The sequence below is a fragment of the Dendrobates tinctorius genome, unplaced genomic scaffold (genome assembly GCF_039654945.1).
Source record: "Dendrobates tinctorius isolate UK_male_01 unplaced genomic scaffold, ASM3965494v1 ptg000307l, whole genome shotgun sequence".
NCBI classification, from domain to species: domain Eukaryota; kingdom Metazoa; phylum Chordata; class Amphibia; order Anura; family Dendrobatidae; genus Dendrobates; species Dendrobates tinctorius.
In genome coordinates, this window is record NW_027361974.1 from 2,013,369 (window position 1) to 2,085,457 (window position 72,089).

Consider the following 72,089-nt stretch of genomic DNA (forward strand, 5'->3'; position numbering starts at 1 on the left):
TTCACAAAGTGATTCAACAGTTAGTTTTTTTAAGGCATTCAAAAACGAGCTTTATGGTGATAATTGCTACAAGAAACCCTCTTGTCTGGAGCATTTTTGGCGAAGGTTTTGGTTTCCTCTGGCAGTTTTGTAAGAGTATTGTCCTTAAAACGTTTTATGCAGCATTTTGATAGGACAGTATCTGGTTTGGAATTTTCCTATCTTTTTGGCAGACCTACTCCAAAAAACTCTGCGCGTAGGCAGATTCTTAGGGTATGTTTACACTTTCATCTTTTTGGGCTGTTTTCAAGCTTTTAAATATTCCAGAAAAAGCTCACACAAAACGCTTATGAACGCCATTTAAAAACTTAAGTTCCCACAATGAATTTTTTAGGCTTCATATTGTCAATGTGTCAAAAATGCAGTGTCTTAGAGGTCTAGCGAAGAGGATGGGATTTTTAGAAATTTACGCAGCGTCAAAACCACGATAAAAATACATCATAAAAATTCCACTCAAACTTAATGAAAAAGCGTGAGTAATTTAATTTAGCTAAAATTAAAAACTCACCAAATACTCGCGGTGGGAACCTAGCCTTAGAGAAGAAATAATCCAGTTTAGAAATGACCCAGTGATGATAACCCAGTTTACAAATGAGCCAGTGATGATAAACTCCTAGGTCCAGCAGAAAACTCCCTGCAATCAGCTGCTACAGCTCCTCCGCAGGAGAATAAAGGTATTACATGGTATTCACTTACATAAATATGTGACTGTGTGAGTCCACCAGAATGGAATTTTGATCTTTGTCATGGCTGTCTGCTCAAGGGACCCCTTTGTGATGTCCATTTGTCCCGGCAAGCCCATTTAGCTCTATTTAAACAAGTCTGGGCACACAATATGGCACGTATTTAGGGCGCATTGGGTGGTACCCATTGTACAAGTGCATGGCATCCCAAAACATGACAGAAATCTTCATCTACTTTTACAAACCTTGGGGTCCTAGGAAACACAAAGATGGGCACGGTATGCCGCAGGTGGTTGAAAATTATGCTTTAATTGAGGAAATAATAGTTCAATTTATACAAGATGGAAGGTCGAAAAAAAAAAATCCTCACAGTTAGAATATACAGTGGCTCATTTGACTGGAGGAGAACGGCGCCATTTGGGGGGGTATCTTGTGTTCTTTCCCTAGGCTGGGAAGAGGTTAATTAACATAATATATCAAAAAAGTATCCGGTTGCTCGCATTAGCCACCAAGTCAAAGCCGTAAGTCTCTTCGATGTTGGGTTTCCTGGGATGACTCGCCCTTCCATTCCATATTTCTCTATATTGCTAGATCTTCAAGTACATTTTCTCCACATATTTGCTTGTAAACAAAGATGCAGGGAAGCTTGGACTTGGGGGGGAAGCTCATTGCATTTTGAGGGACTTTTCGTTGTCGGTCACCAGGGCGTCGTTGCAATGGACCAGGTCCTCTTCTGGAAGGTCTGGTTGAGGGTAGACCACGTAGCAAACTTTCTGTCCACAGTATGTCACTTTTTCTGAAAGTAAAGTGCAAAAGTTGGGTCACCAACACGAAGAACACAATATGGGGTGAATGTGGTAGATCTTGATCAAGGACGTCTCTACGGAGAAAATTACACGTACTTCCAAAGAGGGTCTCGAACTGGTCACATCAACACCGGAAACAGTTCTAAAGGTGGATCTCATAACTAGTAATACCCTCTTGTCCTGCTCAAAATGCCACAAACCCTTTATCAAATACAGACCATATGGATTGTCCCCCAATCTATTTTCACCTAAGACGATGTACCCCTCTGGCTCAAAGGAGTCCAACCTGGATTTGGGCCCATGGCCATTATATTTCCAGTAATCCATAAAATACATTTTTAATTATTGAGGTCAGACTTATGGGACCCCCACTACTCATGAGACGGAAGGTCTACGTCTCAGAAGCTAGCTGTAGGTCTGAAGCCTCTGTCACCCCACCTCTACTTCCTGCCCAGTGCCACCTTCTCCTGCTTAACCGATGCCTCCTTTTACCTAAAGTCACACAGCATAGAGGCTGTAAGTCAAGGTAAAGGAGGCAGTGGTGGGTGTGAAATAGAGCTGGAGTGACAAAGACTTCAGATCTATCATAGCTCTTCAGCTTCACTTGCATATCATGATATTCAAATGCCGATTTCTCTGTAACAGAGGAATGGACTGACCATGTAAAGGTATCGTACTCCATTGTTATCTGTTTGTTTGTTTTTTGCCATTTTTTGTGGGTACAGGACCCACTCCTCAACACTGATGGGTGTACAGGACCTCCATTAAGTGCACAATGACTTACCAATAAATCTATCTACACACTTTGGTTTATTCTTCCAGTAAACTGCCAGGAAGAAGACTGGCACACCCGTTAAAATAATGATGAGTCCGACGCCACACACTATTGGTTCTGAATAAAAGCTGAATATCAGAAGGAATGCCCAGAAGCATAGATAAGTGATGGGAATCAGCAGATTCACCTGAAATAAAACAGAAAATGATAAAATAATGTTTTTTGGGGTTTTTTTTTTACGTCTGTCCATATTTTTACTAAAGTTCCCCTTAAAAAACCCTGCAGAATCAATGCGATCCCAGTGTCATACTGAGCGTGCTCCAAAATCTGCCAGAGCTAGAAACAAGTATATTACTTAATAATGCATACTGTCATCTGCCAGTCCTGAGCGGGTCAGCATCATTATCAGTGCCAGTAGCGTCATGTGCATATTAGGAGGAGATGGCCTAAAAACTGCAAATCTATGAAGATGATGATGATGCATACACCCATATATTTGTATAGGATTCCTGCATGACTTCATTTAATACGTAGGTGCATGCAACGAGATAACTTTTTTTTTCCCCCCCAAAACGGTGGTAAAAGCATTTTTTTCTGTAAATTCCAAAATTAAATCACAGAAAAAAATGCTGAACGGTTGCATTGTGTGAACGTACCACTATCATTAGATTTACAGTTACTCTGTTTTAGGCCAATACGCGCGAGCGTCGTACAATATCTGATCACTGCAAGCGGCAGAAATATAAGGGCCCATAATAAACTTTTATTAAATTAAATATTGGCCTAAAAGTATGTTCACATGGAGACTTTTAATGAGGTTTTTGGCATCAATCCAACACTATAATCCACATTAAAAAACCCACGTAAAATCTGCTTGCTAGGGTATTTTCATGCAGAAATTTTTGAGGCGAGGATATTGAACTTCAATAGTCACATCAATGAGTATCTGAAAAGGTTTTCTGTGGATTTTGTACCAGCCTTGCTTCAATATCCACACCCTAAAAATATCAGCGTCACCGTACCCCATGTTGTTTGTTTTTTTTTTTAATGTGAGTTTTTTTCCATTTGCAAATCATTACAAAACCTCTTTTTGTCTCATTTATTTGTAGGTTTTTATGTTTTTTTTTACCCTACTGCTACACCCCTTATTATAATTAAAAAAAAAAAACGAAAACCACACTGAAAAAGTGTCAAAAATGAATTAAAACGGCATCAAATACTGAGTGTTCTTACAAAACAGTGCAAAAGCCATGAGTTTTTGAGATGTGATTTAAATTGTGGATTTTTCAGCCACAGAATCTATGTAAAAAACCTCCATGTGCCCCTTCACACTGGGTGGTACAGTTGCTAAGGAGGAACCTTGCAGATGTCAATGGCAATCTTGAGTATCAGTGGAGTCCATCCAAGAGTCCTAGTAGCTAGGAATCATGCGGTGGCATGACGTGCGTTGAGATGTGTCGTCATGATGTCATAGGAGGCCTAGTATCAAGTCCCCATGTGATGTCATGATGTGCGTTGAGACATGACATCATGATGCCGGGGGGATTAGTAAGGAGGCCTCATGTGACATCACGATATCATGGGAGGCCTAGTAACGAGGTCTCATGTGATGTCATGGCGTGCATTGAAACAAATAAGGCAGCACTCTGTAGCGCCGTAGCATGGAAATATGAAATATGAAAATTGAATTGACGTGCAGTGAGATATGACATCATGATGTCCGGGGCTTAGTAACGAGGCCTCATGTGACGTGATGATGTGCAGTGAGACGTGTCCTTATGATGTCATGGGAGGCCTAGGAATGAAGCCTCATGTGATGTCATGGCGTGCGTTAAGACATGGCATCTTGATGTCATGGGAGGCCTAGCAACGAGGTCTCATGTGATGTCATGACGTGCATTGAGACTTAGTAACGAGAACTCATGTGATGTCATGACGTGCATTGAGACTTAGTAACGAGAGCTCATGTGATGTCATGACGTGCATTGAGACTTAGTAACGAGAGCTCATGTGATGTGATGACGTGCATTGAGACCTAGTAACGAGAGCTCATGTGGTGTCATGACGTGCATTGAGACTTAGTAAGGAGAGCTCATGTGATGTCATGACGTGCATTGAGACTTAGTAACGAGAGCTCATGTGGTGTCATGACGTGCATTGAGACTTAGTAACGAGAGCTCATGTGGTGTCATGACGTGCATTGAGACTTAGTAACGAGAGCTCATGTGATGTCATGACGTGCATTGAGACTTAGTAAGGAGAGCTCATGTGGTGTCATGACGTGCATTGAGACTTAGTAACGAGAGCTCATGTGGTGTCATGACGTGCATTGAGACTTAGTAACGAGAGCACATGTGATGTCATGACGTGCATTGAGACTTAGTAAGGAGAGCTCATGTGGTGTCATGACGTGCATTGAGACTTAGTAACGAGAGCTCATGTGGTGTCATGACGTGCATTGAGACTTAGTAACGAGAGCTCATGTGATGTCATGACGTGCATTGAGACTTAGTAAGGAGAGCTCATGTGGTGTCATGACGTGCATTGAGACTTAGTAACGAGAGCTCATGTGATGTCATGACGTGCATTGAGACTTAGTAACGAGAGCCCATGTGATGTCATGACGTGCATTGAGACTTAGTAACGAGAGCTCATGTGGTGTCATGACATGAATTGAGACGTGACATCATGATGTCATGGGGGAGGCCTAGTAGCACAGTCTCATGTGATGTCATGACATGTGAGACATGTCATCATGATGTAATGGGAGCCCTATTAATGAGACCTGATTTCATGTCATGACGTGCGTTGAGACGTGACTTCATGTCGGGGGGCCTAGTAATAGAGAGAGGTTCAGGATAGAGAACTGCAGGAGTGAAGACGACCCAGCCAAGGAGGACCGTATTGGATGTCGCACCATTTCTTTTCTTTCAAGGAGATGCAATAATGATAGACGACCGGAGAACGACACACGGCAATGAGCTGCGCAGATCTTACCTTAATCGGTCGGAACATTTTGGGTTTCTTGAAGCGAAGAACAATTAGCCCCATAATTGTTACTCCGTAGCAGAGGTAGTTAATAAAAGACACGTAGTTTATCAGGGTGTACGTATCACCCACCAGCATGATGATAATCGTCGCTCCGCACTAAGGAAGCAAAACATGGGGTTATCAGCACTGTCCCAACGGGAAAAACCGCAGAAAAAAAAAAAAAAATGGCGGCTGCAATTATTTTACTCCACAAAAACAGTTTCTACATTTGGCGAGATTTGCGCCAAATTTATTATAAGGTGCCCGTCTCGTAATAAACTCCGCACATTTGGAATTTATTAATGATTTTATGCGTTTTTAGCCATTTATAAAAGTTGCAAATTATGGAAAGTGGCGCAGCGTGAGGGTGGGCGTCTGAGACATAAAACAGATAAAAAGTTAGTACAAATTATAGGGAAAATGGGAGTATATGTTCTCCCCATGTAAAAATCACTGTTTTAGGGTATGTGCACACGCTGTCCTGCGGATTTTTCAACAAAATCCGCACAACCTAAAAACTACATGGGCACATAGCCTTAGCATAAACTGCTTTTCTCTCGCTCCATAGCAACCAGAAGTCGGGTCAGTGGCCCATAGCAACCAATCAGAGTTCATTCTACATTTCCAAACCTGCAGTGGGAGAATGAGACCAGTGATCTGATTGGTTGCTGAGGGCTCAGGGTACAGGATGAATGCTGTGACTGGGGCAGACAGGACAGGTGAGCAGCACAGGTGGAGAGCTGCTGCCATTACCACACAGCCCTGTCAGGAGCTCCAGTCACAGCAAAAGCAGCAAATGTACCAGACTGCAGACGTGAGGTGAGCCATAATGACTGATTATAGTCTATGTGTGGTTAATGTCCGCTGATGGGAAAGCTTCTGTCTGCAGTTATTGGGCAAAGTTCTGTGTCATGAAGGAAACGCTGCGGCCATAGTTTATATATATATATATGGTGGACACTGTGGCCATTGTTATGTATATTATATGAGGTGGACGACTACTTTCGTCGTCGTATATATGAGGGGGACGCCGCTTTCGTCGTCGTATATATGAGGTGGACGCCGCTTTCGTCGTCGTATATATGAGGTGGACGCTGCTTTCGTCGTCGTATATATGAGGTGGACGCTGCTTTCGTCGTCGTATATATGAGGGGGACGCTGCTTTAGTCGTCGTATATATGAGGGGGGCGCTGCTTTAGTCGTCGTATATATGAGGGGGACGCTGCTTTAGTCGTCGTATATATGAGGGGGGCGCTGCTTTAGTCGTCGTATATATGAGGGGGACGCTGCTTTAGTCGTCGTATATATGAGGTGGACGCCGCTTTCGTCGTCGTATATATGAGGGGGACGCTGCTTTCGTCGTCGTATATATGAGGTGGACGCTGCTTTCGTCGTCGTATATATGAGGGGGACGCTGCTTTAGTCGTCGTATATATGAGGGGGGCGCTGCTTTAGTCGTCGTATATATGAGGGGGGCGCTGCTTTAGTCGTCGTATATATGAGGGGGACGCTGCTTTAGTCGTCGTATATATGAGGGGGGCGCTGCTTTAGTCGTCGTATATATGAGGTGGACGCTGCTTTCGTCTTCGTATATATGAGGTGGACGCTGCTTTCGTCTTCGTATATATGAGGTGGACGCTGCTTTCGTCTTCGTATATATGAGGTGGACGCTGCTTTTGTCGTCGTATATATGAGGTGGACGCTGCTTTAGTCGTCGTATATATGAGGTGGACGCTGCTTTCGTCTTCGTATATATGAGGGGGACGCTGCTTTAGTCGTCCTATATATGAGGTGAACGCTGCTGTCGTCATATATATGAGGGGGACGCTGCTTTCTTCATCGTATATATGAGGGGGACGCTGCTTTCGTCGTCGTATATATGAGGGGGACGCTGCTTTAGTCGTCGTATATATGAGGCGGGCGCTGCTTTCGTCTTCGTATATATGAGGCGGACGCTGCTTTCGTCTTCGTATATATGAGGCGGACGCTGCTTTAGTCGTCGTATATATGAGGCGGACGCTGCTTTCGTCTTCGTATATATGAGGGGGACGCTGCTTTAGTCGTCCTATATATGAGGTGAACGCTGCTGTCGTCATATATATGAGGGGGACGCTGCTTTCTTCATCGTATATATGAGGGGGACGCTGCTTTAGTCGTCGTATATATGAGGGGGACGCTGCTTTAGTCGTCGTATATATGAGGTGGACGTTGCTTTCGTCGTCGTATATATGAGGTGGACGCTGCTTTAGTCGTTGTATATAAGGCGGACGCTGCTTTAGTCGTCGTATATATGAAGGGGACGCTGCTTTAGTCGTCGTATATATGAGGCGGACGCTGCTTTAGTCGTCGTATATATGAGGCGGACGCTGCTTTAGTCGTCGTATATATATGAGGGGGACGCTGCCTTAGTCGTCGTATATATGAGGGGGACGCTGCTTTAGTCGTCGTATATATGAGGCGGTCGCTGCTTTAGTCGTCGTATATATGAGGTGGACGCTGCTTTCGTCGTCGTATATATGAGGTGGACGCTGCTTTAGTCGTCGTATATATGAGGTGGACGCTGCTTTAGTCGTCGTATATATGAGGCGAACACGGCTTTCGTCGTTTTATATATGAGCGGGGCGCTGCTTTTGTTGTCATACGTGAGTGGGTGGCGCTGCTTTCGTTTTCGTATACGTGAGGGGGACGCTGCTTTCGTCGTCGTATACGCGTGTGGAGGGGGACACCGCTGCTGCTGATGTGGTATGTATTTTGGGGACGCTGCATAACTGGATATGCAGATTGCAAAAATTGATTTCAGAGTCAATACCTAAATTTAGGGCGTGCGCACACAGGGTTTTTCAAGTGGAAATTGCGTCAGGAAACACATTTTCTATGTGGTATTTTCTAGGTGTTTTTTTGTTCTGAAGTGTTTTTGCTTGACTTTCTGTTAACTTTTCCTGATGTCTTTTGTTAATGGTTTTTTTTTTTTTTTTTTTTTTTTTGAGCGATTATCTCACGTTTTTTTTAAGTCCATAAAGCAAGTTGAAATCGCCGCTCAAAAATGCCGCTAGAAGTGCCATTTTTGCATCCTTCCACTGACATCTCTTGACAGCAGAATACCCCTGAGGAATATCAGGTCACTTCTTTTAAACATTTGGCATTTTTTGAAAACCAGAAGCAAATAAATAATCAAATGACTGAGCGTAAGAATAGCAAAGTCATTTCACAATAGCGATTCAATAGTCTTTCAAGCAGGGGTTTTTTTTTTTCGGCAGTGTTTTAGAGTGAACCCGTTTTAAAAGACTCCTGAAAAAACTCTGGATGCACATAAAACAGCTACAGGCCCTAACTACCTTTCGTCATGGAATTAATGCAGAATTGATGACATCTAAGGCATAGATCGATGTGTTGCGGATTTCTTCATTTGTAGCAGTGGTCAAGTTACACAGTGGATTTATCCTGCAGCATGCGCATATATTTTCAGAAAATGTATGATGTCTTTGGATACAAGGGGATATTCACATGCATGTAATTGGGGTTGTTTCTCTAGTAGGGTCCATATGTTTTATTGAACAGCAAAAATCATTAGGTTATCAGACAGTTCTACATTATGAATGGAGTACTTACACAAACCAGCAGAGCAGGAACTGGGGTGCAATATTTAAAATGGATCATGGCTAGTAAGCTGGGCAAGTGGCCTTCTCGGGCTCCGGAGAAGCATAGCCTATGGAAAGAGAGAGGGCAAAAGCTAACTTCTTTTTTTTTTTTTTTTTTTTTTGGTTTTTTTTTTTTTGCAACCATGTAGTGTTTATTTTAAAGTGAATCTCCACCTTTTATTGCCATGTCATTCTATGGTCCAAAATTCTGAGCTGATGAATTTCTTAATCTATTTTGCAATGATTGGAGCTTTTTTTTCTGATTTCAATATCACTTGTATAGGTATAGTCATAGCGTTTAATTATACAATTGATGTTGCCAGCAGCCACCACTAGAGGGACCTTGCTGCATACTTTGTATACATGGAGCACAATCTTACAACAGTCTGCAGTCAGCTCCTTCTAGCGACAGCCATAGGCAGTCAGAATCTCCCATCTTTTTAATGTATTAATTTTGGTGTATTCCAGCCAGAAGCATTTATTACCTATCCACTAAATACTGAATGACTGATTGTGGTCTAACAGCTAAGACCGCCACTGATTTTCAACACCGTGGACCCTGTCTCAGGACATTTCTCCACCCCACACCCCCCATAACTTTATGACTATGGGTATTAGTATAAATGGAGGTGTAGTTGAGCACTTTGCCTGTCGATTTCTGTTTGTGCCATAGACTTTGAATTAAGTGGTACAGCGCATGCAGCTGGGGCAAAAGGGCTGTTTTTGCCACCCGGGGAAAAGTCAAAAAGTTTATTTTCTGTCTGGAAGCATTTAACACATCATTTTGGACCAATTTGAGATAAAAAAGCAAAATGGTGTTTAATGGTGGACATTAACTTTAAGGCCCAATAGCATTTTAGCGCATCGGTTCATCAAGGAGGTTTTGATTGCCTTGTGTCAACACAGAAGTATAAAGTATACTGTATTATAAATTAGCAGTGAAAATATCTTAATCTGTGCTCCTCAAGATCAGGTTAGAGCGCTATATTAAAATAGAAAATTAGTGGAAATATTGTACACGAATCATGGCACCGATAACACAGCAATTTTGCTCTGATTATCAATCTAGTTATGCTCCCTGTAAGTTGCACGGCACTTATTCTTCATGTGTGCACTGAACAATTTTCCTTTTCTGCACCGTGACCTTTGCTTTGTTGCATTCTCTGGTGTGCAAATTTTGCACCATGATGTAACCCTCCACAGTTTCTTCATCATGGATCCGCTTAGTGAACAGCCCTTAGAGACTATGGGACATTGCATGATGAGTTATCATGCTTCATCCTGATGTGATGGGGATCAGGAGCTGCATTCCCAATTTTGGAATGGTTTTGCTTGCTATTAGACATTACGCTGCGCTTTTAGGGGCCAGTCCATTCATTGCAGTCCATGCTCGGACCGATTTGCACGGACATCTGCATGAGCCCATAGGCCGTATTCCCACCTATCATTAAAGGGGTTGTCCACTACTAGGACAACTCCTTGAATCCAAATGTTTGGCCCCGATATAAAATAAAAAAAAAGCTTATATTTGTCTCCTGTGCCGGCGTCATTCCAGCGTTATCGCCACTTGCAGTCCCGGTGCTCTAGTGTGGTTGCTTGACATATGAGCCTAGCACCCAATGAGCGCTGGTGTCACTGTCCCTGCCTTCTTATGAATTGAACATGAAGAGGAAGTCGGAGAGCAGCGCAGCCCTGACTTCCTCTTCAGGTTCAATTTGACAGAATGTGGGGACAATGACAGCAGCGCTAATCGGGCACCACATGTCATAACAACTGCACAAGAGCCCCGTCACCACGAGTGCTGACACCACTGGAATGGCGCCAGCACAGGAGGTGGGTATAAGCTTTTTTTATTTTATCGGGCCAAACCTTTAGATCAAAGGAGTTGTCCTAGTAGTGGACAACCCCTTTAACGTTTTGTTTTTAAGTGCAGAAAATTTGCTGTGTTCATTAGTTAATGCAAAGTGGATGTCTCTCCATGAAAACTCATGTTCGCTGTTCTTTAAAGCAATTGTTGAACTGTGCATTTTATTTTCTTTACAGGTTTCCATGGGGAGGTTGAATAAAATGCATGTTTAGGGAAAAAAAAGTGCAGAATCCCAGTATTTCTACACTAAATAAGAAGCTTAAAACAATCTGCATCAAAAAGGTATTAGGGCTAGGGTCGCACGACTGTTTTTCTCTCATCCGAGTAAATCAGACCGATTTTGCTAATCACGTTGTTTGATCACAGTGAGATACGATTTTCTCGGATGCAGAGAATTAAAAAAAATTCTCCACCTTCTCAGTTCAATCAGTCTGAAAATCGGACCGCACTTACGGTAGATGTTGTTCGTGTGGTCCAATTTTTTTTCCGCCAAAGATCCATAGACATGGATGGTCAAGTGCGATCCAATGCAACTCGTGCATTCTGCTTTTTTTTTTTTTCCTCAGACCGCTTCAAGGAAGGAAAAAAAATCGAACATATGCACGGCCCCATAGAATAATCTAGGTACGAGTGCTATCTGTCACAACGACGGATAACACTCATTGGATCGTTACAGATGATAAAACGTAGTGTTTTACAGTCCTAGCAAAGTGAAAGAGGTTTTTGAAATGTCATACACATGCTGCCTATTTTTCCTTGCAGGATTGAACCCTCAGCATTTTTTTCAAATCTGTAGCATGTGAACACACAACCAATGAGACAGCGCAGCCCGACATGGTAAAGTCAGAAGAAGCAGTAGTTAGGTTTATCGGAGATTGACTACTGATTGTAGAAGAAGATGTTAGACGCTAACTCTACAACGGTCGATCACACAGCATCCAACCTTGATGAGGTAAAGAGGTATCCATTAATCCCTCCGAATGTGGACAGCGCTACTGACACTGGCATGATCCAGGAAAAATATCCCAGTAACTTTTCACCAAAAGTCTAAAGCAACAGAAGGGGGGAGGAAGAGGCTGAAAATATATGGAGAGTGACAAGACTGACTAAATGTGGTTGATCAAGGGGCTACTTACAACTGCCACCGCATTGGATGACATCAGTTCTTCCGGCGTCATAGCCGTGAAATAAGCTATGTTAGTGAACGTATAGACAAATGTCACCAGCGGGATGGAGATGAATATGGCGCGAGGTAGATTCCTAAAGGACAAAACAAAATTGTGTTGTTTTTTTTTCTAATTTATATTGCATTTGTTGATAACATTTTTCATTTTTGTGTTGAATTACGACATCTTGCAGTCCTTTGTAAAAATATCTTGTGGCTTATTCACATAGGCTCTGGCCTCATCTGCCTTTTGTCTAGTTGATAAGGTAATAATGACCAGATAATGGATCCCCAGTAACAGCACCCTTTGCATTTTAATGGGGTCTGTCAAGTTCCGCTGTGATTTAATGGCGACTCCAACGCCATGTGAACACAGACTTAGCAGTAATCTTACATAAAAAGCTTCATCCCATGGATAAAACTATATCTACAGAAGGGTTGCACTGGTCCACCAGGGGTTACTAGGATCTTGATGCTGAGGTTTATATATCAGTTTTCACTGCAAGTGAAGTGGAAATGCAAATATCCTGTAGTGACAATAGATGATCAGCATTGTCTCATTTATCGAGACCCATTGTGGGCCAATCTGACCTTGTTTTTCAGTAACCTGGATCAAATATCCACTAAAACAGTAATGAATACAGGATTGGCAGAAATGGGAAACTTGCCTTCTGGGATCAACCAGTTCTTCTGTGACATAATTCAGAAAGTTCCAGCCACTGAATGCAAAAGACCCTTGTAAGAATGCCAGTGCCAGCTGTCCAACCGTTGGGGTCATCCAAAAATTAAATGCATTACTAGGTTTTAGTTCATCGTAGTTTCCTGGAGATAACAGATTTGAATGAAGCTTTTCTCTTCTTGTGAGATTGTGCATTCTAATTCTAAACATGTTAAAGGGAATTTATGCAAAGTACTAAATTAAAAAAAAAAATCTTCCACATCATTATCTATATTAATAAAAAGCTGCACAAATCTTGTAGTTTTCACACAGACCTCTAGGCCTAATATTAACTTTAGCCTTCCTACTCTTTTCAGAAGTCGCATGGACATAGGCAGCAATAGACTGACTGCCTCATTGACTTCTATAGGAAGGCTTCCTAGCATTGTAAATCCTAAAAATAAAATTAAAAATATAATGTATTAATTAAAAATCAAAAACCTGATAATGGTAAAATGAAAAATATTGCACAACAGACAAAATAAAAGAAAAAAAATTCAAAAATATATATATTCTTTTATTTTGTCTGTTGTGCAATATGTTTTTTTATCATTATCATGTTATTGACTTTTCATTAATAAAGTTATTATTGCCTTGTTTTGAATACTTTCTTTTGTACGAGTTATATTATTATTCGTAGGCTGTTACATAATATTTGTATTTTTTGGTATTTCTTTTCTATGTAGGTTTTCATTTCACTTCCTAGCATTTCTCAGATCTGGGCAAAGGTGTGCCTTTCAGAACACCTTTAAGCCTCATCTATCATAGGAACATACTGCTGTGTTACGCTCTTGGCAGGGGCGGACATAACATTGGTGCAATCTGTGCAGCCGCACAGGGGCCCAAGATGTAAGGGGGGCCACTATGACCTCAAAGCACGTGGAACTGTGCATTTTGATGAGTTATTGGACTGCAAAGGGCAGCACATGCAGGGATTGCCTGTTTGCGAGACATGCAGGCACGGGGGTTACAAACATAGTATTTGAGCATGCTGAAGATGCTCAGTTAGCACAAGAGCGTCCTCAGATAACACCTTATCTGAACACGCTCGCTCATCACTAACTAGGACCCTTTTCTGTCTGTGTCCACAAGTGGCTTTTGCTCTGCAATGGAACACCAAGTTCTGGCTTCATACAACTGGACAGGAGGAACACACAAAGGTTATTAATAAAGGGGGCATCTCTGGCCATTGTGGGCATCCAGAACTTGCTACCCCACTATTGGTACCCAAAGCAATGGAGTGGTCGTATAAACATGTGAATGTGGCCATAAGAGGTTATGATCATTACATCAATCAATATATGGCCAGCCGCTCTATAAATGACAGCAAAACAAAATGTTGCACCTTTAAATATCTGCATAAACCCAACGACTATAATAAGGCCCAAAGCTAGAAGCTTCCCGGCAGTGAATATGTCCTGGATCCGCGTCGCCCATCTGACGCTTGTGCTGTTCACCCATGTGAGGAGCACTGCAAAGAAAGAAAGAGGCTCATCAGGCCAGATACAACTGCAAGTTTCAATCTATATTTCTATATGCTTTCATTCCTGACTTCAAGAACTTGATCCTCATGGAATGCTGGGACTTGTAGTGCTGAACATTATGTATTCAGATTTTGGATCTATGTACTGACTATTAGACGCTTCATGCAAGAATATTTCAATATGATTATCTAGCGAAAATGTTTTGTTTTTCCATCTGCATACGGTAGAACCATCTATAAACCTTTCATAATCAGTCTTTTTTTGATGGGATGCATTTATTTTTTTTAAATTAAGTCACTAAAATGCTTTAAAAGAGACATATATTGCCAGAAACCCCCTCTTTTTGGGTGGTTCACTTGAAACCCGATGAGCTGATATGTTCTTACAATGGCCATTCATGTAAATAGCTGACATGTAAGAAAGGGAAATGTGTGACTTCCCCAAGTAAAATCAGCTGATGGCTAGAGGTAAAATAATAGATTGCATCTTTGTAAATAAAAAAAAAATAAAAAATGAAAGTCAAGTCAGGAACGTAAATAATGGATATTTTCCAAGGAGTGTGAGTTATCTTTGCTGTAATTGACAATTCTCTGCAGCAGAATGATTTCTTATATCGGGCTGCCATCTGGGGGTAGATATGTGTAGCACATGCTACGGTCCCATAATGAGTATTTGCGGAGTTTTTGATGTTAGAGATTTTGTGCTCCATTAAGTAAAATAGGTTACTTGCATTTTTTATAAAGAAAATACGCAGAGTAAAAAACTTATTGTGGAAACGTATCCTTGCACGATAAGTAGGGAGTGCTTACAATCCCACACATAGCCTTAGGGTCCATGCACGGCTCTGAATAAGCTCCTCATTATATGGCAGCTATACAATTCTTTATCCCAGTTGCATGCATTATTTTATTTTTTTTGTTGTTGCTAGATTTTTATGGAATCTGATTTTTTTTTTTTTAACAAAAAAAGTGTTGGAAAAGTTATTTTTTTATATATTATACTACAGCAGATTCCTTCACAAAACAGATAAACAGCAAAAAAACACACAAACATACCCTGACCAATGAAGATGCAGAATAGGGAGTCAGTCTTCCAAATCAGTAACTGGAGTATTTTATAGAATCTGATGATGTTTTATTGGTTTAGAAGTGGATTAGCTAAATTAATCATAAGGTGGGTAGATCCTGGTTATAAGTGGGCAATTGCAATTTAGCTCAACATATTTTCACTGCTGACAGTCCACCAAACCGCAAAAGAAGGCAGAGGTATTATAAGCGATGGTGGAGGGCATGGATTGGGCACCATTACCGGTGGTGCCCTATGATTATGCCTCTGCAGACTGGTGAAACATATGCCAAGTCAAGAGGTCACCCAAGTCCTTACTTGCAACAATGTATCAGTTTTCTTGTTTCTTGTATTACAAAGTTATTTACACAAAACCTTATGTTTCAAGTATATTTGTGCATTCATGCATCCTTTAAAACAAAAGTTACCTCTTTTTCAAATCCCAAAATTAAAACTGAAAAATTCATGAACAATATCCAAATAAAAAGTCTAATAAGACAAAAGAGCAACGTAGCAACATTGTGTTGTAAACGTATGTCATACTCACACAAACAGACCAGAGAAAGAGTTCTTGTGGCATCATATGGCGGTATACAGTCTGGAAATACAGGCTGCAGGACATAGTTTGAAAACGTCAATGCAATGACTGCAAGGCTTGTAGGGTACATAATGAGAACTGCACTCCATAGCAGCAGGAAACTGGAGGAACAGAAGAAGGGTCACTGGTCTCTTTATATATTGACGTATATTAAAGTACTTAACCCCTTATACACTCATGACCGAAAGTGTTGGCACCCTTGACATTTTTTTTCCAGAAAATGTAGTATGTTTCCTAGAAAAAGATTGCATTTCCACATGTTTTGTTATACACGTGGATATTTCTTTTGTGTATAATGGAACAGCACAAGAGTACTGAGGGGGAAAAAAAGGCAAATTGGACATGATTTCACACAAAAAAAACCTAAATGGGCAGGACAAAATTGTTGGCCCCTTTCCAAAATTGTAGGTAAACAACTTTGCTTCAAGCATGTGATGCTCATTCAAATTCACCTGTGGCAAGTAATAGGTGTTGGCAATATGCAAATCAAACCTGAAACCAGTAAAAAGGGGAGAAGTGACTCCATCTTTGCAAAAGAGAACTGTCTGAGGGCTTCAGAACCAAAATTGTTGAACAATATCAACAATCTCAAGGTTAAAAGTCCATCTCCAGAGATCTTGATGTTCCTTTGTCCACAATGCACAGCATAATGAAAAAGTTTACAACCCATGGCACTGTAGCTAATCTCCCTGGATGGCAGAGGAAAATGTATGGTTGCAAAAAGATGGTGGATAAGCGGCCCTAATCAAATTTGAAAAAAAAATCAAACTGTCCTGCTCAGGGTGCATCAGTGTCAGCGCAAACTATAGGTCCACATTTGAATGAAATGTTATGGCAGAAGACCCAGGAGGACTCCACTTCTGACACAGAGACATAAAAAAGTTAGACCGCAGTTTGCTAAAATGTACATGAGTTAGTCAAAATCCTTCTGAGAAAGTGTCTTGTGGACAAATGAGTCCAAGATAGAAATTTTTGGCAAAGCACATAATTCCATTGTTTACCGAAAATGGAATGAGGCTTACAAAGAAAAGAACACAGTACCTATAGTCAAATATGGTGGAGGTTCAAAGATGCTTTGGGGTTGCCTTGTTGCATCTGGCACTGGGTGCCTTGACTGTGTGCAAGGCATTGTGAAATCTGAAGATTACCAAAGGATTTTTGCAATGTAGTGCCCAGTGTCAGGAAGCTGGGTTTCTGTCGTAGACCAAAGGTCTCCCAGCAGGACATTGACCCCAAACATACTAGAAAGAAGACCACATAAATTGATGGAAACAAAACAAAAGTGGCAGCAATGAGTCCGGATTTAAATACCATTGATCGCCCGTGGAGAGATCTTAAAATTGCCGTTGGGAGAAGATGCCTTAAAATATGGAGACTTGAAACAGTCTGTAAAAGAAGAGTGCTCCAAAATTCCAGTTGAGAAGTATAAGAAGCTTGTGGATAGTTATAGGAAGCTATTTGATTGCACACCATTTGGAATAAATAACTGCAATCAAATATTAATTTGAGGATGCCAATAATTTTTTTCCAGACAATTTTTAGGGTTTTGTGTGAAATTATGTCCAATTTACCTTTTTTTTTTCCTCTGTTTGTTTTTGTTGTTCCAATACACACACAGAAAATAAACATATGTATAACAAAACATGGGGAATTGCAATAATTTCCTGGGAGAAATACTTCATTTTCTGGAACAATTCCAAGGGTGTCAACACTTTCGGCCATGACTGTACATGTATAAATACATGCAATAGTTGATGGCTTCTGTCTACATTAACGCATTTAGATTTGATATGTAACTAAATATAAATGCATTATTTTACGCAATTCGCCATTCAGAGCGATCTCTTGAGAAGAAAACAAACAATATTTAGAAATGTCATTTTTAATTTACATACAAATTGTTCATAGACCTGACATTTAACAATCTCCTAAGAGGAGAAGTTTACACTGCAATGTCCTGGGGCGTTACGTGGAGTATAAACTGCCTCTCCAAAAAGTAATACTTTTCAGGCTGAGATAACTTGAACAATTATGAGCACGTGAAAGTTTTTTTTGGGGAAAAAACTCCTATTGCTTTTGTGCCTTTTTCTATGTTAAATTAATTACCTTTTTAAGGATTCACCTTTTTGGAATTTACACTTATTTTATGTATTCTAGAAATGGAACCCCAGTTTTTCTTTTTTCTTTTTAGGTATTTGCAGCATTTACAGCAATCCAAACAAAGGCAGCTTTTACTCCTAGTGCATTATAGATTTTATTTTATTATGTTACACATTTCTCCAGGGTCAAAAACCCCTTTTTTTTTCTTCTCCATCTTGAGCATTTTACAACATCAAATACAATAAGATATCCATCAATGACAGGGAAGGGAAATTAGAATTGTGATATGAAGGCCATGTGCATCTCATGAGCCAATGACAGCAGCTCTGTGTCATATACGCCACATTACATTTCAGCACCAAGGCCAGGGACAATGCAGGCTCTCCTCTAACCACATCCAAAGATTAGCTGTTCCTCTTGCTGCTCCCTGCACGGGACTGCCTCCAATTGGCACAAAATATCAGCCATGATACAAGCAGAACCATAAGAGCAATAAGATTATAAATGTATCAGTGTTATTGAGACCGTGACCTGGGTGCTGAATCGGCATAGAATGAAAATTAGAATGAATACGTCTGCAATTTTTAAACCCGGCCTCATAATTTTCAATATTCACTGGAACCCGGCCAAATTCATATTCTAAAAATGGAATGGTGATCGTCGTTAATGTTGCCCCCTGATTTTGGGGGTGGGGATGTAAGAATGCAATGTAAAATTCATACAACATAAGTACTTACCCTGTTAACCCACCAAAAATCTCAGTGACATATGAATAATCACCTCCTGATTTAGGAATCGTGACTCCAAGCTCTGCATAACACATGGACCCGAGGGCGGACACGCCACCACCAAGAACCCAGACAATTAACGCCAAGCCCACAGACCCGCTGTGTTCTAGGACGCCCTTTGGAGAAATGAAGATACCGGAGCCTATAATGTTACCTTGAACAGAAGGGGAGAGATTAAGGTACGATAGACATCAATGGCATAACAACAGAGTACTGTGCATGCGACATATACATGAAAGGGTAACTTGTGTTACACCCTTTTAGCACCCCAAACTTAAAACAGGCTGGTAGTAGAGGCATGGCTGTATTTTTTTTTTTTTTTCCATGAGCATGAATTTTTATGGCATTGTCCAGGTGCACTGTATGTGACTGCAGACCTGTGAATCCGCACAACGCGCATTGTCAGGATTCTCTGGTGCCGGCGAGGAGACTGGGCAATCATGTAACCACAATTAAGGAATATGCATACTCCCAACCATTTTCTGACTAGACCTACGCATGTCTACTCGAAATGTAGACAGAAGTATGACTATCACATACTTGCGCTTATATGAAACCCTGGGCTTGCCACCGGCACCGGAGAATCCTGACAATGCACGATGTGAGGATGCACAGGATAAGGAAGAGCATTTACCCTTCACAAAAAATGTAAAGGGGTTGTCCAGATTTGGGCACAAAAATCTGCAAACTTTGATGCCAACCTGAACAAACCTGTTAAATTTTTGTGAAGTGTATATCCTTACCCTGTCTGAGAACCCGTACAACAAGTATCTTTTTGCATTCGTTTCAGATCAAGAATTTAGAATTTACACACAATTCTGCTAATTCTGGTGTCTTATTCAGTTGTAATAACTAGCATGTAGAATATATGTAATAATAAGGTGATTACAAGTCAGCAGCTATGATACAATAGACTGTAGAAGAAGCATAATAACTGTTTTGCCATTGGATGTACCTAACAGGAGTATTTCCTGACAGATGAGGTAGTATAACCAACGGCATTCATCACCTGTAGGCTTTTTTTTTTTTTTAAACTTGTTACCTTTGTGTGGAAAAGCATACTCAGCTGCACTATTCCATACAGCAGAAAACATATAAATCAACCAATACCGACCTCAATTTCGTATTTAGTGATTGACGAGTCATTGATACATTAGATAAATACCAGTGCATATTGCAAATGTCATTGCAAAATGCAATGTGAAACCATTCTAAAAGCCGTATCATCCTATTAAAACTAAGGCGTTCCAACCATTTTTGTAATGTGGTGGCCAAATTTTGCATGTATCAGTGTGTGTGTGTGTATATATATATATATATATATATATATATATATATATATATATATATATATATATATATATATATATATATATATATATATATGAGAGAGAGATTTTACATAGGGGGAATTTGCCTCTTGATTATCTCTCCTGCCATTCCCATACATATAAATGGATGCTCATGTATTTTCAATGGGCATAGGAGAGAATTCCTCTGGCAATAAATTTCATTTCAAGGAGAACAAAAGGATCTGCAATATAATTCAAGCTTCCCGATCCTTTTGTCCTCAGGTATCATCTGCCACAATTTTGGAGGCCATTATACACATCAGATAGTCATCTAAAGCTGCCATATATTTTTATATTTATCCGACTGATCTAAAGTGGAACAGAGCCTTCAGGCCAATGTAAAAACAGAATTGAAGGTGTGATGGACTGGACCCAATGCATGGGAAACATACGGTAAGTGGTGCCCAATGTCCACATGATTTTGTAGTATTTCTGGGAAAAATAATGCTGTACGCTTTGTAATTTTTGAACTGGAGAAGAAGTGAACACAACTTTACAGGTTCATATTTTACAGTAAATTCTAGAGACGGCTTTGATTTTACAGAAATGTTTTGCTTTCATTGTACTGCATAAATACATTGTACAACTCCTGTTAAAATCTGTTTTCACAACAAGTTTGAGGTGTAAAAAGTCTTCATGCATCATCCCTTCAGTTTTATATGTACACATGACTGAGATCTTTCTTGCCCCTTTAAAAGCCTTTTTGTGCCAGGATCAGAGAGGCCCTGTGCACGCTTCTATTGTGACTGGCATTTTCCTGTGCGCTGGCTGCTTTGCATGCAGAGAGATCCCAGTTTTAACTCCAAAGTTTACTCTCATGATGTGTCAGCAATGTTGTCAACCCAGACTAGATACACCGAAGACAAGGGGCCTACAACCCAGCCAGAGGGGGACCCTCAGAACGGACACATTCCATTGCTGGAACATTAGGCATGCAAATGACTTACACGGAAAGGCCAGATGTAGTCTCAAAGAACAAAGGCGGGCTATCTCCCACCGCAAGGCAACTGAATAATCGGCACAAATGTTCCTTTCGGATAGGAAACTTCATTTGTAATTTGCAGGACCTCTTTATTACCCATCAAATGTCTTTTAGCTCCGTGGTACAAGGTCAAGCTAACACCCCTGCCATGTGTTCAGTCCCTTCTCCTCCCCCCCCCCCCCAGCAACCACCTTGAGAAGCTATGCCCCTTTTCTCCCGAGTTCTCCCTGCTTGGCATGCAGAATTACAGCCAGACATTCACGCTTGTGCTAGTGAAAAGTCAGCCAGAACCGGGAAGGACATCACTGGGCACTTAACCCACTGAAAGCAGCACAGAAAACTGCCATGTGCTCCACTAAAAACTGTTACAAGAGTCACTTAAGAACTCATACTGAATGTTACTAGCAAATATGCTCATGTGAAATACCTGGTTCTTGTGTGTGTATAACACCGGAATAACAAGTCTGTCCATGACATATTTTTTCTCCTAAATCTTCCTCCATCACCTGTGAGTGATATTATTGAGAAGTGTAAGAAACTGCAGCAACTTACCTGCAAAGTGGAGACCCCGCAACATTACAGATCGGGGGGAGGGGGTGAGTGCTTAGGAACAGTGGACAGAAAAATTTCCACCGCTCTGCTGACTCCATAACTGCTGAGTCCAGACCTCCTCTGGTATAACATCAGCACAAACTCTGCGCCCCCACAGGATCTACATGGCTGGGCAGCTCCATGCAGGCGTACATCACCAAGCACAGTGCCTAGTGTCAGATGGAGTGGTGTAAAGCTGCCACCACTGGACTCAGGAGGATTTGTGCTATGTCTTACTGTAAATACTGTTGTGTTGTTTTTTTTTCTGCTGACAGTTTACCTTTGATTCCAATCTAATCTGTCCATCATAATCTGAAATCTATTTAATTCTGTGTTTTAAGTTTTTCACAGGTTAGTTTTATAAACATGCATTTATGGGAAAAGTGCTACCAGATCTTAAAGGGAACCTGACATCAGATTCATGCTGGTGGTGTTTGCAGGCAGGTTTGTTTTACTCTAAAACGCAGCATCATTTCAGAGAAAGGATGCATCTTAAAGCTGGCTGGGGACTAATCCGAGACCCACTTCTCCCCATTCCTATCCTTAGGGAGAGACCTGTCAGTCAACTGCATTGGGCTTGTGAGAAAGAGGCTGGGGACTCACCTTGTGTTAGTTAGCCAAAATGCATAGTACACGGATTGCTTTAAATGTACTGTTTCTGTTTCTTTTCTTTTTCTGTAAAGCATGCCTGACGGTGCAACCAGTGACTGATTCATGATGCCTGTTGAAGCAATATGTTATATGATGATGTGGCCTCTAGAGGTCTCACTACGTCTATGTGTGTACTATAGATTTTTGGAACTTGTTGGTTAGTTGTTGTTAGGAGATATCTTGTAATCGTGGATTGCACCTCATGTAATAAACAGCCGGCAGATATCCACAGAGTGCGATCCATGACAGGAAACAACAAACAGAACATGGTGGCAGCTGGGCACAGAACCTGCAAATCCTCAGAGCTTGTGTGAGGCTGGGACTGTACAGATGATCATAGCACCTGTAAGTACAGATTCCCTGATATTACGGCCAAATGGAGACTAGTCTGAAGCCCCCTCAGGGACTGGATGTCACTTCATGTAATCTGTCCCAGACTTGGAGACATTGGAAGGAAGAGTTTACACTGTATGTGGATCTCACAGAGGCCCCCAGTGATGACAAACGAAAAGTAAAGCTGTTTTATTACCTAACTGGGGAAAATGGCAGAGAAATAACCCACACCTTACTCCCAGACACAGACAACCTCCTTCTAGCAGATATTGTGTAGGCATTTGATAAACACTGTGACCCAAAGAAGAAGGAGACAGTGGAAAGATATAACTTTTTCACAAGACATCAGGAGGATGGTGAAAATGTGGACAGATATCTGACAGAGCTGAGGAGACTTGGCAACATGTGGTTTTGGAGAGATCAGGGACAGTCTAATTAAAGACAGAATGGTGTGTGGCATAAAAGACAGTCATCTAAAAGAAAGATTACTGAGAGAGGAAGACATGACTTTAGAGTAATGCATGCAAATCTGCAGGGCTGCTGAGCTGTCAAAACACAGCCTGAAGATAATGGCAGGCACCAGTGAGAATGATGATGATAAGGTACATGTAGTATCTATGAAAGGAAAGACAAGACCAAGCTTCTCTATAAGCACTGTCCGCTGCACGTATTGTGGGAAAAGACATGAGAGAGAAAAAAACAAGTGTCCAGCATATGGGGAAACCTGCAGGTCATGTGGCAAGAAGAATCATTTCTCAGTTGTCTGCAGGCAAGGAACAGGCAAACAGTACAGACAGCTCCACACTGTGACACCAGACACTGACAGTGCAGAGGACATTACACAGCTACAACTGCAGCCTGCAGCAGAGAAAGTCAATGTAGTCAGGCAGTCCTACGGCAAAGATGCCAAGCAGCTTTATGCAACATTCTTGTTGAATGAGAAGCCCATTAGATTTCAGATGGATTGTGGAGCAAGCTGCAATGTATGTAATTCCATGTGCTCTGCTGAACAAACAGGTTTCTATTGAGCCAACTGACACGGTTCTGGTGATGTACAACAAAAGTGTTCTGAAACCGATTGGGACATGTAAGCTTAAAATACGGAACCCATGTAACAGAAAGAGTTATAGTCGAATTTACCGTGTTGCGTGGTGGTAACTATGTACCATTATTTAGGAGTAAAAGCAGTTCAGGCAATGGACTTAATAAAAGTACAGTTTCAGAGCATTATGTCTGTTGACGTTTCCCAGGATATACCAAATTCCAAACTAAACACAGAGCACAACTTGGATATTCCGAAAATAAAAAACAAAGTATGCTGATTTATTTGAAGGTGATGAGTGCTTTGAAGGCAAATATAGGCTACAAATTGACAACACCGTGCAGCCTACCAGATTACCTACAAGAAGAGTGCCTGTAGCTTTAATGCAACCACTAAAAGTAGAACTGCAAGTGGGTCGCCCTCGCACGCCCAGGGCAGCGGGGTACTCGGTACCGGGCCGGTGTCAAGGTGGGAATGTGTCACACCATCGGGGACCCGGTCCGTGGCCCTGGGCGCCCAATATCAATGGCGGTGATGTTAATGGTGTTAAAGTTTATTAGAATAGTTCGTGACGCCACCCGTGGTGTTTGGCAATTAAGATGTTGAGCCAACGCTGCATGCAGATCCGCTGGGACTGATGGTGTGGTGCAGCAAAGATGGTGTAGCTCCCCACAGGTGGAGCTGTAGTCCCAGGGCAGTGTAGGTGCAATGGATGAGGAGAAGCGCAGAATGGTATGGAGGCTGGTACCCAGGTGTAGTGGTGCGGGAATAACTGGAGGACACCAGAGCATGCGGTTCCAAAGCTTTACTCACTGTTTGCAGTTCACTCAACTGCCTGCCTCCGTATCGTGTTCTCCAGGTCAGGACCCCAGCCAACCTCCAGGCAGGATAGGATTCTCCCCTCCACACTCCGCCAACATGTACCTTCCTGAACGACTCCTCCAATGCGCCTTTAGGTGCGAAGCACTCCAGTACTTAGTTACCCTGGAATGCCTCTCTCTAGGTGTTCCTAGTCTTTACTTGTATGACAGACAGCTGTAGCCTGCTTCGGGGATTCCTCACTGCGTCCCAGCTCTCTATTCAGTTGCTGTTGTGTCCCAAGTCTATGATGGGAGCAAGGCGTTAGCGGCTCACTACTCCTCCAGTGTCTGTTGCCGGACATAAAGATCCAATCAACCTCGGAGACCGGGCCCCGGCCTTTGCGCTCTCTGGACTGGAAGGGTTCTCTATCTTTCTTCAACCAGCTTCCCACCGTCCTTCTATTCTCTTTCGTTCCGATCTGTTCTATCTCTCTTATGGAATCTGTAGTCTCCAGTCTACGTCTCTTTCTCTTTCTCTTCCTTCCCTAGGGAGCTCGTTCCACTAAGACCAGTCCTCAGCCTCTCCTGACTGACTGCCTTCCTCCGCCTTGAGCTCCTCTCAGGCTGACCTGCTGTCAGCCTGCTCTCTCTCTCTCAGACCCTCGTCTGACTGACCTCCTTCTCTGGGACTCTCCCCAAACTAACCTGAAATCCTACACCTTCCCTCTCTTTAATATCTAACTCCAACCGCCTCCCCAGCACCTCTTGTGTTACGAAGCCAGGGACCACAAAAGGCACCCTATGACCTTTCCAGCATAAAGTATGGATGGGTCCCTGATGAACTATCCTGTGTGTGGGGTGCAGGTGTTGGAATGCGGAAAGGAGTTTCCAGCCTACCTGGATGGTGGGGCACTACACCTTAGGAGAAGGTGCAGTACCTCTGTGGCGACTGAAGCCTCTGGGGCGCCACGCAAGATTTACAGAGAAGAGGCATGATAGCACCAGTCCATAAGAGCACAGATTGGATCAGCAGTTTGGTCATAGTGCAGAAACCATCTGGCAAGTTAAGAGTATGCATTGATCCTAAGCCACTCAAAGCACTGAAAAGAAATCACTACCCAATGCCGACATTAGATGATGTTCTACCAGATCTATCAAAGGCTAAAATATTTTCTGTCTGTGATGTGAAAAATGGATTTTGGCAGGTGGCACTGACTGAAGAATCAAGTTTATTGATAACATTTTCTTCACCATTTGGACCCTATAAATGGCTAAGAATGCCCATGGGACTAAAACCTGCTCCAGAGGTGTTCCAGCAGACGTTAATGCAGGCTTTGGAAGGACTTCCTGGAGTGAAGACAATAGCAGATGATATACTAATAGTGGGAGAAGGTAAAGATATGGACTCTGCAATCAAGAATCACGATCAGAAGATGATACAATTTTTGGAGAGATGCAGAACAAAACAAAGCTGAACTTGGACAAATTCAAACTGAAAATGACAGAAGTGGCTTATATTGGACATCGTCTGACTTCAAACGGTGTAAAAGTGAATCCTGAAAAGGTGAGAGCAATACAAGATTTGCCTACCCCTACTGATGTTTGTGAAGTACAACAGTTTTTGGGCATGGCAAATTATCTCTCCAAATTTTGCAGACATCTGTCAGACTTGTGTGATCCACTGAGACAGCTAACCCACAAAGATGTGCTCTGGGAATGGACGGAAAGCCAGGAAACTGCTTTCCAATCAGTAAAGAAGGCTATTGCAGATGCAGCAACCCTAAAGTATTTCGATCCAGATCGAGAAATAGTGGTACAATGTGATGCTTCAGAAAAAGGCCTTGGAGCTACATTAATGCAGAACAAACAGCCACTCACATTTGCAAGCAGAGCCCTTACAACAACAGAGCAGGGATATGCTCAGATTGAGAAGGAACTACTGGCTGTGGCATTTGGGATGGAGAAGTTTCACCAGTACACCTGTAGGGGTGGCGAGGGAAGGTAATTAGGTGGTGCTGCTGATGCTGATAGGCGGGGGAGGTGTGCTGATCCAACCGAACTGGGGGGGGGTGACCCACTCCTTAGCGCAAACAGACTGAAGACTGAGACAGTACTGGGGTTCAACAGGTCCAAATTTATTCACCAACTTTGTGCCGATGTCCACACTTCAATACAGGACTGTTCACATTTCCTCTTTACACAGACCCGGGTACCTTTGCTTTCTCTGTGTCACCGTCATGGTGTCCTCTGCGGCTCTCCTCACTGTGGCTGCCCTAGGCACTTCCACCACAGCGCTTCGCCGTTCATAGTACACTGTTACTTATTCTACTCAGACCGTCTCCGTCTGACGCTACTGTGCTTTGGGTCACCCCCCCCCCCGTGACCATCTCTACTGTCAGGTTCTCTCTGAGGGCACTCTTCTGCCTTACACTCCACAGCAGACCCTCCTATCTTTTGGGCTCCCCTGGCTGACAGGAGCTTCTGGAACTTTCCCTCAGCCTTTATACTACCAGCCTAGGTAGCTCCGCCCACTGTCACCTTTGACCAATGAGAGTGACCTTGACCTATGGCAGTTACATAACTACTTTCTCATCAGCTCTCGACTGCCCTCTAATGGTCACACTCAGTACGGCACCCTTTTCTCTTCATCTGTCAGGTCATTCTCTCTGGCCTTCTTTCCTTCGATGACCTCCGCAACCCAGGCGGAGGGTCCGGCATAGGCTGCAGAGTCCGATGGGCGGGCTGCGGTCGGGGGCGGGGCAGAAGCGGCCGCAGGCTGCGGTGGTGAGTAGGCCGCAGCCGGCTTTGTCAGCGACGTCGGCGCGGCCGCAGCTGGTACTAAGGCATCCACGGGCTCCGGCAGAGCAAACACAGGTAGGGCCACAGATGAAGCAGCAGCCGCAATTGTCAGTGAGTCAGGCACTACAGCCGATGGCCCGATTTTAGCAGTGACCGGGAGTGGGACCAATGCGGTGGCAGTCAGCTTGATGGGGCTGCGCCGTCGCTCAGAGCGGGAGGCACCACAATGTAAAGAGGTGGGCGGGGAGGCCGAGGACCAGTGTCAAGGCCCCGTGGTCTGTCCGCTGCATGGTGCGTGGGGACGGGGTTCGCCTGGGGTGTCGCCGGCGGGGCCGGGGACACGCTCACCTTCCCAGCCGCCGCGGCTCCCAGCAGGCTCTCCCACCGCTCCTCTTTCTGCCGTCTATTTTCACCCCGCCGTCCGATAGGGCCGGCCTCCAGGCCCGACAGCTCCGCGGGGAGGCTCCCTGAGTAGGTCTCCCGACGGGTCTCCAATTCTTGGCGCCACCGCCATTCCTAGCGTCCGATACCCTGACAGCTGCAGCGTCTCATGCCGTCCGAGGTCCAATAGCTGAATGGCGCCAAACAGCCACAGCAGGTCTCTCCACCCGGACCACTCCTGTTCTTGGAGGGTGCAGTGGTGGGCTTCTCCACCCATCTTCCAGGGTCCAACATAGGGGGGCAGTTCTCTCCAGATGAACACCACTCCCCCCCCTGGGGCGGATTTGATATAGCCCCAGATCATCCAGTCCAATCAGCAATGTCTGTATTTCTTTCTTTGGATGCCAAATCATCACAACCATTTTCTTTTTTTTTAGTACACTTTTCTGCTCCAGTTGTACTTTTTTGCAGTCAGCAATCCACAGTCCAGTTTCAAATTGTAATCTACAGGGAAAACCAAAAAAAATAAATTCTTCACCCCACACAGCTTGAGGGGCCTTTGTTACTTGGTCGCAGGCTTGCCGCAGAAGATGTTGTATTGGCAGCAACTATCCTGCCAACTACGCCAAATGTAGGGGTGGCGAGGGAAGGTAATTAGGTGGTGCTGCTGATAGGCGGGGGAGGTGTGCTGATCTAACCGAACTGGGGGGGGGGGTGACCCGCTCCTTAGCGCAAACAGACTGAAGACTGAGACAGTACTCGGGTTCAACAGGTCCAAATTTATTCACCAACTTTGTGCCGACGTCCACACTTCAATACAGGACTGTTCACATTTCCTCTTTACACAGACCCGGGTACCTGTGCTTTCTCTGTGTCACCGTCGTGGTGTCCTCTGTGGCTCTCCTCACTGTGGCTGCCCTAGGCACTTCCACCACAGCGCTTCGCCGTTCAAAGTACACTGTTACTTATTCCACTCAGACGTCTACGTCTGACGCTACTGTGCTTTGGGTCACCCCCCGTGACCGTCTCTACTGTCAGGTTCTCTCTGAGGGCACTCTTCTGCCTTACACTCCACAGCAGACCCTCCTATCTTTTGGGCTCCCCTGGCTGACAGGAGCTTCTGGAAACTTTCCTCAGCCTTTATACTACCAGCCTAGGTAGCTCCGCCCACTGTCACCTGACAGTCACCTTTGACCAATGAGAGTGACCTTGACCTATGGCAGTTACATAACTACTTTCTCATCAGCTCTCGACTGCCCTCTAATGGTCACACTCAGTACGGCACCCTTTTCTCTTCATCTGTCTGGTCAACCTTCCCACACACCTATGGTCGACGGGTAACAGTGCAGTTGGATCACAAACCTTTGGAGAGCATTACAAAGAAACCACTACTAAATGCCCCAAAGAGACCACAGCGTATGCTGTTACGACTTCAGAAAAATGATTTTGACATCGGGTACTGTCCAGGAAGAGGCTTACTGTTTGCAGATACGCTAAGCATAGCTTATCTTCCTATCACAAATGATGAGGAGAAAGACATTGAAACCATCAATATGTGTAACTATCTTGCAGTGTCAAAGGAAAAGTTGAAGCAAATCCAGACTTTCAAAGAGAAGGATAAAAGTCTCCAGAGTTTAACCCCTTTCTGCCATGACATGTACTATCCCATCCATGTGCCCTGGGACTTAATTCCCAGGGACGGGATAGTACATCATAGCGATCGCAGCCGGGTGTCAGCTGATTATCACAGTTGACGCCCGGCACAATGTGTCAGGGGTGGTCACGGACCGCCCCCGACACGTTAACCCCTTGTACGCCGCAATCAAACACGATCGCGGTGTACCGGGGGTTAAAGGGAAGCATCGGCAGGGAAGGGGATCCCTCCGTGCTTCCCTGAGCCCCCCACGGCAGCGCAATGTGCAGCGCTGCTGCGGGGGGCTCTTTCCCTACAGGCCCCCGGATCCAAGATGGCGACGGGGACCTTCGGGGGCCTGTAGGGAGCTGACTTCCTCACTGCCTGAAAAGCGCAGGCATGAGGAAGTCTGCTGCACTGCCTGTGACAGATCGCTGATCTGTCACAGTGATCTGTGATGTGACAGATCAGCGATCTGTCACAGGACAGTGATGTCCCACCTGGGAAAATGTAATAAAGTTAAAAAAAAAAAAGTGTAAAAATAATTTTAAAAAAATCGCTAAATAAATTAGTAAAAAAAAAAAAAATATATATATATATATATATATATATATATATATATATATATATATATAATATATAAATTCATTTTTTGAAAATAAGAAAAACAAAACAATAACAGTACACATATTTGGTATCGCCGCGTCCGTAACGACCCGCCCTTTAAAACTGTCCCATTAGTTAACCCCTTTAGCGAACCCCTTAAAAAATAAAAAAACAACGCAAAAAATAATTAAATAATTTATTATCATACCACAGAACAAAAAGTGCAATAACGCGCGATCAAAAAGACGCATATAAATATCCATGGTACTGCTGAAAACGTCAGCTTGTCCCGCAAAAAACGAGCCACCATATGGCGTCATCCGCAAAAAAATAAAGTTATAGCTCGCAGAATAAAGCGATGCAAAAATAATTTTTTATATAAAATACTTTTCATTCCATAAAACCGACAAAACATAAAAAGACGTAAATGAGGTATCGCTGTAACCGTATTGACCCGAAGAATAAAAGCGCTTTATCAATTTTACTGCACGCGGAACGGTGTAAACGCACCCCCCAAAAGAAATTCATGAAACGCTGGTTTTTGCTCATTCTGCGTCCCAAAAATCGGAATAAAAAGCGATCAAAAGATGTCACGTGCCCGAAAATGATACCAATAAAAACGTCAACTCGTCCCGCAAAAAATAAGACCTCACATGACTCGGTGGGTCAAAATATGGAAAAATTATAGCTCTCAATATGTGGTAATGTAAAAACTATTTTCACGATAAAAAGCGTCTTTTAGCGTGTGACAGCTGCCAAAAATAAAAACCGCCATAAATAGTAAATCAAACCCCCCGTTATCACCCCCTTAGTTAGGGAAAAATAATAAAACTAAAAGAAAATGTATTTATTTCCATTTTACCATTAGGGTTTAGGGTTAGGGCTAGGGTTAGGGCTGAGATTAGGGTTAGGGGTGTGTTGGGGTTAGGGTTGGAGTTATAATTGGGGGTTTTCCACTGTTTGGGCACATCAGGGGCTCTCCAAATGCAACATGGCGTCATATTTCAATTCCAGCCAATTCTGCGTTGAAAAAGTCAAATTGTGCTCCTTCCGTTCCAAGCTCTGCCATGCGCCCAAACAGTGTTTTACCCCCACATATAGGGTATCAGCATACTCAGGACAAATTGCAAAACAACTTTTGAGGTCCAATTTCTCCTGTTACCCTTAGGAAAATAAAAAATTGGGGGCAAAAATATCATTTTTGTGGAAAAAAATTATTTTTTTATTTTCACGCCCAGGCGTTATAAACTTCTGTGAAGCACTTGGGGGTTCAAAGTGGTCACCACACATCTAGATAAGTTCCGTGGGGGGTCTAGTTTCCAAAATGGGGTTACTTGTGGGGAATTTCAATAGTTTAGGTACATCGGGGGCTCTCCAAACGCACATGACACCCACAGACCATTCCATCAAAGTCTGCATTCCAAAACATCACTACTTCCCTTCCGAGCCCCGACGTGTGCCCATACAGTAGTTTTCTCCCACATATGAGGTATCGGCATACTCAGGACAAATTGGACAACAACTTTTAGGGTCCAATTTCTCCTGTTACCCTTGGGAAAATAAAAAAATTGGAGACTAATTGATCATGTTTGTGTAAAAAATGATTTTTTTATTTTCATGCCTGGGCATTATAAACTTCTGTGAAGCCCTTGGGGGTTCAAAGTGTTCACCACACATCTAGATAAGTTCCTTAGGGGGTCTATTTTCCAAAATGGGGTCATTTGTGGGGGGTTTCCACTGTTTAGGTATATTAGGGGCTCTCCAAAGGCAACATGACACCTGCAGACCATTCCCTCAAAGTCTGCATTCCAAAACATCACTACTTCCCTTCCGAGCCCCGTCGTGTGCCCATACAGTAGTTTTCTCCCACATATGAGGTGTCAGCTTACTCAGGACAAATTGGACAACAACTTTTGGGGTCCAATTTCTCCTTGTACCCTTGGGAAAATAAAAAATTGGTGACTAAAAGATCATGTTTGTGGAAAAAATACGATTTTTTTATTTTCACGCCCGGGCGTTATAAACTTCTGTGAAGCACTGGGGGGATCAAAGTGCTCACCACACATCTAGATAAGTTCCTTGGGGGGTCTAGTTTCCAAAATAGTGTCATTTGTGGGGGTTTCTACTGTTTTGGTACATCAGGGGCTTTCCAAACGCGACATGGTGTCCGATCTCAATTCCAGCCAAAAACGTCAAATGGCGCTGCTTCCCTTCCGAGCTCTGCCATGCTCCCATATAGTGGTTTACCCCCACATGTGGGGTATCAGCGCACTCAGGACAAATTGCACAATATCTTTTAGGGTCCTGTTACCCTTGGAAAAATAAGAATTGAGGGTGAAAAGATCATTTTTGTGGAAAAAATATGATTTTTTTAATTGTATGGCTGTATGTTATAAACTTCTGTGAAGCCCTTGGGGGTTCAAAGTTCTCACCACACATCTAGATAAGTTCCTTGGGGGGTCTAGTTTCCAAAATGGGGGTTTCCACTGTTTTGGTACATCAGGGGTTTTCCAATTGCGACATGGTGTCCGATCTGAATTCCAGCCAATTTTGCATTGAAAAAGTCAAACGGCGCTCCTTCCCTTCTGAGGTCTGCCATGCGCCGAAACAGTGGTTCCCCTCCACATATCAGGTATCAGCGTACTCAGGACAAATTGCACAATAACTTTTGCAGTCCAATTTCTCCTGTTACCCTTGGTAAAATGAAAAAAATTGAACCTGAAGTTTTTTTTTTTTGTGAAAAAAAGTTAAATGTTCATTTTTTTTAAAATATTCAAAAAATTCCTGTGACGCACCTAAAGGGTTAATAAACTTCTTCAATGTGGTTTTGAGCACCTTAAGGGGTACAGTTTTTAGAATGGTGTCACTTTTGGATATTTTCTATCATATAGACCCCTCAAAGTGGCTTCAAATGTGATGTGGTCCGTAAAAATAAAATGGTGTTGCAAAAATGAGAAATCGCTGGTCAATTTTTAACCCTTATAACTTCCTAACAAAAAATAATTTTGGTTCCAAAATTGTGCTGATGTAAAGTAAACGTGGGGAATGTTATTTATTAAGTTTTTTGTGTGCCGTATCTCCGTGATTTAAGGGCATAAAAATTCAAATTTGGAAAATTGCGAAATTTTCTAAATTTTCGCCAAATTTCCTTTTTTTTAACAAACGCAGGTTATATGAATGAAATTTTACCACTAACATGAAGTACAATATGTCACGAGAAAACAGTGTCAGAACCACCGGGATCCATGGAAGCGTTTCAGAGTTATTACCTCATAAAGGGACAGTGGTCAGAATTTTAAAAATTGGCCCGTCATGAACGTGCAAACCACCCTTGGGGCTTAAGGGGTTAAAGACCGTCATCTTGCAGGGCTGGCCAAAATACAAGCAACATGCTCCAAGGGACGTTTCACCATTCTTCCACATACATAAGAGAGGAATTGTCAGTGCAGCAAGGAATCATCTTTAAAGGTGACAAGGCGGTTATACCAGAAGTTCTCAGAAGAGACATACTGAAAACATTGCACTCTTCCCACTTAGGCATGGAAGGATGTCGATGTCTATGTCTGTTTATTGGCCAGGAATGAATGACCACATTAAAAATTTTATAGCACAATGTGAAATATGTGCATCCTGCAGTGATAAGCAACCAGAGGAGACATTGCAAGCTCATGAAATTCCACATAGGCCATGGTCAAAAATAGGAACAGACTTGTTCACATGGAAAGACACAGACTACCTGATTACAATGGACTATTGCTCTAACTTCTGGGAGGTTGATTTGTTGCAGGACACAAGGGCGAGGACAATGATTAAAAAACGCAAGGCCCATTTTGCCTCTTATGGCATTCCAGATATCGTTTTTCTTACAATGTGGCGCAGTTTACTTCGGAAGAGTTCAAAACCTTCAGCAAGAAATGGGAATTTGAACACCAGACGTCTTCTCCCAGATATCTTCAGAGTAATGGGAAAGCAGAGTCAGCAGTAAAAACAGCCAAAAGACTAATGCAGAAAGCAAAACAGGCAGGTACTGGATCATAGAAACACAAGAGGCTCATGAGTAGGCGTACAAAGACTCTCTTGCCAACTGCTAGTCAACTGTTAAAGCCAAAGTTGCTGAGAAACATCAAAGCTAAATTACAGAGGATGGGCAAGCTTTCTATTACAATAAATCTGCAAAGGATCTGCCTGAGCTCCAGAGAAATGACAACATTCGGCTGCAGCCAGGCAGCACATTTGACATACACTGGCAAAAGGCAAAAGTTGTCCAGAAAATAGGACCTCGGTCCTATGAAATTCTAACAGATGAAGGAAGAAGACTAAGGATAAATCGGAGATATCTGAGGAAAACGCAAGAAAGAGTTGATTCATGGCCTTTTGAACAGTATCCTGACACCCAAGACAACAAGGCAGCAAGTACAAGTCATGTACCAACAGTGACAGCTGACCATCAGGGTGAGGATTCTGGCCAGAGACAGGCAATATCAGAAGGTATATTACCAGGATCAGAAGAACTACCGCATGTAGACAGTGACACACCTTATGTTACTAGAGCTGGCAGAATTATCAGAAGGCTGGTGCACCTCAAGAATTATATCTAACTGGACTTATTATGTTATAGTTCTAACTTGGTCATGGTAGCCATTGTTTTATTATTTTTTATTGTTCCCCCAGTTAAAAGAGAAAGGATGTAGCAATATATTATATGATGATGTGGCCTCTAGGGGTCTCACTATGTTTGTGTACTATAGATTTTTTTGAACTTTTTGGTTCGTAGTTGTTAGGAGATATCTTGTAATGGTGGATTGCACCTCATGTAATAAACAGCCTGCAGATACCCACAGAGTGTGATCCATGACAGGAAACAACAAACAGATCACCTGTAGTTTGGGCAGCATGAATCTGATGCACAGTTACCTTTATTAATAAAGGTCTGAAATTCTAAACAAACCTCCATAATATTTTCTGATGCCCCTCCTGAGAAATGCATCAGCAGTTTTCTGGATATTAAATCAGTACTGGTGATATAATCTCAGAGTTGATTCCCCAAATGACCTAGTGCCTTTATTGTAGCGGCCGCTCTCCCAGACTCGGACTTGTGCATGTAACGACATGAACCATCATTGTGTGCAGTAAGTCTGACATTCCTCAAAGGCTTTTTTCCTAAGGCTTAGGACCTCTAAGCGGATTATGCCATGTACAACTGTACAGGTTCCTAAATGAATCTGATAGTCACTCATTCTTCACGGCCGTGTAGTAGAGACACCACGATGCCATGAGTTGCGCACGGGAGATGATTAGAAAGCGTAAACCCGATGTGTAGTAGGGGTTCGAGTACAACACACATTTCTACTCTTGTCTTGAGGCACTGTACATTCTAGGGTATTACTATATAATGTACTAAAAGACACTTCATTTATAAGCTGTAAAACAACATTTTAGGGTGCAGAACGACACAAAAGAATGATAAAATGTGCACTAATTGGGAGATAGATGTGGCCGTTCTGCCATCTGATGTAGGTCCCTGTGGCTAGACTCGCACCATTCAAGTTGTCAATCATCATCAGTCAACCACTGTATGCTCTCCACAAACACTAGTCCAACTTTGTGTTATCCTTCATGACTTTGTGAAAAATGCATGCATTTTTTGGAAAAAAAAAACATCTTTGCAGTTTCATTAAACATTTTACACCTTTTGGCTTTTTCATACATTATGGTTGTGGGAAGAATTAACAAAGAATCTGTCAATGAGCTTGTTCTTTGGAGGAGTTTGCAACTCTTTTCTGTCTTTTTCTAAACTCCTGTCATCTGTCTTTATGACCACATCAAAGCTCTCCCTTGATGTAGTCTGTGATTCTAAATCAGCAAAGAGGAGTTCAGAAAAAGACAGAGTTACAAACCCCAACAGTGTCCGTATTCTTTAGTAGAGTAAGGGCTTAAGAGACTGTTTTGGTACCTCTTATCTCCTAGAAGGATTAGTATTGGACTAAATTTGACCTGTCAGATCAGATCAATTCTTGAAAGGGGTTCTCTGCTTTGGGCTATCCCTATTTGTTACCAGGGTCCCTTCACAATAGGTTGATCACAAAGTCCCCCTCTGGTGGGATCCCAGTGTTCAACTGCAACCTGTGAGGAAACCTCGGTGTTCCACTCCCTTTGCGCAGTGCCAGTGCCGCTATTATCATTTACTTTGGCGTTCTCCATATATATATATATATATATATATATATATATATATATATATATATATATATATATATATATATATCAATGCAGCCAATCATTGGGCTAAGCGACTCTGTTGATTGTGAAAGGCTCAAGCCGCTAAGCCCAGTGATTGGCTGCAGTGGTTACGTGCAACATAGGCTGCAGTGCTGTCATCAGGACTGACAACAGATACCAGTGCAGCAGCAGAGATGCAGCACTGGACCTGGTGAGGGTGAGGTTAATGGCTCAATTGACACCGTAGATGTGTCATGGCTTTAATTCTGGTCACTTCAAAGATAAAGAGAGAAAAGAAACCATCCAAAGTGAGATGTTGGGTGTCCACGTAGAATTTGATGGACTGGATAACTAAGGAATGGTCACTCATCATTTGGGTTAGGTTTATTTTTACACCTTTTTAAATACCTAGCTGATTTCTCATTATTGACAGCGTGTATTGATAAACATAGTCTATTAAGACCTTTGGCCTCAATGAGATTAGTACATGGCAGTGGATAATGTAAGGGGCTTTGTTCTAGTCCAAGTAGTGAATATTTCACGTCCACATAATTAACATTCTTCCTGTAATAATTCAGCATCTACAAGAGCCCTGTCCCCAAATTTTGTCAATCCTTGGTTGTCAATTTTCTACTTTTAAATGGTGAATAAGTATGAATAAGGTTGGATAAGTTTACATAACTGGCGAGGAGAACGCTGATCCTCTGCTCCATCTTGCGTTCTGATTTTCACTGCATAATTACCTGGAAGCATTTCCTGAAAGACTTCCCTCACTGGCTCAATCTCTGCAAGAAAAAAAATTGTCTTCCAAGAAGACTGAAGACTTTCACCTGGGTTTAGTGTTGGTGCTTACTGCCTCTGTTAATACTCCACTTTACAGAGGCTGTTACAAGTCCAGTTACTAGTATCTTCAAATCACTGAACAGTACCATGAAACTGATAAAAAAAATAAATGACCTTTTGTGGCTTACCCTCCTTGTGGAGAGTGTCAATGACTGCCTTCTGGACATCTGTCAGGTCAGCAGTCTTCCCCATGATTGTGGAGCTACTGAAACAGACTAAGGGACATTTTTAAATGCTTTGGAAGCCTTTGCAGGTGTTTTTTGGTAATTATTCTAATTTACTGAGATAATGACTTTTGGGTTTTCATTGGCTGTAAGCCATAATCATCAACATTAATAGAAATAAACACGTGAAATAGATCACTCTGTTTGTAATGACTCTATAGAATATAGGAGAGTCACTTTTTGTATTGAAGAACTGAAATAAATTAACTTTTTGATATTCTAATTTTGTGAGAAGCACCTGTATATGCAGCAATAGGATTACTAAATTCAAGGCTACATTTAGCTACATTAAACCTCATTTACCAAGTGTTTGCCCACTGTGTACATAAATTACATTACTGATCCTGAGTTTCATCCTGTATTATACTCCAGAACTGCACTCACTATTCTGCTGGTGCAGCCACTGTGTACATACATTACATTACTGATCCTGAGTTACATCCTGTATTATACTCCAGAGCTGCACTCACTATTCTGCTGGTGCAGTCACTGTGTACAGACATTACATTACTGATCCTGAGGTACATCCTGTATTATACTCTAGAGCTGCACTCACTATTCTGCTGGTGCAGTCACTGTGTACATACATTACATTACTGATCCTGAGTTACATCCTGTATTATACTCCAGAGATGCACTCACTATTCTGCTGGTGCAGTCACTGTGTACATACATTACTGATCCTGAGTTACATACTGTATTATACTCCAGAGCTGCACTCATTATTCTGCTGGTGCAGTCACTGTGTACATACATTACTGATCCTGAGTTACTTCCTGTATTATACCCCAGAGCTGCACTCACTATTCTGCTGGTGCAGTCACTGTGTACATACATTACATTACTGATCCTGAGTTACATCCTGTATTATACGCCAGAGCTGCACTCACTATTCTGCTGGTGCAGTCACTGTGCACATACATTACTGATCCTGAGACGTACATTACATTACTGATCCTGAGTTACATTTTGTATTATACTCCAGAGCTGCACTCACTATTCTGCTGGTGCAGTCACTGTATACATACATTACATTACTGATCCTGAGTTACATCCTGTATTATACGCCAGACCTGCACTCACTATTCTGCTGGTGCAGTCACTGTGTACATGCCAGGGGCGGACCTACCACCCGTACCGCATGGCTAATTATGTCAAAATTCAAATTAGCCATGTGTAGTGCAATGAGGAGAGCAGCACTGCGGGAGGCAGAGGGGCCCCTGTGAGGCGGGGGGGGGCCGCCTGCCCCCAGCGCCGACTCCAACCCCCCCGCTCCCCACATTGGAGGAGGCAATGATGGAGCCTGGAGGAGAGAGCGTCAGCTGAGGCTCCCTCTCCCATCATTCCCCTCTCTGCCTCTGACACAGTGGGTGCGGGATGACATCATGGCACTCTCACTGTGTACCAGGCAGGCAGTGCAGGAGAGGAGACAGGAGCCGGGAGCAACGCAGGCACGAGGAGAAGGTGTGTGTTTTTTTTTTTTTTTAAATCAGTGTGAGTACTGGACTGTGGGACCATGCTGGGGGGGCTATATGCCATGCTGGGGAGGCTATACACCATGCTGGGCTATATTATACCATGCTGGGGGGGGCTATATACCATGCTGGGCTGTATTATACCATGCTGGGCTGTATTATACCATTCTGGGGGGCTATATACCATGCTGGGCTGTATTGTATCATGGTGGGTTATATACCATGGTGGGCTGGGCTGTATACAATGTGGTGCTGGGCTATATACTATGCGGCTGTTATATACCATGGGGGGTACATTTTACATTATATTCTAAAAGGGGAGGCTGTGTTATATAATATGGGGGGGCTACATTATATTCTATGGGGAGGTAGGCTGTATTATATTCTATTTGGGGCTACATTATATTCAATAGGGGGGCTGTATTATATTTATATTCTATGGGGGCTGCATTATACTATATGAGGAGGGCTACATTGTATTCTATGGAGGGGCTACATTATACTATTTAAGGGGCTGCATTATATCCTATGAGGGGGTTGCCATATATTCTATGGAGGGGCTGCATTATATTCTATGGGGGGGGGTTACATTATGTTCAATACAGATACTATATCCAGCCCTGCATAGCCTCAATATTAGATAACAACAAATGACAAATAACTTTGTTGCCCTATGAAGGGTTGGGGGGCCCGAAAAATTTCTTGCACAGGGGCCCACTACAGTCTGTGTCCGCCCCTGGTACATACAATACATTACTGATCCTGAGACGTACATTACATTACTGATCCTGAGTAACATCCTGCATTATACTCCAGAGCTGCACTCACTATTCTGCTGGTGCAGTCACTGTGTACATACATTACATTACTGATCCTGAGTTACATCCTGTATTATACCCCAGAGCTGCACTCACTATTCTGCTGGTGCAGTCACTGTGTACATACAATACTGATACTGTACTGATCCTGAGATACATCCTGTATTATACTCCAGAGCTGCACTCACTATTCTGCTGGTGCAGTCACTGTGTACATACATTACATTACTGATCCTGAGACATGCATAACATTACTGATCCTGAGTTACATCTTGTATTATACTCCACAGCTGCACTCACTATTCTGCTGGTGCAGTCACTGTGCACATACATTACTGATACTGTACTGATCCTGAGTTACATCCTGTATTATTCTCCACAGCTGCACTCACTATTCTGCTGGTGCAGTCACTGTGTGTCATTATACCAGTGCTGGGTGACCGGCACTGCTGGGGTTAATGTTCTGACCTCAGTGCAGATTCTCACCTGCACACCTGGGACCTATTATGGTGGCCTCTCATTGGTTCTGGGGAGGCTTCTTATAGCCTCAGAAAGCTCCTATCCCCCGTCAGTTATACTTTCGCCCTTGGCATTGTGTGGTGACTCCTGAGTGTGTTAGTGCTGTGTTCTGGTTGCTTGATTCTCTGTGTATGACTTGGTCTGTTCTCTGGATTTTGCTTTGGATTATGCTTGGTACCTTCTACGTCTGTTTGGTTTTGATCTCTGCTTGGCCCTGACTATCCGTTCTGTCTCACCCCTGGTACTTTACTGATATCTTGTGTATGACCTTTGGCTTTGTCTGACCTCCCGTCTGTTTATCCCTCCTGTACCTCGCTTGCCTGTACTGTGCATGACCCCCGCTTTGCCCGACTTTGAGTTTTCTACCTTCTTTGAAAGCAGGACGCTAAGCCCCGCCCCCTTGCAGTCACATGACCATTCACATGACCGTAGGTCCTGTGCCAGCTTGCTAAACTTCTACATTCAGGTCCTGTGCATCTTTATTTTCCGGCTGTTCTTGTCCCCAGGGGTCCCTACGGTGCAGGTGAGTCCCTGCTTAGTGGAGGCTGTACGCCGGCGCTGTCAGGACCCTGACACTGTGTACATACATTACTGATACAGTACTGATCCTGAGTTACATCCTGTTTTATACTCCAGAGCTGCGCTCACTATTCTGCTGGTGCAGTCACTGTGTACATACATTACATTACTGATCCTGAGTTACATCCTGTATTATACGCCAGAGCTGCACTCACTATTCTGCTGGTGCAGTCACTGTGTACATACATTACATTACTGATCCTGAGACATACATTACTGATCCTGAGTTATATCCTGTATTATACACCAGAGCTGCACTCACTATTCTGCTGGTGCAGTCACTGTGTACATACATTACATTACTGATCCTGAGTTACATCCTGTATTATACCCCAGAGCTGCATTCGCTATTCTGCTGGTGCAGTCACTGTGTACATACATTACAATACTGATCCTGAGTTACATCCTGTATTATACTCCAGAGCTGCACTCGCTATTCTGCTGGTGCAGTCACTGTGTACATACATTACATTACTGATCCTGAGTTACATCCTGTATTATACCCCAGAGCTGCACTCACCATTCTGCTGGTGCAGTCACTGTGTACGTACATACATTATATTACTGATCCTGAGTTACATCCTGTATTATACCCAAGAGCTGCACTCACTATTCTGCTGGGCAGTCTATTATGATGAGTCACCGAAGGAGGAAAAAACAAAATACCAGCTAAGTCCAGAAAAACCAGAGAGGTTGGCAGCTATCGGATTGCAGACCCCTGGACCTATCCACAACAACTAGCAGTAGCCGTGGGGGGTTCCTACGGTGCCCTAGACCCCTCGATCACAGCCGGAGAACTGGATAGCCTAAAGACAGAAAGGGGAAAACTAAACTGCCCCAGAGCAGACCCCAAAGCAATAGGCAGCCCCCAACATATAATGACGGTGAAGCAAGATGAAAACACTAACACAGATAGAAAGATAGGTTGAGCAAATGATGGGGCCCAAGCTAACTACATAGGACAGGATAGGAAAGCTGCTGTCTGCCATCCGCAAAAACCCTATCAAAATGAGCCAACCGACTGATAGGAAAAACAGGCCCTGAAGTCGCTAGGCTTCAAAAGACTATATCAGCACTCAGGTATATTCTGAAGACAGAGCAAAAGATCAACAGATCAGAGACAAAAATGGAATTCAGCTCACCTCCGGCCGGGGATGGCAGAACTCCCAAAAAACAAGGCAAAACAAAACAGAAGAGTACAAAGCAGAGCAGAAAAACTTAGCTTTGAGATGCAGGAATCAGACTGGTCTCGAAGAATCTAGCAGGAAAATCACCAGCCAGGAAGAAGGGCGTCGGCAGCCTTATATCCAGTCCTAAATTCCAGCCACCCAGTCATCATCTAGCTGCCCAGGTGTCTGATAATCAGCCTCACTACCTTCCTTCACCAGAGGAGGGAGTTCATCAGACCTCAATAGTGAAGGGAAAAATGAACTCACAACAGCAGTCACTGTGTACATACATTACATTACTGATCCTGAGTTACATCCTGTATTATACTCCAGAGCTGCACTGGCTATTCTGCTGGTGCAGTCACTGTGTACGTACATACATTACATTACTGATCCTGAGTTACATCCTGTATTATACCCCAGAGCCGCACTCACTATTCTGCTGGTGCGGTCACTGTGTACATACATTACATTACTGATCCTGAGTTACATCCTGTATTATACCCCAGAGCTGCATTCGCTATTCTGCTGGTGCAGTCACTGTGTACATACATTACTGATCCTGAGTTACCTCCTGTATTATACTCCAGAGCTGCACTCACTATTCTGCTGGTGCAGTCACTGTGTACATACATTACATTACTGATCCTAAGTTACATCCTGTATTATACTCCAGAGCTGCACTCACTATTCTGCTGGTGCAATCACTGTGTACATACATTACTGATACTGTACTGATCCTGAGTTACATCCTATATTATATTCAAGAGCTGCATTCAGTATTCTGAGTATTATTATATCAATGCTGGATGGCTACAATGCCATAATAAGTTTAATTGTTATTCCCACTTGGTGCCACAATGCACATTGCAAAACTCAGCATAACCAACCTTTTACTCAAATTTGTATAAATTTATTGCTGCCCTCGACCCCACATCACGTTAGAGGAGTTATCCTGGTCTTGTATATTTATGATCTGTCAATAGGGTACGTCGTCCGTATCAGATTGGTGGGGGTTGACCCCATAACTAGCTGTATCTCTTACTGTGGTTGCATGTACAAGTATCACCGAGCCGGACCAACACAGTTAGGTGTGTTGGGTATTTTTGGGTGCTACATTTAGGTAGGACTGAAATGCTATTACTTTAAGTACTGTACAGCCCCTTTAACGCTTTTTGTACCCATACCAGTCTAACATGTTCAGGAACTGTTCTGATTTTCAGTCTTGCCATTCACCTTTTTCAGTGGAAGGTCCATCTTTAAAAGCATTTTGCAAGCACTTTAGGTGCAGGAACTTCCTTTTTCCTCTCTTCCCAACTTGCATTATGCCTGCCACGTTTAGTAACCCACACTTTGCAGTGTTTTTTTTTGTCATGGGTAAGACAACATAATTTTTAAATAAAGTGATTTGCAGGTTGTCTATTAAACACATTATCTGTCCTTTTCATAATTTTATGCCAAGAATGCAAAGTTCTACAGCTATATCACACAGGTACACCATGCATACTGTTCTCACAGGTCAATGACAAAATACCTGGGGCAACATTCTGATTCTGATGCCAAACATTGCCCTTATATTGAGGTCTTGTGCCATAACACACACACTTATGTGTCAGAATTGGGTCCTTGTTGGCATCTCCTCCTACAGCATCTCCTCCTACAAGACGGCAACTACAAAACGATCATTCCTTCTACCCAGCTACTCCTGGTAGTCCTTGAAACATGGACCACAAAGGGGCATAGACACAGTACAATTACAACACAATCTATAAATTACATACAAAGCACATATACAGGGTAGTAATAAAACAAACTAAATAAACATGCTCTTAAAGTGGCAGAAAGGAACTGAAAGACAAGAGGAGATTAACGTAAGTTCTGTAGACACTTGATAGCTGACGCATATGATTGACAGGAGCAATTAGCAACGTCTTCAAAGTCACCCTCAGAAGCCTCTGTGATTAGGTGACTGAAGAAAGGGATGTCATTGCCTCCTGTCCCACCGGAGCAGCCTACACTACAGCTACGTGAGTTAAACCAGGTAAGTATACATTGTACACTCCTTAACATTGAAATTGCAACACCAAGAAGGTAAAGTCATGGTATTGTGGAAATCACAGGGTCAATAGACATGATAATGGCATGCAAATTATGACAAAATGGAAACAATTTTTTCAAAACATCTTAATTTATTCAGTATTAAGTATGAGCCTAGAAATCCTGACACTTCCAGCCTTGGTTTCTACCAATGAGGTTATTAATGGTCATCTGAGGAAGGTTCTGCTGCTGAATGTACTTGTGCAAATCATCAAGATCCACTGCTGGCAGCTCCTGTGTCATCACCGATCAATGACATCCCAGATGTGCTTAATAGGAGACAAGTCCAGAGACGCTGCAGGCCATGGGAGCATGTAGGCCACAAAGGCTGCTCACAGTAGCACGGGCAACATGCGGCCTGACGTTATCGCGTTTAAAGACGGCTCCTGTAACGATTTAGAGAAATGGCGACGCCACTGGTTCCACGACCAAATCAATGTAATGTAGAGATTTTAGTGTAGCTGGAATAAAGATCAGAGTGATCCAATTCTCTTTTGCCAACCAACACCATACGACCTATCTGACGTTTCCTCATGAAGGCCTCTTCATTGTGTTGACCATGTGGTCTTCAAACAAATCTCTGACTATGACTGCATTCAAGAAAAAAGTGGTATTCTTTGCTGAAGAACCTCCATTTCCGTCTCGCTGTGCATCCTGATTGCCTTTGTGGGCATTGGTATGAGGTTAGTGAAAAACTTTTACTGGTCGTATGGATTGTAGCCACATGTCATGGAACCACTTTCTGATGGTTTGTGTACTCGCTGTTTGATGCTTTATACTTGGACCAAGGATGTAAGTGAATGTGTTTCTAAACAAGAGGCTCATACTCCTTTTTGAATAAATCAGGATGTTTTGAAAATTTTGTATCCATTTTTTTTTACCATTTGCAGATCGGTGACATCTCCATTCTGTGATTTTGGGCATTCCACGGCTTTATCTTGTTGGTGTTGCAATTTCAATGTTGACGAGCGTATATAACATATACATTTACTATGTATTTTCATTCATTAAATTTCCATAGATGTCCCTATTAAGGTGGTAGCAATATTTCTCGTGGCACATCGCCTTCTTAACACAAGAGTGCATAATTCGCTATGTAGAAAAGGAATCACATACAATCACACTTCTCATCAGTCCCCTTTAAAGTTCCGCTTTTTTTAACTCTTTTATCATGAGCCTACTATCTGCTTACGGTTATTAAATCGGGCAGGTTTAAAGTATCCCCGCTGGATCCAGTAATTGGATGTTATCCTTTCGTTCAAGTGAAAGTTGATCTGTAACAATGCTAAAAGACTGCCGAGCGCATCCAATTACCGCTCGGAGCCCTGCTAGGGACGATGCACTTGCTTTATGGAGGGTATTAAATATGTGATTTAAATAAATGGCATTGTGCTTTGCTCCATAACACACTGCCGCACTCCTTCCTCTGCCATCGAGCTGTACAATTTACTACAACCAACAATGGCTTTTTATTATGGTCATTAATATTACTATTATTGTACATGTTTGGTATAAAAAAGGATTACTAAAGGTTGTAACTAAGACTTTTTTTTAAAAAAATTTTAACGCCAAGGTTTTTATTGTTTTCCATATCATACAAATAAAAAAAATAAATGTAATTTGTAAAGGTAGTTTTACAAAAAGTTGTAAGCCAAAAACATATATTTTACAGATACAAGTTGGAGTGTATGCATATTAGTTGTGCTTCTCACCCCTCGCAACGAGAAAGATTAAGGGAAATCCACAGTAGTAAATTTAAGCAGCAGATTAAATTCTGGAAATGGTGCTGGTTCGGCGCACATTTCGCTCTTTGCATTTCAGCCCTTCGGCGCCGGCCAATTTGCAGTGTGGATATTCACCGTAGAATGTGTAAGACTTTTTTTCCCATTCATAATGCTTCTATGATGGAACATATTTTCTATATAGAAAATCTGCTGCATATATGTCCTGCGTGCACATACAGATCTGCTTCTTTACAGACAACCCCTTACCACAGTGACCTTGAGCTCAGTGATAACTTCCACATGTCCAGTCCCCCGGATATTCAGTAATACATAGTGGCCTGTCAATTAAATGGCAGTTCTTGTAATAAATGGATTTTCCATGACCACAAGAGCCACGGTGTCTCATCTTTCTCGTAGACTGTTGGGGTGGGAGAGCCCAAGTGGCGTAAACCTTTTATGATATCCATATAATCTAATAGAGTATAATGATACGGATGATCGGTCAGCAGGATTTCACCCCCACCACCCCAAATTATTTATTTGGCTTTTTCAAAGACAAGTTCACCAATACATTTGCATGGTCAGTCCTTTCCTCAGTTACTGAGAATTGATGAACAAATGGCTATGGTAGATATGAAGCCTGTGTCACTCCAGCTCTATTCCCCACCCAGCACCGCCACTTCCTGCTTAACTGACAGCCTCTATGCATGGAGCCACCAGTATATCAGGAGGAGGGGAATAGAGCCGGTGTGACAGAGGCTTCAGATCTACCATTGCTCTCCAGCCACATTTGCATATCAAATCAAGCACTGGGTAATCACTAACGAAGGAACGGATGGATGATGTAACTGTGTTGCTTGTCTTTAAATGGTGTTGAGTGTAAAATCCAGCTGATAGACTCCCTTTAATAGAGCATCTATATGTTCCCAATATAGGGATGTTAATTTATGACTGATATAATTAGAAAAAAAAAAATTGTAAAATCTGCTGATAAATGAAGGAATTGGAAATCTAAGTATTTTATGATTGAGGAATATGTAAAGTGTAACTTCAGCCCGATATAATGGCTACAAATAAAGAAGCAATTGTTGCAATATTAATATTATATCCGAGCAGTGTTTCCCGACTAGGGTTGGTCCATGCTTCCTCTAGTTCTGGGGGATTTAGCTGCCGTTCCCATGGTGGTCATTTGATTACTGGTTTTAGAGGATGATGTTCTCCCCTCTGACAGGTGATCATGACACTACAGCTCGCTCATGGACCAGCCAACAGGTCACAAATTCCTCTTAAAAATCTGGTAGAGCTATTCTAGTAATAACATACAAATCACAACCTAGAAGGTCTCTGCTGCTTCTGCTGATGTCATAGGCTGCATTTATACCCATGGACCAAATCCAACATTACTGCAGACTGTCAGGGCATGCTGGTAGTTGTAGTTTTGCAACTGCTAGAAAGCCACATGCTGGAGATCAAAGCCCTAAAATAGCCATTTTTGCAACTTTTTGTTTTGAACAACTGGTGAAATTCAAGAGCATGTAATGCCAAGAGTGGCATGGTTTCCATCCGATTCAGTCAGGATGTTTTTGCTCCCCATCTACCAACATACTGCATTAGATTCATAACAATGTCACCACCACAGAGCTCGAAACAAGCAGCCACACAGCAACCCAAAGAACTTGGGGCCTTGCCAGGCCAGACTAAAACTGCAGATTTATGTGATACTGGAGGAAGAATACCTCTCAGAATGCGATGTCCGAGTTCACATCCGCTGATTATTCCCCGGAGATCTGTATTCTGGTGTGGACACAGGGGGCAGGTACCTGGTCCCCACCAGCAAAAGGACCAATGACTTATTAATGAGCCGCACACCAAGAAGCCTTTCTGCATTCATTGTTGCCCATTCATCCACATGCAATTAAACCTCAACCCTGTGCAAGTGTAGCAAACTTCCTATCGTTATACCTCCATTGCTACAAGATGTAACATTGTGAGATTGTGATACAATGTATGTAAGGGAGAGAATCATTACCAGGCTTATGATACATGATGTAAATATTTTCCATGCGCCTAAAGCTTTATTTATATACCCTGATCATTCAGACACTAGCAAATCTGCCTCAGTATAAACTAGTCTGTAATGCACACAATATACACTCACTGGCCACTTTATTAGGTACACCTGTCCAACTGTGTGTTAAGACTTAATTTCTAATCAGCCAATCACATGGCGGCAACTCAGTGCATTTAGGCATGTAGACATGGTCAAGACAATCTCCTGCAGTTCAAACCGAGCATCAGTATGGGGAAGAAAGGTGATTTGAGTGCCTTTGAACGTGGCATGATTGTTGGTGCCAGAAGGGCTGGTCTGAGTATTTCAGAAACTGCTGATCTACTGGGATTTTCACGCACAACCATCTCTAGGGTTTACAGAGAATGGTCCGAAAAAGAAAAAAAATCCAGTGAGCGGCAGTTCTGTGGCCGGAAATGCCTTGTTGATGCCAGAGGTCAGAGGAGAATGGGCAGACTGGTTTGAGCTGATAGAAAGGCAACAGTGACTCAAATTGCCACCCGTTACAACCAAGGTAGGCAGAAGAGCATCTCTGAACGCACAGTGCGTCGAACTTTGAGGCAGATGGGCTACAGCAGCAGAAGACCACACTGGGTACCACTCCTCTCAGCTAAGAACAGGAAACTGAGGCTACAATTTGCACAAGCTCATCGAAATTGGACAGTAGAAGATTGGAAAAACGTTGCCTGGTCTGATGAGTCTCGATTTCTGCTGCGACATTCGGATGGTAGGGTCAGAATTTGGCGTAAACAACATGAAAGCATGGATCCATCCTGCCTTGTATCAACGGTTCAGGCTGGTGGTGGTGGTGTCATGGTGTGGGGAATTTTTTCTTGGCACTCTTTGGGCCCCTTGGTACCAATTGAGCATCGTTGCAACACCACAGCCTACCTGAGTATTGTTGCTGACCATGTCCATCCCTTTATGACCACAATGTACCCAACATCTGATGGCTACTTTCAGCAGGATAATGCGCCATGTCATAAAGCTCGAATCATCTCAGATTGGTTTCTTGAACATGACAATGAGTTCACTGTACTCAAATGGCCTCCTCAGTCACCAGATCTCAATCCAATAGAGCATCTTTGGGATGTGGTGGAACGGGAGATTCGCATCAGGGATGTGCAGCCGACAAATCTGCGCCAACTGTGTGATGCCATCATGTCAATATGGTCCAAAATCTCTGAGGAATGCTTCCAGCACCTTGTAGAATCTCTGCCACGAAGAATTGAGGCAGTTCTGAAGGCAAAAGGGGGTCCAACCCCTTACTAGCATGGTGTACCTAATAAAGTGGCCAGTGAGTGTATATTAGTTAATGGTTTGGCCAATCATATATAAATGCATAGCATTCACTAAATAATTGTCATTTTCTGATTTACTGCAGTTACCTGTGAGTACCTACTCCAAAATTCACCATCTTTTGTGTGCATGCATACATCCAACATGGCTGCCTCCAGAAGCACAGCATGAAGCTGCTGTGTGCGTTAAATCGCTAACTGACCCACTTTCTCAAATCATCATTAATTTTGGCAATAGTGTCAATAATATCTCTTTTAAAGGGCTCATGCAGATAACAGTATCTTCGATCCAACAAAACATTGGATCGAGCTCGGACTATTATAATTCTATGGGGTGATGCACATGTCCGATTGTTTTTCCTCCGTCCAAGGAAAAAATCATAGCATGCCTGATTTTTGCACGTGTAAATCAGATTGCACTCTGATCAGAGTCTGATTTACATAATCTGGTCAACTTTGTCTTATGAGATAAAATACATGTGACCCTAGCCAAAGAGGAATTAATCTGGTTATCAAGAGTAGTCCTTTATTGTCACATGTGTGCTACTTGTCTAATGGCGGGGGTGCAACTAGGTAGACTCGACCACAGCACCATTCACAGAGCAATCTGGTGATTGCTGGGGTTCCTAGTGGTCAGGCACCCACCAATTTTCTGGTTATCACTTGGACCATTTAAACACTCCGGAGTGTCCTTTTAAGTGGCAGAGATGCCATTATTTCAGTAGTAAAGTGTAAGTGACTTTTGTATTCTTCCCTTTAGTGGTCAGGGCTATACAGCAACTTTGGTCATACAGAAAAGGTTTGTGTGACTTGTCTATGACTAGTAGATGAAATTTAGCTGTTAAAAAAATGCCAAATAGCAGACAGGTCACATGCACGCTATATACATTGTAGAGTATTGGGGCAGAGTCACATGGTCAATGACCAAGAATCCAATACAGTTGGATCTTTTTGCAACGATTGCATGGAAATCACAGGTCACAACACGATTCTACTGAAAATCATCAGAAGCAGCACCCAAATGCAACCCTGAAATCTTCATGTTATGCAATTATGCAGCCCTAGTTTTGCCATCCGGATAGTTCACTAGCGGCACTTATAATACTAAGAAAGGACCAAAAGTCATCGACTGAGAGCACATATATGGCCACTTCTCCGTTGGTGTTTAAATCCCAATGATCTGATTGACAAGGGTCACAATCCTGAATAGGAAGGTTTGATAATAACCATTCATCTGGTATATGTCCTGACCAATGACGCTACTCAGAGGCCATCTTTTCCCTTTAGACTGGAAATTCCTAACATGAAAAGGCAAAATTAAAAATTCCGTAAAAATTAAGATTTTATTGAATCTAATGATTGTGTGGCCATATATGCATTTGTCCTGATGGTAAATCAATGGTTAGTGTTACCACAATCCTTCATTTTCCTCACGTGAATGGTGAATTAAGCATAAATCTTCCAACATATTGGAAATCTCTTTGTCGGATATTAAACAGCTCTGACTGTGAAATACCTTTTGCAATCTTGCCTCTTAAAGGCCCAACTCTTGGCCTAAAAGTCAATCCTGGGTCATAACACTGATCACATGCGGAGAACATCACTGGTTGATGTCCAGTCCAGTTTATTCTACCAATTCCCAGCAGTTTTAAAATAAACTAAGTAATCACGTTCACACGTTCAGTATTTTACATCAGTATTTGTAAGACAAAACCAGGAGTGGGTGAAAAATGGGGAAGTGGTGATATGTTTCTATTATACTTTTCCTCTGATTGTTCCTCTCCTGGTTTTGGCTTACAGATACTGATGTAAAATACTGACTACATACTGAAAGTGTGAACGTGGCCTTATACTGGTCTGGAACAATCGTACAACCTGTTTTATTTAAACTCCTAGAGTGGGCTACCTGTAGTAAAATTACAAAGGACCATGGCCTGACAAAGGACGAAGCAGGTCTGAAACATGTTCCCTGGGAGAGCAGCGGATATTTCTTTTCTGTTTTTAATTTTTGTGCTGTTGTGTTCAACCATTTTTTGTGACTTTTTATACTACTGGATTAATAAAGCAATTTTTTTTTAAGAAGATGTGAGTGTTGGCTATTGTTCGGACTGTTGCAATTACTGTAGTATTTTGCCGTGCCCCTGGACAGGTGAGACGATTGCTCTTTTTTGACATTAAAAATACAAACGCCATGGCTGCGGAGCCAAAGATTGCCCATTTCGCCCCAAAATAATAAGCATAGAAATGGTTACTATATGCTCTGCTGCATTAGCAAGTAAGGTGGTTCTTACCTATGATGATGGCGCAAGCGCTTACGAGGCCTATCTCTTTTTTAAGAGTGACTTTTTCTGTGTTGGCGTCCTGGCTTGGTGTGGCATTAGGAAGGTGAGGTGTGGGCTCTGGTGGCCCATGCCCCGGACTAGGGCTGCTGCAGTTGGCATTTTTGATCTCATTCTCCCTTGCCATGTCTCCCGTGTGTCCTGAATTCCTTCAGCCCAGCTCAGCTGCCAGCCAAGACCCTTGTGCAGCTCAGGGTGAACGTCCCGGTCTGTTCTTGCAGGGGACCTTGCGTCTACCAGGTACCCTCTCTCCTGCACCTGCAGAGCTTACAGTGACACCACAGAGACGGGCACACACAGAGTACACTTTACATGCTGCTTTCCACAATCAGGTCCAAGAGGAGGGGGCACTCTTTCTCCGCTCTTAAAGACACAGAGCCTTCATCCAATGCCCACCCCCACCTCCCTTTTTTTTCTTCTCCAGCAAAGGGAAAAAGAAAAAAGTTCATTATACTCTTTCAGCTTTTAATGCAAATATTTTCTGCACTTAGGTATTTAACCACACCGCAGGGTTCCTCCTGAAAATCCCTGTTAATCTTCATTATATTGGTCAGACCCATTTTTTCCAGGATCATGTGAATATATTTTTTCTTGTTCGGGGTAGTAAAGAGGAATGCAAGCATCTAACTTGACGGTCCATTGTTTTACGTGCAGATGACATGCGTTACATGGCATCTATGCACGTTATATATTTATTTCTATAGGGGATACCTCTTCTTGAGGTTAATTGCATTACATGTTGTATATAGATTTAATTTGGTGAATATTTTCTTCATTCATGCGTTTTTTGAGTGGGAAAAATGCAATAAGGCCAGCAGTTTCAATTCGGTTTCTTACTGCAATGAATGGGTAAAATCCCCCCCAAAAAAGGTGCGTTTCTGCAACAGAAATTGACATAGTGTGGATTTATAAAAAAAAATAACAATAAACAAAATGGGCTATTACTGATCTATTTTTGTACTCAATCACAATCACTTGATACATTTTTTTAAAGTTAAGTCATTCACTGTGCCTGTACTGTAAAATTCTGTGGATTTTACTCATGGAAAATTTACACCAAATACGTAACATGAGGACCTAGCTTTAAGGGCTCCTTCAGAAGGGTGTATAAATCGGACGTGTGTTAGCAATTGCTATACTAGCATTATTAGCTGAGTCCTGTGCACCACTCTGTTATCCATGCACACTTGGTACAACCCTCCACAACATTGTAGCAATGCAAAGAAATCCGGCAACTAGGGCACCAGACATCATCTTTTTGGTATCTTAATTAGTGCATAAAAATCACAACATTTTGGCCATACAGGGGTTTTTATCAAGCAATGGAAAGAAAGAAATGCAGAAACCAGGGCACCAGATGTCCTCCTTTTGGTATCTTTATTAGTGCAGAAAAATCACAACATTTCAGCCTCTCAGGGCCTTTATCGAGCAATGGAAAGAAGAGAGAAAAACAGAAACCAGGGCATTTTTATTAGTGCAGAAAAGTCACAACGTTTCAGCCACGCAGGGCCTTTATCAAGCAATAGATAAAGGGAGAAATCCAGGAACCATATGCATATCGCTTTTTCTATGGCAAAAAATCCCAGCATATGCTACTGTGGCGCCCCTGAGGGTTCAGTCACCACAGAGGTACTGCACCTCCTCCTGAGGTGTGGTACCCCACCATTCAGGTAAGGTGGAGACACCTGACCACACTCCAACACCAGCATCCCACACAACATAGTAATGTAGCAAAGCACCCTTTGGTGGCTCCCTGCTTGGAACACGAAGCGTGCTGGGAGGCGGGTGGAGTTTAGTTTGCACTAAAAGAGCGGGAAAAGGATAGGAATTAGTCAGTTAGTCACAGGAGTCTGACGAGGTCAGTCTGTGAAAGGAGATCCCCCTGAGTGGGATGGATGAAGGAAGTGCTGCAGCCGACCTCAGTGACCCGGGTCCGCTGGCATAAGAAAGGAACATTAATAGAAAGCCTGACTCTCCCATAAGAAGGAAAGAATTAGTACGGAACGTGAGGAGAGGAGAACCCTTCCCAAGTTCTAAGCGCAAGGCCGGGGTCCGGTCCCCGAGGTTGTATGGATACTAATGGTCCTGCAGCAGACACCGGAGGAATAGAAGTTGTCACCACTTTATTCCCACACCAGACTTGGGGGCACAACAGCAACGTGTGTGAGCCAGGACCAGGTAGTAAGGAGTCCCCGAAGCAGGCTACAGCTGTCTGCCGTACAAGTAGAGTTCATAGGAACATCTGACAGGAGGAACTCCAGTGTAACTCAGTACTGTGAGTACTTCACTAAAGGCGCTAAGAGGGAGACGTTCAGAAAAGGCACATATGTTGGCGGAGTGTTGGAAAGGAGTACTTCATCTTGCCTGGAAGTTGGCTGAGCTCCTGACCCGGAGGACATGGCACGGATGCGGGCTCTGGTGCCACAACAGACTGTGAGTAAAGCTTTGGAACTACATGCCCCTGTGTCCTCCACTTATTCCTGTGTCAACCTGCCCAGCACTGCTACATCCCCTGCGCCCGACACTACATCATCTAAGTGTCACTTCACCTACTCTGCCCTGGGACTACAGCCCTGCCTGTGGAGGGCTATAACATCATTGTTGCACCACACCATCTGTCCCAGAGGATCAGTCTGCAGCGTCGGCTCAACATCTTCATTGCCGAACACCACAGGTGGCGTCACGACTCATTCATTCTTAAACTCTAATCATCATAAGCACACTGAACATTTCCCCACTTTTTACATTGGGCGCCCCGGGTCACGGGCCGGGTCCCAGCTGCCGTGACATCTCCCATTGAAGCTCATCGGGCCCGGTACCGAGCACCCCACAGCCCTGGGAGGGCGACCCACTACTTTCATATGAGTCTCGGATGAGACTCGCACATGTCTATGGGTGTGTGGAAAAGAATCGAATCCCACACAGACCATCCGCTTGGCATCTGATTTTTACAGATACATTTCTATTTTAAACCTAGAAAACTACGCGATCATGTATATGGCTTAATGTGGTTGTATGAAAACGGATTGCATTACATGGACACAGGGATGCACATGGATGAAAATCTGATGAAAATTAGAAAAAAAATCATCCAAGTTTTTCTGATGAATTTTGTTCAATTTTTCACATGCTCGTCTGCTGCCGCCTTAAGGGTTAACCTACCTTGTAGTTGTGTTACCACTCCACAGGTGGTTCATGTGTGATAACTGAGGGTTTATCTGCTGGGAACCCTGCGCTAATCTTGAGAATAGAGTCACTGTGCTCCTACATGAGCAGAACTCTATTCACTTTATGGGATTAATGGGACAAGCTGTCCATCACTCCTACAGACTTGAATATAGAAATGGTCACTCGCACGCACTACCACTCCGGTCACGGAGATTATTGGGGCCCATGTTCTTGCTATTAAAGTCCCCATTGCAATTAAACCTTTATTGCCTGTCCTGTACATCAAGGACAGTAGGTCTGAAAAGTTGCTTTGAGTTTAACCCTGTAAGGGTGTGTGCACACGCTGCGGATTCAGATTTGGCCGCTGCGGGTCCGCAGCAGTTTTTGCTGCGGTGTACAGTACCATTATTCCCTATGGGAATAAAAAAACGCAGTGCAGACGGTGCAGATTTTACCGCGCGGTTTTCCTGCGGTTTTGAAACCGCAGAAAGAATTAAGATGTGAATTCTTTCTGCGGATTCCGCTGCGGTTTGTCATCTCCTCCATTGTGGAGATGAAAAACCGCAGGGCAAAACCGCAGAGCGATCCGCAGGTAAAACCGCAGGTCTTTTGACCTGAAGATTTACCTGCGGATTTTACAAAAAAACGTGCTGCCAAATCCGCACCCCATTCCGCAGCGTGTGCATGTAGCCTAATAAAGCCAGGTCTACAGTGATTGTATGTGCAGATTGTGTGTGCTACCCCTATAGCTACATCAATAAAGTGGTTTGTGAAGGCGCACACCTCTGCAATCCAGGCTCTCCATGGATACGTGTTTAATGAAGTAAGCTTTTCCTAAGTAAATCCCTCTTAATATACTTAAATACTACATATTAATCCCATGTGGAAAACTGTACTGGACTCTGCAACAAAGGGAGCAATCCTTAGATTTGGTGAGTAAATGTTGTAACATTTCATCACTAATAATTATTGTGCAGATATGTAATATTTGACAATATAGAAAGGTATATCACTAATTCTTATGGCAAAAGAAGAGTTAACAATTTGCTCTGGTTCATAAATGGCACAAATGTTGGCACCCCCACAAAACAAAAAGCCAGAATGAATGGCCACTATTCTCCCTTCACATCTCTCCTCCCCGATTTATGAAGACGTTTTGACTCTCTTGGATCCAATACAATTATTCTTTTGTTTTCGGAATGGTGTGTTTGCAATGACAAAAAAATAACTTTCATCAGAGCGTACCTTGATAAGACAGAACAGGGAGTGAAAGTCCCTTACATCAGCAGGGAAGCCAGAGAATTCACAGGGAGATTGCCAACTTCCGGGGACAGCCAAGGTAACTGTATCCGAACTTCAGCAATATCTGAAAGTTTTCCTCCAGTAATTAAACATTTTCTTTTAACCTAACATATGGTGGTATAAATTGCAGTGATGGCTTGACGCACCAAGATACATCAATACTTAAGGCCCTGTATTCATTACAGTCAGCCGCCCTCCCCCTGATTTTGGATGCAACAGGCTGTCCATCTAATGGTATAGGAGTCTCTTGATGCTCCCCTGGACGATGATTGGAGAGAATGATGGGCCCCGCTGAATTTTATTGCCTGATCCTTTAGCTTTTGCTGGAGATAAATTTGTGACAATGGTTTAGGGTGACATTTGGCATTACAGTGCTCCTCCCATTATTGGCACGCCTTCATTTTTTTCCTAGACTGTACAATATCTTCAGAAATAAATGGAAATGTACCAAAGTTATCGCCTCAGGATTTTTTAATTAATGGTCCCAAGTAATACAACAAAAAAACATCGTTTTTCAGCTTACATGTTGCAATTTAAAAGAAGAAACAGAATAAGCAGCATGTGCAGCAATAAAGGCACCCCTAATTAAAACTTGGCTGCACAACGTTTGGCGTTGATGACAGGCTCCAAATGTTTTTTGGAGCCATCAATAAGCTTCTTGCACTTAATAGCTGGTATTATCACCAACCCTTCCTTTGCAGTTTTTTCAAACTCTTGAATGTTTGCATGTTTTTTTTTCCCAATAGCAGATTTCAGCTCACCAAAGATTTTCAATGGGATTGAGGTCAGGACTCATTGATTGCCATTTTAACGCCTTCACGACATGCGCCGTACATGTATGGCGCTTGTCGTGTCTCCCCCTTTGGTGAGGGCTCCGGCGATGAGCCCACATCTTTCCCAGCACGTGTTAGCTGTTTTGAACAGCTGACATGTGCCTCTAACAGTCGCGGGTGGAATTGCAATCCATCTGCGGCTGTTAACCTATTAAATGCTGTTGTTAATCTCTCTGGTGGTTGGTGCTCATAGCAAGTGAGAATTTCTGCTACATACAGGTGATCTCATCATCACCTGTGTGCAGCAGAGGCGATCGGACAACTGCAGATTCTAGTCTCCCATGGAGACTATTGAAGCATGCAAAAAGTAAAAAAAGTTTTTAAAAATGTAAAAAAATATAAAAGTTCAAATCACCCCCCTTTTGCCCCATTCAAAAAAAAAAAAAAAAAAAAATCAAACATACACATATTTAGTATCGCAGCGTTCAGAATCGCCCGATCTCTCAAGCTATAAAAAGACTTAATCCGATCGGTAAACTACGCAGTGAAAAAAAGGCAAAACCCCAGAAATACGTTTTTATGGTCACCACAACATTGCAGTAAAATGCAGTAAGGGATAATCAAAAGATGGTATCATTAAAAACGTCATCTCAGCACGCAAATAATAAGCCCTTACCCGGCCCCAGATCCTAAAAACTGGAGATGCTACGGGTCTCGGAAAATTACACAATTTTTTTAAAAGCAAACTTTGGATTTTTTTACCACTTAAATAAAAAAGAACCTAGACATGTTTGGTGTCTATGAACTTGTAATGACCTGGAGAATCATAATAGCAAGTCAGTTTTAGCAATTGGGGAACACGGTAAAAAGAACTCCAAAAAACATTTGTGGAATTGCACTTACTTTGCAATTTCAGTGCACTTGGAATTTTTTTCCTGTTTTCAAGTACACAATATGGTAAAACCAATGGAGTCGTTCAAAAATACAACTCGTCCCACAAAAAACAAGCCCTCACATGGCCATATTAATGGAAAAATAAAAAGTTATGGCTCTGGGAAGAAGGGGATCGAAAAGCAGAAACGCAAAAGCAAAAAAGGGCTCCATCATGAAGGGATTAAAACAGTCCTGTTTTTCTTTTTCAACCAGTCCTGTGTACTTTTGAATGTGTGCTATGGGTCTTACCGGAGGATCCATGATCTTCGACTCAAATCAAGTTACTTACACTGGGTAGGATATTTTTCTCTAAAATCTCTTGATAATTCTCTGATTTCATATTTCCTGTGGTACGGTTAAGGCTTCCAGTACCAGATGCAGCAAAGCAACCCTACTGCATTATGGATCCTCTATCATGCTTAACTGTTGGAATGGTGATCTTTTCGTTATAAGCGTCATTGCACCATCTGTAAACAAACTGTTGCTTCTTTTTTTCATATTTTTTTCATCTGTCCACAGAACATTTTCCCAGAAGGATTGTGGTTTGTCAAGGTACTCTTTTTGCCAAAGATCAGTTGTTCCTTTTTATGTACACTTCTCAAAAAAATAAAAGGAACACTTAAACAACAGAATATAACTCCAAGTAAATCAAACTTCTGTGAAATCAAACTGTCCACTTAGGAAGCAACACTGATTGACAATCAATTTCACATGCTGTTGTGCAAATGGAATAGACAACAGATGGAAATTATTGGCAATTATCAAGACACACTCAATAAAGGAGTGGTTGTGCAGGTGGGGACCACAGACCATATCTCAGTACCAATGCTTTCTGGCTGATGTTTTGGTCACTTTTGAATGTTGGTTGTGCTTTGACACTCGTGGAAGCATGAGATGGACTCTACAACCCACACAAGTGGCTTGGGTAGTGCAGCTCATCCAGGATGGCACATCAATGCGAGCTGTGGCAAGAAGGTTTGCTGTGTCTGTCAGCGTAGTGTCCAGAGGCTGGATGCGCTACCAGGAGACAGTCCAGTACAACAGGAGAGGTGGAGGGGGCCGTAGGAGGGCAACAACCCAGCAGCAGGACAGCTACTTCCACCTTTGTGCAAGGAAGAACAGGATGAGCATTGCCAGAGCCCTGCAAAATGACCTCCAGCAGGCCACAAACATGCATGAGTCTGCACAAACGGTTAGAAAACGACTCCATGAGGATGGTTTGTGGGCCCGACGTCCACAGATGGGGGTTGTGCTCACAGCTCAACACCGTGCAGGACGCTTGGCATTTGCCACAGAACACCAGGATTGACAAATTTGACACTGGCGCCCTGTGCTCTTCACAGATGAAAGCAGGTTCACACTTAGCACATGTAACAGACGTGACAGTCTGTAGACGCCGTGGAAAGCGATCTGCTGCATGCAGAATCCTTCAGAAAGACCGGTTTGGTAGTGGGTCAGTAATGGTGTGGGGTGGCATTTGCTTGGAGGGCCGCACAGCCCTCCATGTGCACGTCAGAGGTAGCCTGACTGCCATTAGGTACCGAGATGAGATCCTCCGACCCCTTGTGAGTCCATATTGGGCAGCACGGTGGCTCAGTGGTTAGCACTGCAGCCTTGCAGCACTGGGGTCCTGTGTTCAAATCCCACCAAGGACAACATCTGCAAGGAGTTTGTATGTTCTCCCCGTGTTTGCGTGGGTTTCCTCCGGGCGCTCCGGTTTCCTCCCACACTCCAAAGACATACTGATAGGGAATTTAGATTGTGAGCCCCATTGGGGACAGTGATGATAATGTGTGTAAACTGTAAAGCGCTGCGGAATATGTTAGCGCTATATAAAAATAAATATTATTATTATATTCTGGTGCGGTTGACCCCGGGTTCCTCCTAATGCAGGAGAATGCCAGACCTCTTGTGGCTGGAGTGTGTCACCAGTTCCTGCAAGATGAAGGCATTGAAGCTATGGACTGGCCCGTCCATTCCCAGATCTGAATAAGATTGAGCACATCTGGGACATCATGTCTCGCTCCATCCACCAATGTCACGTTGCACCACAGACTGTCCAGGAGTTGGCGGATGCTTTAGTCCAGGTGTGGGAGGAGATCCCTCAGGAGACCATCCGCAACCTCATCAGGAGCATGCCCAGGCATTGTAGGGAGGTCATACAGGCACGTGGAGGCCACACACAATACTGAGCCTCATTTTGACTTGTTTTAAGGACATTACATTCCACTTTAATTTTGTGTGTGACTCCAAACCCAGGCCTCCATTGGTTAATAAATTTCATTTCCATTGATGAATTTTGTGTGATTTTGTTGTCAGCACATTCAACTTTGTACAGAACAAAGGTATTGAATGAGAATATTTCAGTCATTCATATCTAGGATGTGTTATGAGTGTTCCCTTTTTTTGAGCAGTGTATTTTCTTCAGCAATGGTTTCTTCCTTGGCCTTCGTCCATAAGGCTCTGTTTGGCTTAGTGTGCGGCGTATGGTACTTGTTGAAACTATGACCCCAGACTGTTCCAGGTTGGCTTTAAGGTCTTTGGATGTTTGACGTGGTGTTTTTCCCTCCATTCACGAACCTTTGAAGACTTCTCTTATCAATTTCTCTCTTTCCCCCACGTCCAGGGAGGTTCTTGAAAGTCCCATGCTTGGCAAACTTCTTAATAACATTGCGCACTGCTGAAACTGGCATATCAAGGTCTTTGTAGATGGCCTTATACCCTTTGGAAGTCTTATGTTTGCTAATAATAGCAGTTCTGATCTCCTCGGACGGCTCCTTTGTCTTCACCATTGTGACAGAGGAACAGGGCCTACCATGTGGCTTTTTAAAATACTGAAGTCATCATTCATTGGCTAATTCATGTGACATGGGCACCAACAATCACAGGTGATTCTCATTTGTGATTTACCACAGACGCGTCAAAATGTTTCCATACTAATTTAATGTAAAGGGCACCAATATCGGTGTCACAGCAAGCTGTAATTTTTTCTATTTTCCATCCCATTGTTTTTTTGTTTTAAATTTTTGTTTCTCATTTGCTCTTTCGTATTTAAGGCCTGTTTCACACTTCCGTTTGCAGGCGACAGTCACAGTCTGCCGTTTGTGTAAAAAAAAGGATCTAATTGATTTGCCTGGCGGATCCGTTTTTTCCCCATAGACTTGTATTGGCGGCGGATTGTGACGGATGGCCTTCCGTTGTGTCCGTTGTGCGGCGGATCCGTCATAAAATTTGGGTCCGTCAGGAAAATAAAACTTCCATAGGAACGTTTTTTGTCTGCGTCAAAAAGGCGGACGGTGACGGTTCCGTTGTCTGGTAGAATGGACGCCTATGGGTGACGGATCCATCCCCGTCCGTCACATGACGGAATCCGTTGACGGAGTCCGTTTCTTTAAACTGAGTATGCCCGGAAGAATTTCCTTTTATGAAATTTAACCCCAAAACCCGTTCTGGCAAAAAAAAAATAAAAGTCTCTCTCCCTCTCCCGAATCCTGTTCCTATTACATTCCAAAATCTGTAGTTTCGACAGATCCTTCAAAAAACTGAACAAATGGATGAACAAAACGGATGCAACTGATTAAACGGATCCGTTTTTCCGGCGGATCTGCAAGACAGATCAGTCGAAAAACGGATCAGTTGCATCCGTTTTTCACTAATTTCGACAGATCTGTCATTCCGTCAAAACGGCGGATTTTGACTGACACTAAAAACTGAAGTGTGAAACAGGCCTAACATGAGTGAGTTCTCTATACAAAAACACTGTTTCACTTGATTCATTTTTTTTAGGAGATATCATGTACCGGGCAGCACGGTGGCTCAGTGGTTAGCGGTTAGGGCTATGCCCTGACCCCTTGCAGCGCTGGGGTCCTGGGTTCGAATCCCACCAAGGACAACATCTGCAAGGAGTTTGTATGTTCTCCCCGTGTTTGCGTGGGTTTCCTCCGGGTACTCCGGTTTCCTCCCACACTTTAAAGACATACTGATAGGGAATTTAGATTGTGAGCCTCATCGGGGACAGTGATGATAATGTGTGCAAACTGTGAAGCGCTGCGGAATATGTTAGCGCTATATAAAAATAAAGATTATTATTATTATTATTATTATGTACTTCAACTTCATGTGTGCCAATAACGATGAGCAGGACTGTAAATGACCACCAGTCTTCTACATGTGCACATAACGATTGATAATATGATAGTTCTGGTGCTCATGGAATATCATTGTTCTTTGGAGTACTTGTCCTGTCTACACAAGACAATCTGCTGCCGAGAACAATAATTTTTAAGCAAGTCAAATATCTTTTCACCCGATGAACAAGTGTTTGCTTGTTCGTCGGGTATATGGCAGCCTGTATAGACAGATTCATAATCGAGAAATGTTTGTTCCTAAGAACGCTCTTTCCTGATTATCGGCCAGTGCGAATGCACCCTTACTAAGCCTAGCATGCATGTGTTTGGGGGAGTCAGGAGAAATGGATGCCTGGTAAATGAGTGCTGGGTCGGCCACAATGTGATGTGATTGTCCTTCATGAAGGCTTATTCCTGCGCTTGTCAGTTCATTTTAGCATAGACATTAGTGAAAAGTCATCCGAACCCAGTGATTTCAGCAGAGCTGAATAAAGGGTATAAGGGGTCCAGAGAGAGCTGTTCTGATGACAGTCATATTAGTTAAATGGGCACCTTATAGGCTTGTTATAGATTCATAACAATTGTTATGCCAACTTTCACAGTCCGTGTACAGACTACGATTTCCATCCCTGTACAGACTACGATTTCCTTCCCCACTATTGTGAATAGGTGCATACTAGGAGCAGCCACTTCCATATAAAATATACAAAAAAAAGTTGCACTCTATCGTGCTAAAGCATGTCAATGTGAAATATATGAAATGAGTCGCAATACTGCTTCTGAATACTAGGAAAAAATTAGACGCTTTGCACATAATTTGGCCAATTCATGCCTGCCCATCAACCAACGTTAAGGTGGTCTCAAAAACTGATGAGTCCCTGTGTATCAATGTGAATACCTCTCTTAGGCTGATATCTGAATTCCTGGGTGAATGTGGACACCTCTATCAGTAAAGCCTGTATTTATGGGTAGGTAGGATCCTGCTGTAATTAAAACCACCACATGTTGAAGGGCAGAGTGCTCGGTCAGCCAAAGAGAGGTATTCACATTGATATGTAGGGACCCATCAGTTTTGAGACCACCTTGATGTTGGTTGATGGGCTGGCATGAATTGGTCAAATTATGTGCAAAGCGTCTCATTTTTCCCTAGTATTCAAAAGCAGTATTGCTATTCATATTTCATATTGTCACGCCGTTCCGACATACTCACCCGGCCTCCACTCCCACACCGTCTCTGCATACTCACCCGGCCATCGCTCCGCGCCGCAGCCGCCCGACAGCCATGGCAGTCATCTCTGACAGGCGTGCGGCCGACGGCATCTCTGCGTGCTATGCGCATGCGCCATAGGCCGCGCCTCCCTTCTGCTTCTTGTGCTTCGGCTATGCCCTGACCCGGAAGCACCCCCTGACCAATGGCAGACCAGACAGGGGTATATCAAGCTGCTTCCCCCTGAGGGAGACGCCTGATCGTTGTGTTTCCTGGCACACTGGGCCTCACTTCTTCGTGTACTCTCTGCAGTCTCACAGTCCCTTTCTCGTGTGCTCCCTGCAGCAGCCTTGCAGTCCTGCTATCCGTGTCCCCTGCTGTACTCCGCAGTCCGACTCCAGTCCTGCCTCCGGGGTTCCTGTTCCATCCTGCTCTAGTTCCTTCATCCTACTCCAGTCCTGCCTCCGATGTTCCTGTTCCATCCTGCTCCAGTCCTTCCGTCCTACTCCAGTACTGCCTCCGGTGTTCCTGTTCCATCCTGCTCCAGTGCTTTCGTCCTACTCCAGTCTTGCCTCCGATGTTCCTGTTCCATCCTGCTCCAGTCCTTCCGTCCTACTCCAATCCTGTCTCCTGTGTTCCTGCTCCAGCCATCCCTCCACGTTCCAGTCTACAGTCTTACTCCACTCCTGTCTCCTGTGTTCCAGCTCTGTCCTGTCATCTACACTTCAGTCCCACACTCCTACTCCAGTCCATCCTGAGCCGCCCCTCTTGGTACCGGCTACCGTGGTACTCGAACCCCTGGGCCTGCTCCTAACGGTCCCTGTATAGGGGTCGGTTCCACCTGGCAGCTCGCCCGGGGCCCCTAGGTGCCACGGCCCAGAGGGTCCACTCCTGGAGATTCCGGCTCCAGACCAGCCACGCTAACACATATATTTCACATTATCATGCTTTATCATGATAGAGTGCTACTTCTTTTGTATATGTACAATAGACTTCTCCCTCGACCATCAGTTTGCCGGTGCCCCCATGCACAATTCTGTCAGATAATACTCAGTTTCTTCCTGAAAACGATTGCAAACACAAATTCTTTGGTATTATTATCTTCATTTAATTTGTCTTAAATGAAAAAACACAAAAGAGAATGAAGCAAAAAGCAAAACATTGATCATTTCACACAAAACTCCAAAAATGGGCCAGACAAAAGTATTGGCACCCTCAGCCTAATACTTGGTTGCACGACCTTTAGCCAAAATAACTGCGACCAACCGCTTCCGGTAACCATCAATGAGTTTCTTACAATGCTCTGCTGGAATTTTAGACCATTCTTCTTTGGCAAACTGCTCCAGGTCCCTGATATTTGAAGGGTGCCTTCTCCAAACTGCCATTTTTAGATCTCTCCACAGGTGTTCTATGGGATTCAGGTCTGGACTCATTGCTGGCCACCTTAGAAGTCTCCAGTGCTTTCTCTCAAACCATTTTCTAGTGCTTTTTGAAGTGTGCTTTGAGTCATTGTCCTGCTGGAAGACCCATGACCTCTGAGGGAGACCCAGCTTTCTCACTCTGGGCCCTACATTATGCTGCAAAATTTGTTGGTAGTCTTCAGACTTCATAATGCCATGCACACGGTCAAGCAGTCCAGTGCCAGAGGCAGCAAAGCAACCCCTAAAACATTAGGGAACCTCCGCCATGTTTGAGTGTACAGTGTTCTTTTCTTTGAATGCCTCTTTTTTTCTCCTGTAAACTCTATGTTGATGCCTTTGCCCAAAAAGCTCTACTTTTGTCTCATCTGACCAGAGAACATTCTTAGTGTTAGAGTGTTAGCGACTCCTGGAGTGGACCCTCTGGGTCGCGGCACCAACCCTCTCAGGGCGAGCTAGCCTAGTGAGGACCACCCCCTATATAGGGAGTGTCAGGAGCAAGCCCCAGGGGATACGATACCACGACTGCTGGCACCAGGCGGCCGGCTCACAGGAGATACGAGACTGTGTTTCTGGAGGGTGCAGGATACTAGGGAACACAGGAGAATACACGGGAGTGCGCTGAATACAGGATAGAGGAAGACGGGTACACGTGGGCACATAAGGCGTGTAGCGAGTAACACATCCGGAGGTAGACAAAGCAGGACGCGTGCAAGGAGCACGACAGGGTACAGAATGAGGCAGCAGTCGTGCCAGGAGGTGTAACAGAATACAGGAATAGAGTGAATGCCAGGAGGTACGACTGAGCAAGAAACAAGGGACAGGATCCGAGAGGATGTGCCAGGAGGCACAACTGAGCATGAAGCAACAAGGGTTCAGAGCAAGTGCTAGGAGCACCACAGAATAGCAGACAGAGCAGAGGACCTGAGAACAGCGCACAGCCAGGCTGGGACCCAGCTGACCCAGCCAGGAAGCACAACAATAATCAGGCACCTCCCCTAGGGGGAGGTCGTCTGATATAGCACATGACTACTACTGGTTCCGGGTCAGGTCCTCCATTACCATAGAGAGGACCGAGCCCTATACAGCACTGACAGGAGTGCGCAAACGTGACATGGAGGAGGAGACCCGGGGATGAGAGCTGCGCAGGCGCACCCGACGGGGACCCCCGAGGGACCGCCGTACCGAAAGGAGTGACGTCAGGGCCGAAGCCCCGCCTCCTGGTGAACGCGGCATAACACTTTCAAAACGTTTTAGGCTTTTTCAGGTAAGTTTTGGCAAACTCCAGCCTGGCTTTTTTATGTCTCGGGGTAAGAAATGGGGTCTTCCTGGGTCTCCTACCATACAGTCCCTTTTCATTCAGACGCCGACGGATAGTACGGGTTGACACTGTTGTACCCTCGGACTGCAGGGCAGCTTGAACTTGTTTGGATGTTAGTCGAGGTTCTTTATCCAACATCCGCACAATCTTGCGTTGAAATCTCTTGTCAATTTTTCTTTTCCGTCCACATCTAGGGAGGTTAGCCACAGTGCCATGGGCTTTAAACTTCTTGATTACACTGCGCACGGTAGACACAGGAACATTCAGGTCTTTGGAGATGGACTTGTAGCCTTGAGATTGCTCATGCTTCCTCACAATTTGGTTTCTCAAGTCCTCAGACAGTTCTTTGGTCTTCTTTCTTTTCTCCATGCTCAATGTGGTACACACAAGGACACAGGACAGAGGTTGAGTCAACTTTAATCCATGTCAACTGGCTGCAAGTGTGATTTAGTTATTGCCAACACCTGTTAGGTGCCACAGGTAAGTTACAGGTGCTGTTACTTACACAAATTAGAGAAGCATCACATGCTTTTTCGAACAGTGCCAATACTTTTGTCCACGTTCTTTTTTATGTTTGGTGTGGAATTATATCCAATTTGGCTTTAGGACAATTCTTTTTGTGTTTTTTCATTTAATACAAATTAAATGAAGATAATAATACCAAAGAATTTGTGTTTGCAATCATTTTCAGGAAGAAACAGTATTATCTGACAGAATTGCAGGGGTGTCAATACTTTTGGCCACAACTGTATATCTGTCAGATGGATTGGAGGACAGACTTTTAAAAATGACAGAGCAGTTTTCTGGCAGATATTCTGTTTAGATCAACTGGCCATTTACTGTACACACCAATATAGATTGAAATAGCTTTTTTTTTTGCATATGAGTGTCCAGTGTAAAAAATGGTATAAAATACGCACATATGTAGACGTAACATGTCCCCCGCCCAAAAGAAGCGCCGCTATCTACTGCAAAAATCAGGTTTGCAAACACTACTAATTGTGATTGTGTGCGTGTAACGATCAGAGCCTGTCCCTGTAGAGGTCCGAGCATTGCCGGGGAAGGTTGAATGAATGTATTAGCCGGCAGGAAGGCTAGCGTTCTTTGCAACTGAATGGTCGCTGCATAGCAACTAGACAGAGGATGCAATGAAGCTTGTACCGTTTAACTTCTCAGGTCCGCTCTGCCCAGATTTTCTCAATGAGTTGAAACATACCACCATAATTGCATATTTTCAAACAGACTATTGCTTTAACGAAAGTGCCAATAGAGGACCCCCACGTGTCAGGTGTGTCGCTTTAACAAGAGACACATGTCATATTAATAGAGAGGTGATTTTGCTCTAATGTAGAGCCGGGATTCTGGAGTCAGATGATTCCCGGGTCTTTTATGTCTCTGTTTGCAGGACAGAAGTCAACGACCCTGCCCAATGACACAGAAAGTCACTTGCCATGTTCCTGCATGCATAATTGAAAAAGTGGTGCCCCCCTCGTCTATTGATCAGCCTTTATCATGGTGAGTACAAAGCCTTTAGATTTAGATGATTCCACCAAGACAAGTTATATGTGCATACAGTTATCTACCAGTGGTTCTTTCTACATACTGTTTTGCTATTTTTGACTTGAGATGCTTTTTTGGCAAGATGGACATAGCTAGGAGCACACAGGTCAAGTGCACTGGATGCTAGGGCAGGTGCCAGCGGATGGCCGCAGTATTGAGACGCAGGACTAGGGCAGGCTGGCAGCAAACCCTTTTCCAAAAATGGCAGCAAATTCCGAAACTTAGATCACAGGCATAAAGCTATGGCATATTGTACTGACATTTTTTATTCTAACCTCAATGGCGTACTTGTAATTTCAAGTGACTTTTCATGTAGTATGTATGAGTACACAAGGAATAACACTATTTCTGGCCATTATATGACTTGTATCCTGCATTTTTCACCAGTTTTCCCCTCTACAGATTCTATCTCTAATTATTGTCACTGAGCTGGTGGGTAGAGAATAGCTACTATATCTCCCATACACAGCACACAAAGACATGAAGAATCCCTGTCTCTATATAGCACATATTCAGGAGATGTAGCAACCCAGAGGACAGTGTAACTGTGATTCCAGCACTAGGGTGAGATAAAACACTTACCAGAAAGCAGCAACCCCATCTTTGTAGGTCCCTATGTGTTTCCCCTATGCATTTCCCCTTCAATAGCCAGCTGTGACCCGCTTCCTCAGTGAACTGACAGTCTGTCTTGTTTTTGGTAAAGTGGATGATGAGTTCAGGAGGCAGGGAGAGAAGTGGCTCATAAGTGGAGAAAGGAGCAGATTTCTTTAATACGTTACAAAGTCTTTTATATTTTCTTGTACTATTGATTCATACAAAGTTTGTAAGCAACCACTTAACTGTATAGCCAAAACATAGTAACATAAAGCCTGCTTTTTCACTTGTTTTTTTTTTCTCCTTGCCTAATTGCTAAATTATTCCCCCTCCAACTTTAAATAAAATACAGAGATATCAAATCCATTATTCTGAGAAACTATGAGAGTGAGGATTTAAAATATTAAATGACAAAAATACATTTTTTTACCATATCTTCAGCTTGTAATTCTGCAATATTTGCTGCAGCTGTGATGGGAAGTCTCGTTGTGGCCAGAGCAACTCTGTGTTTGTCCCATTTCCAAGAGTTTTGGCATCTTGAAGGATTGTTGTTCCACATGACAGCACATGTCACATCGTATCCCCCATCATATCTGCTGATTATCTGTCATTCATAGAAGACAGGAAGCCACCATTGCCATAATTGAGTCTATTCTCAGCTTGTATTATCTGCTGAAGTCCAGAGAAGCTCTGCAATTTTCCTTCTACCAGACACATCAGTTTCAATCTGAACTATGCAGAATGTAGAGGCGATGGTCATCTCAAGTCAAAACCACTCCATCAGCGGTAATCCTTAGGACAGGAACACTGTGCCGTTTTTGGAGTAGACTGTACTAAATAAAGGATTAAACTTTTATAAATCAAGACATCAAGCTCTGCTAAATGCAGCCTGTAGCATATTTTGCAAAAATATAAAGTAGCTAACCTCTTGAGAGGGCTGGTTTTAGAGAAAGTGGGGTTCTGGGCAAAAGTTTAAAGTGGGGCCCCAAATGCTCACATATTCCACATCACACAAACATTTCATCTGTATTTGCAGGTGGAAAGTTCAGGCCATTAAACAAGCTTGATGGACAGCATTGAAGTTGTTCGACGCTTATGCCAGAGTTTCTTTACTCCGGCTGAGGAAGAATGATGGGGACAGATAGTCCTCGATACAGTATAATGCAGGTCCCATGCAGTATAATGCACTCCCAATGGTCCTTGATAGAGTATAATGCAGCCCCCCTCATAGAGTAAACCTCAACCCTCCTCATAAAGTACACTAAAGCTACCCATATACATAGTATAATGCAGCCCCCCTCCACACACATAGTATAGTGCAGCTCCTCCACACACAGTATAATTCAGCCCCACTTCACACACAGTATAATTCCGCCCCACTTCACACAGTATAATTCAGCCCCACTCCACACACAGTATAATGCAGCCCCCCTTCACACACATTAGAGTGCAGCTCCCCCAAAAAACAGTATAGTACAGCTCCTCCAAAACCGTATAGTACAGCTCCTCCAACACACAGTACAGTGTAGCTCCCCTGAACAAACAGTATAATGCAGCCACCACATTCTCGCACACACACAATAATGCATATATATATATATATATATATATATATATATATATATATATATATATATATATATATATATATACACACACACACACATACACACACAATACTCACCCTTCCCCCTGCTCCAGGCTCTGCTCCACAGCATGGCGTCCGATGAAATGACATCATTGCGCGCTTGCTGAGTCACAAGCAGAGGGGGAGTGATGGAAGAGGGAGCGTCTGAGGCTCTCTCTTCCATCACTGCTTTCAACTGTATTGGCGTCTATGATGCTAAATTGAATCAGCGATGGAGGATGGCGCTGGGCCCCTCAGCGGCCGTGTGGTGTGCCGCTATTAGTGGCACACCACTGACTCAGCTGGTGGCCCTTGGAGGAGCGGGGGCCCTAGGCAGCTGCCTGGTCTGCCTGCTCCTAACGCTGACCCTGCCCCTTGAAGAAATGTATGAAATGCATTAATTTAAAAAAATTTTTTAATGTAAAGATGTGTAACTTTCTAATATGCGTTCCATTTTCACCACATTTGCAAGATCTCTGCTTGCCATCAGTGAATGGATGCATTCATTGTTCACATCCAGAAGCTGAAAACGAGCAGAGACCTGATACTTCTCGCTGCCCAAACATTTCAGATCGCTTAGCTCATTAGCTATAACAATGAGAAGTATTAAAGGGAAACTGACTGGCAGGTCAATCCACAGACAGCATGAATCACAGCCGAGCTGCATGATTGCAGTCTGAAGCTCAGTATCATTTCCAAAAAAATATACTCTTGAAGATCTGTTCAGCGAACATAGCCAAAGACCAGTCTAATCCAGCTCCGACCCTGGCCAATTTTTCCTAACACTGTTAAAGGTGATTGGCAGGTCCCTCGATATGTGCAGGCAAGGGAGAGACCTCTCAATCACCTGCAGCGATACCTGGAAGAGCCAGATTTGCAAAGCATATTTTCTCTGAAATGTCGGAACACTTCAGAATATGTCTGACTGCGATTCATGCTGCCCGCAGTTTGGGCAGCATATTGCCTGACCGGTTCGCTTTATGGGGTTTCAGCATAGATCTTGAAAATGAATGGGACTTGAAAGTAAAAGAATATTGAAAAGTTATAATTTGATATGGGGCTGCTGAGTACTATGGTAAGCTTTTTCCGACAACCGCCTATAGAGTGAATGGAGCTGTGATAGTGCATGCACACTACTGCTCCTTTCTAATGGAGATAAATGTGCACCGTTCTGCCAATTGGCAGGGGTCTTAGTGGTCAGACCCTCACTGATCTGTGTTATCACCTATCTAGTAGATAGGTGATAATAGCTTATCTTCACTGAACAACCTCTTAAAATCAATAGCACAGGAAATGTTAACATATCTTTATCAGAAAAATATGCTTCTTTAAAGGCCCCGTCACACATGACAATTTACCAGCGATCCCGACAATGATATCAACGTGTCAGGATCGCTGGTGAGCTGTCAAACAGACAGCTTCACCAGCGATTATCACAGCGATGCCGAGCGCGCGGCATCGCTGTGTTCTGTTAGTTACCAGCGCGCTGATGCAGGCAGCTGGTAACTAACATACACATCGGGTATCCAAGGGACGTCCGTCCCTTGGATACCCGATGTGTACGTTAGATACCAGGTACCTGCATCAGCGCGCTTGGTAACTAATGTACACATCGGGTATCCAAGGGACGCACGTCTCTTGGATACCCGATGTGTACATTAGTTACCAGCTGATCACTGGGCTCCTGCCGGTCACACGCAGCGATGCGTGCTGGCCAGTGGGAGCCCAGCGACCAAAGAAATGTCCTGGGCTTTCCTGCAGCGATCAGCGATACCGGCAGGGGGGCCGGTCGCTGATCGCTGTCACACACAGCGATCTCACTGGTGAGATCGCTGTTGTGTCACAAAACTTGTGACTCCGCAGCGATCTCGCTAGCGAGATCGCTATGTGTGACTGGGCCTTTACACTTATGAACCACAGAGGGGTCTGCTTCTTTCTAGTATGTGTTTATCTCAAACCTTTGCTGGATTCACAGCTACAATGCTAAGCAATGTGGTATAATGTCATCTATGTTGCTGCTGCCTCTGACCATAAACTACAGGGGAGCAAGAATCCCTCGTGTCTGTGTGCTGTGCATGGGAGACACTTTAGCAGCTAGTCTTCACCCACTATGCTATATGCACCGTTGCTGAACCTGTGCCTTGGTTCTTTCATACAGGTCAGCTAGACTCTGTTATGCTCCACGTTGTGCTTTGCAGATAGCCAGACGTGAACCCATGTGACAGGCTTACTTACAGTATAAGGCTCATTAAAACACACACCTTTGTCTTGGTATTAATACTTTAGTGTTGCTACACCTCGACCTGCTCAGATGCTGTCTGCAGTTTCCTAGACGTTTCCCACCTGCCTGTGGTTTCCAGCATCCCACCTGCCTGTCTCCAGTCTCCTGGACATCTCCTACTATCTTGTGATTTTCAGCATCCCGCCTGCCTGCTGGGGGTCTCTTGGATGTCTCCTGCCTGCTTGCGATTTCCAGCATCTTGCCTGCCTGCCGTCTCCTGGACATCCCCCGCCTGCCTGAGGTTTCCAGCATCCCGCCTACCTGCGGTCTCCTGGATGTTTCCTGCCTGCCTGTGGTTTCCAGCATCCTGTAGAGAGGAAAACTGGTAAAAATGCAGGATACAAGTCACTTAGGACCAGAAATAGTGTTATTTATCATGTACACACAAGTCATCTTATCTTCATCTTATTTTAACAAGTCATCTGAAAGTACAGCTGCACTTGAAAGATGACTGTCAATAAGGTGAATAACAATAATGTA

The 72,089-nt window shown here is 43.3% G+C and overlaps 1 protein-coding gene across 1 annotated transcript; it reads right to left on the bottom strand.

Annotated features, from left to right (window-relative positions):
* Nucleotides 1-1,012: 1,012 nt before the first annotated feature.
* SLC7A10 (solute carrier family 7 member 10) lies at nt 1,013-51,645 on the bottom strand. The gene is made up of 11 exons (XM_073560869.1): nt 51,251-51,645; nt 18,706-18,910; nt 15,818-15,969; nt 14,067-14,192; nt 12,672-12,825; nt 11,975-12,098; nt 11,782-11,885; nt 8,943-9,039; nt 5,301-5,450; nt 2,313-2,490; nt 1,013-1,518 (listed from the first exon to the last, which is right to left on the bottom strand). Exons 1-11 carry the CDS (start codon nt 51,423-51,425, stop codon nt 1,388-1,390), a joined length of 1,596 nt encoding a protein of 531 aa, XP_073416970.1. The 5' UTR covers nt 51,426-51,645; the 3' UTR covers nt 1,013-1,387.
* Between the last annotated feature and the right edge of the window lie 20,444 nt (nt 51,646-72,089).

Excerpts from the sequence above, each read along its gene's own strand:
- SLC7A10 (XM_073560869.1), bottom strand. The coding sequence starts at position 51,425 with ATGGCAAGGGAGAATGAGATCAAAAATGCCAACTGCAGCAGCCCTAGT. Across the intron at positions 18,911-51,250 it reads CGCTTGCGCCATCATCATAG|GTAACATTATAGGCTCCGGT; the intron begins GTAAGAACCACC and ends CTTCTGTTCAAG. Across the intron at positions 5,451-8,942 it reads TTCCTGCTCTGCTGGTTTGT|TGCGGAGCGACGATTATCAT; the intron begins GTAAGTACTCCA and ends TTGCTTCCTTAG.